General features: G+C 31.7%; 6 protein-coding genes across 9 annotated transcripts in view; 3 read left to right on the forward strand and 3 right to left on the reverse strand.

Annotated features, from left to right (window-relative positions):
* The window catches only part of LOC121120220 (putative neutral sphingomyelinase), a 2,675-nt gene extending 708 nt beyond the window's left edge, over nt 1-1,967 (reverse strand). Inside the window, exons 1-2 of the mRNA XM_040715060.2 lie at nt 1,226-1,967; nt 1-1,155 (exon numbers count right to left, since the gene is read on the reverse strand). The exon at nt 1-1,155 is cut by the window's left edge and continues 708 nt beyond it. Of these exons, the coding sequence (XP_040570994.1) occupies nt 347-1,155; nt 1,226-1,682 (1,266 nt within the window). The 5' untranslated portion in view covers nt 1,683-1,967 and the 3' untranslated portion in view covers nt 1-346. The remainder of the gene's footprint in view (nt 1,156-1,225) is intronic.
* A 592-nt stretch (nt 1,968-2,559) lies between these two features.
* On the reverse strand, nt 2,560-3,833 carry 140up (RPII140-upstream gene protein). The gene is made up of 2 exons (XM_040715061.2): nt 3,664-3,833; nt 2,560-3,577 (listed from the first exon to the last, which is right to left on the reverse strand). Exons 1-2 carry the CDS (start codon nt 3,831-3,833, stop codon nt 2,944-2,946), a joined length of 804 nt encoding a protein of 267 aa, XP_040570995.1. The 3' UTR covers nt 2,560-2,943.
* An 863-nt stretch (nt 3,834-4,696) lies between these two features.
* On the forward strand, nt 4,697-5,917 carry brn (beta-1,3-galactosyltransferase brn). The gene has a single exon (XM_071889774.1). It carries the CDS (start codon nt 4,697-4,699, stop codon nt 5,804-5,806), a length of 1,110 nt encoding a protein of 369 aa, XP_071745875.1. The 3' UTR covers nt 5,807-5,917.
* A 604-nt stretch (nt 5,918-6,521) lies between these two features.
* mtTFB2 (mitochondrial transcription factor B2) lies at nt 6,522-8,148 on the forward strand. 2 transcript variants are annotated; one of them, XM_040715948.2, is made up of 3 exons: nt 6,522-6,771; nt 6,865-7,222; nt 7,281-8,148. In XM_040715948.2, the coding sequence occupies exons 1-3, from the start codon at nt 6,525-6,527 to the stop codon at nt 7,990-7,992; spliced, it is 1,317 nt and encodes a 438-aa protein (XP_040571882.1). In that variant the 5' UTR covers nt 6,522-6,524; the 3' UTR covers nt 7,993-8,148. The 2 variants fall into 2 exon arrangements, with proteins under 2 accessions (XP_040571882.1, XP_040571883.1); XM_040715949.2 differs by having other exon boundaries at nt 6,946-7,222.
* A 643-nt stretch (nt 8,149-8,791) lies between these two features.
* Nucleotides 8,792-13,318, forward strand: LOC121121079 (lamin Dm0). Its single transcript, XM_040715946.2, has 5 exons — nt 8,792-9,020; nt 10,373-10,587; nt 10,651-10,935; nt 11,004-12,104; nt 12,178-13,318. Exons 2-5 carry the CDS (start codon nt 10,405-10,407, stop codon nt 12,394-12,396), a joined length of 1,788 nt encoding a protein of 595 aa, XP_040571880.1. The 5' UTR covers nt 8,792-9,020; nt 10,373-10,404; the 3' UTR covers nt 12,397-13,318.
* A 16,873-nt stretch (nt 13,319-30,191) lies between these two features.
* Nucleotides 30,192-33,908, reverse strand: cu (NADP/NADPH phosphatase nocturnin). Of its 3 annotated transcripts, XM_071889089.1 has the most exons (7): nt 32,496-32,549; nt 31,953-32,437; nt 31,675-31,838; nt 31,540-31,602; nt 31,129-31,457; nt 30,763-31,001; nt 30,192-30,687 (listed from the first exon to the last, which is right to left on the reverse strand). In XM_071889089.1, the coding sequence occupies exons 2-7, from the start codon at nt 32,120-32,122 to the stop codon at nt 30,450-30,452; spliced, it is 1,203 nt and encodes a 400-aa protein (XP_071745190.1). In that variant the 5' UTR covers nt 32,123-32,437; nt 32,496-32,549; the 3' UTR covers nt 30,192-30,449. The 3 variants fall into 3 exon arrangements, with proteins under 3 accessions (XP_071745190.1, XP_040570630.1, XP_040570631.1); XM_040714696.2 differs by lacking the exons at nt 31,953-32,437; nt 32,496-32,549 and adding an exon at nt 33,494-33,908; XM_040714697.2 differs by lacking the exon at nt 32,496-32,549 and having other exon boundaries at nt 31,953-32,445.
* Between the last annotated feature and the right edge of the window lie 38,181 nt (nt 33,909-72,089).

Genomic DNA, 72,089 nt, shown 5'->3' on the forward strand with positions numbered 1-72,089 from the left:
AGGGTTAGCTTTTTATTGAGACGACCCATCGTAGCTGAAAACAAGTAATACATCAAGTTATTAGAATCAAATCCCTAAAAAATAATTCTGATTATCAACATTTAACCTTACTTCTATTTAAAAAAAAAAAAATATTATAAAAATTATATTATACAAACTATATTCAAATAAAATATTATGAAACCTATAGAGGAATCTATATTAATATCTAGTGGTGAAACAAATGCAATCAGTAGATTAAAATTATCATGGTTCTTGATGCTTTTACTCATATAGATTCATTTGCTTTAGCTGATTCTTCATCCTTGACACATTCTCTCAAGGTATCAGTGAACTCTTGATCTAGTCATAATTTACTAGACTCATCACACAGCTTATCCAAATCGAAAATAACTTTTAAAGAAGATTTGGTAGATCTCAGTTCATTGAGCTCTCTTCTATTAAATGCAAATCCCATTATCAAGTAAAACGTCATGATTATAGTAACAATAAGTCTGGGAAAAAACATGGCCAAATCCATATATTGCTGAATTGACGACTCAATCAAGGACGGCAATAACGAAAGTATCAGAAGAATCAATAAACCAGACGCAATCATCAAATATTTAGTTCCATTATATGATACAAGCCCCTCACTGCGATGAATAATTTCCAGAGCCTCAGTCACAACTTCAAACCTTTCTGACTGGCATTTGACACTCAATGAACGCTTATAATCAACCAAAGGGCATTTGTTACTGTCCATTTTACGTTTTATACGAAAAGTAGACTCTACGGCTTCATGATCCGAGTAGCTGTAATTTTTACCAGGTACTCTCTTGCTCAGAGGTAAAATGCAATCCTTGGTTACCACATCCGTGTCTGCACCAGCTTGATACATAATATAATCGATCCTTTTCCCCTCAGGACAAGCTTGTTTAACGGATTCTGGCGTAAATGAGTTGTAGTAAGTCTCACATGTAGCTCCTTCTTCATTCGCATTGGAACCATGGACTTCCTCCCAAGAATCTTTTAGCGAAGTTATATACTTGAGTAGTTTTAACGGAACTTTGTCGGGCTCTGTATTAAAATCCCCAGCATAAATAGTCAAATCTGCGGAAGCGGATGTCAATTGAATCCATTGAGCAGATTCTAATGCATGTACCACTCGATGTCCTGCATAGTAATATTTAAGTTCAAATACAATACAATTTGTGAAAATGACTTTTGAAGTTTTATTCCTTACCCAAGTAAATGTCATTTTCAGGATTATACTCTGCATGATAATGAGACACATAGACATGAATCTCAAAGCCATCAATATATAAGACAGCAATTCCTAATCCTTTGGCAGCAAACCAATCTCCATGACTTATAGATTGAGGATATCCATTTAATCCAAAGCTGTGGAAGGTAGTGAACCGAATACGGCTCTTGCTGAAGATACATGTTCCTGTTCCGATGATTCCATTATCAAAGTAGTGAGAGAACTTAAAGGGACCTCCGCTAAGAATAAGATTCTTCTTAAGGGTTTTATAGTCCTCATCCGTCCAAACTTCCTGAAGGAGGACGATGTCATAATCTTCCTTAGCACTCAGATAATGAGAGAGTGCCTGCACACGTTCTTTTCTTTTCGCAGAAATTCCATATAGACCAAAAAAGTTAAGACTGAATACTTTAATTTCCTTCCAATCCTCTTCCATCCTGAATCCAGAAAATAAAGCAGCCACTTTTTTTTTTTCACTTTAAAGTTTAGTGTTTACTCTCTCTTTCTTTCAACGGACGGGATACTCTCAATAAGTAAGTACGTATACGACACGTGTATGCATATTGCAGACGCTAAGTTCGGCTCATCGTCATTTATCTGAGCCAAGAGGAAGTACTTCGGGCTCAGCACCTCTCTCATCATTTATTAAGATACTTGCCGAAATCATATGTATTACTAAACATACATAAGTTGTTTACTTTTTGAGTCATACTGTACAACTACCTCGGCAGCTCCTAGCTAGCACAGAGGGGCGATCATGATTCATTTTTTGTTATCAAAAAAGAGGACATGTGCTTTGCATTTTAATTGTATTAGGGATTTAGGGGGAGGAGGTTAAATATATTGACAGTAATATAATTTAAAAATATCCAAAATATTAATGAATGTAGATCTTGTTTATTTTGATTAAAAAAATTAGATTGTTTTCTTATTTGAAATGTGCTTAATCCAGGGTGATCGACTGTCTTCTTTATACATGAAGACTTTTTATAAAATCGTAATATGTCTAGTTTTATGAAGGACATGCTAGAAATCAGCATAAATAGGGTGCTCAAAATATGGTCAACTTGCTCAACCCACAAAAACTGGATCATGAATTCATAAAAAAAGTACTTGAAACAGAATACAAAAAGAAAACGGTTATCACACATAAAGATTAAACTTTATGTCACCCTAAGCTGCCCTAATATTCGTACTTTGAGATTTATTATCATATCATCTAACGATTTATATTTCAATTTTAACTTTTATAAGAAAATTGACTAAGTTGCAATTTCTTTGTCTTAAAATATCATATTTGATTAAAACATTGGTCACTGATAAACAATTGATATTATTATTCCATTTTGATCTATTAAAATTATTGGGCTATTAATAATTTATGAGTAATTATGTGTATTTGAACTTGAAGGAGAAATAAAGGCCTCCTACAGGAGTTATAAAACGGATCTAAAACAAAATAAATAATCGTACTGGATGTAACGTATAACGTTCGATATTTTTCACCAAAATATATTGTATATTGCTCCATATACAGAAGTAGGATCTAACAATTTCAAAGTCAATAGTTAGGAGGGATGAACTCGACTTGTGTGGCTTGAATTTCATCTATTATATAAACAGAGTACTGAATTAATATTTACTACATGATAATATTAATTCTGAGTTTAAAAATGGATGTACATCTATTCCAATAGTTAATTTAATGAAAATATCTCTCGTAGTTTATTAAGGACAATTCTAAGATATTTATCCAATGGATGTTCATCCTCGTGCTCAGTATCCTCTTGATAGCTCCAATCTGGAAGAATTGCTTTTTGTCGTTCGTAAGCTCTTTCCTCTGAGTCTTTAATAGCTCTAAACTCTCTTAACCATCTTTCCTTCGCAGATTCTCCAGATAACTTTTCAGCTCCTAAAGAAACAAGTCCACAAGTAAGTCCAAATGAACTTCCAAGAAATCCTCCTACTAAGGCCGCTTTAGGACCTCTAATGAGTGTATAAGATGAACCCAAGAGGGCACCACATAGAGTATGATCTAGGGGATTTAAATAATTGCGATATACGACGCAACAAGATGTAGATACCGTAAAAATGAAGGTTAGCAAAGCCAGATGGGCTCCAAACTTAATACCACCTTTGAAAAGTCCTAAAAAGATATGTTCTCTGAGTTTACTCTGTGCATCACGAGGATGCTTGAACAATGTGTGTTTATGTTCCTCAACAAATCGGCGGTATGCATTGCGAGACGTGGAGAATCCTCCCAGTACAAAGCCAGAAATATAAGCCAAAGTCGTTGAACTCATGATGTCATTCATTTCTGGGCTTTGACTCCTAAAGATAAAGATGAAAAGAAGAATGAAGCTTTCCATGACTATGATGATCTATGACAACTCTGGTCAACTGTCCAATGCTCTTACTTAAACACATAGCTGAGTCGAGTCCACCCGTCCAGCTCCTCAGAATTCTCATAGCGATTCTTAATGGCTATGGTTTCTATAGGTTTGTCGTGTGGAGATTGGTTTGCTGCACCAATGCCCAGGAGTCCCCATCGGAGTTTCCTCCATTGGAGCAGAGCCGAGAGTCGCATTGGGATTTATCTTGGATCACTCAACTCAGATTGAGTAGTCAGATGATTTATGAAGTAGAAATGTGTTTTAGTATGACGTCATAAAAAGTGACGTCATTAGCAACCATGAAAACGCACCTCGAAGAGATTCTGCAGGAATTGGCTCGTGGCACTGGAACGGAGTCCATTCTTGTGCTAGATAGACTTGAGGCAACAGGGAAGACATTCCTCCAATTCCTGGCAAAGAATATTCCCAACTCTGAGTTTGTAGAAGGGGATAAGGGAGAGGACCCCTTTGGCATTGGAGAGGAATCCGAACCTTGGAAAACTCGTATCATCCATTCACTCACGCCCAGCCTTTTCCAGGAGAATCCCGTCTCTCTTGCAAGGAAATTATTCAAATACCCACGCTTGATTGCCTCCATTCACGAGGATTGCCACGAAGATGAAGATGAGGACGAGGAAGGAATGAGCAACCTTTGTCTCATGTTTCAGAGTCGAATCCGAGTTCTCTCTGTCAAAGACTCCTCTTTCATTATTCAAGTTGAAAGAAATCGCTCCAGGCAAATTGAGGTGGTCACACACGACTCTAATCAACTTGTTAAAGTTGCACGCCAATCTTCAAGTATTGGAATCGTATCCGGGGGGACTGAGGCTCCAGTATCTATGAAAAATATTACAACATTTAATTTGAGCTTGGACGACAAAGAAAAAAAAGAGCGAGATGATCTGGTGATGCCTTTCTGGCGATCTGAACAAAAATCCTCAAGCCTTCATGCTCGCGACTTAAAGACTGAAAGTGAAACGAACAAGATTTACTACGATGCAGACTCTGGTGATGACGAAGATGAGGATGATCCAGACTACGATTTAGATTTTTAAATATGATGCGATTAAAGATAAAAAAACTCGTGGCTACTTTATTTTTTCTTTACTTCCTCGATTATTTGGGTGTATTCGATCATTTAAGGGAGAAAAACTATTACACGACATTTAATTATCCTCTTTTTGGAGATATCCAGCCGTATATACAGGAACTGAGACAGCGCAATCACTCTCCAGTACCTATTATTAACTCACATGACACCACATATATCATCAACCCCAAAACAAAATGTACTCATGATGATCAAATAAGAGTGGTCTACATCGTCAAATCCGCCATAAATAACGTGTATAGACGTCAAGTTATACGAAAAACCTGGGGTTATGAAAAAAGATTTTCTGATGTGACCATAAAAACAGTCTTCACGCTTGGATTGTCAAAGGATGTGTCCGTAAGTGAGGAAAGTTCTAAGTACGGGGATATTATTCAAGGAAACTTCATTGATAATTACTACAATAATACAATCAAAACCAAGATGGGACTAAAGTGGACAGCTCTTTACTGTAATAAGGCAAGATTCTATTTATTTGTGGATGATGACTACTATATTTCCACTCGTAATGTTCTACGATTTTTGAGAAATCCTCTTAATTATCCCAAATATCTAGAGGAAGAGTTTTCAATGACTCTCTCCTTTGAGAATGATCCAAATGATGGAGGCGTAGGGCATTCTCATCGGAGAAATTTGAAACAACTCATTGAATATGATATACCTAAAGACGTTAAACTCTATGCTGGCTACGTATTTCCGTCCTCATCTCCCCATCGACACCGTTTTAGTCGTTGGTACATTTCCTTACAGGAATATCCTTATCATCGCTGGCCTCCATATGTTACAGGAGGGGCTTATGTCCTTACAAAAGAGGCTTTAATGGACTTTTATTACGGCTCTTTTTTTGTTCAACCCTTTCGTTTCGATGATATATATCTCGGAATACTCGCTAAAAAATTAGATATCCCTCCTTTTCACTCTGAGGAATTTTATTTTAACAAAAAATACTATTCCCAACCTAAAGACTATTTATATGTAGTAGCCAGTCATGGATACTCTGATCCAGACGAATTGCTCAAATTCTGGAATAAACAGAAGGAGATTGGAAATGCGTAGACTTCCTCGATAAATTTGTCACAATTGTTTTTATGTTTTGTTCCATTCATATGCGAAAATGTATCATGATATTCTTAAAAAATAAATGTAGCCTCTGAGTTTCATAAAAAATTTTATATGTTATTGTTTAAATATTAGTATTTAAGGGAGTGGAAGGTTGAAGGGGCAATTTGGATTTTTGAAATGACATGTATATTACAGGTTTCCAAGGCATATAAAATATTTTTTCCTCTCAAAATCTGACATGCATTTTATATTTGATCTTAAATAGACCATGAGTTACTAAACATTAAGTAAAGTAAACCATGGCTCGACAAATGAAAAAACTTGGATAACCCGTCAGTGTAGAGATTTCGATTCATTTCCCCCTCAAATACTAATGACAGAATTAGTAGCTCCCACAAGTTTCTTTTAATTAGTTTGACTTTTAGTAATAAATTTAATCATATATGTTGTGATCATAATTTGATAAGTATAATCTTAATAATTGAACAAAGCATGAAGATATTCCTCATCAGTCTAATAGAAAAATCATGCTGAGTTTATTGCAACAAGTCTTTGATTTTATAAACTGTTTGAAGAGGTTGAAAGAAAGATGAATATGTGTCAATTTGTTTACATATTTTAATTGTGTCAATTTACTATATGAAGGAATTCGAGTCTTGAGTTCAAACTGTCTCATCCCTCTCAGTATTCAAAATAAATAACATATTATTATATGATCACGAGGTGTAGACACAAATCAAAACAATCTCATGTCTTCAAAATGTTGGGTCTGTTTTGGGGGATTGGACGACAACGATTCTATCACAGTGGGGAGTTATCAAGGATGAGGACCTATGCTGAAAGCGTTAATCCAAAAATGGCAGCCTTCATCCAAGAGAAGAACCTCTGGGAGGTGATAATTAGTTATGTCAAAAAGCAGTACTCCATAGAGAAATCCGTTCTTTTTGACCCTAATGTTGGTACATGAATATTGAATACATTTATTAAAAAGAAGATATTTGTATCAAAAATGATTTACTATGTTTAATTTTTGTTACGTATACTCTTTTTAGCGGACTCCATTGCTGCAAAAATTGCTGAAAATAGTAGGGGTAAAAAAAACACTAAGTTTATTGATATCACTTCTGGCTTAGGTCTTGTCTCGTCGTCAATGCACGGTCTCAAAAAGTATCAAAGAATTTTTGCGGCAGAGGAGAGACTCATTGATGCCCTGAAATGGACTGCTAAAGATTTGGAAGGCCCTGATGGTTTGGTCGTGATCAAAAAGAACTTATCAAATGATAAAAGTCTTGTCAATTTTTTGAAAACAAAACATATCATACTTGAGGATAGGAACTGGGAATTGGATTATACGCAAATTACAATATTTGGAATTATGTCTCATAACTGCATTAAGAGACTAACATACTCGTGAGAATCTGTCTTGTAGATGCAAACGTTTATATTCACCATATTTATTTATTTTCAGGCTCAAACAATATCATGTGGCCCTCACGAAGAACGACGTAGTAACAAATCTCTACAACTTTGGCCGTCCAGAATTTTTTTTCCTCATATCTCATCGTACTCTAGCTCATATAACCTCCAAACCAGGGCAATATATGATGCGTAATACTTCCAATGTTCTCTCTCAGCTTTTGTTTGAGATAGAAGTTGTTTCAACATATCCAAGAGAGGCATTTCTCCCCTGGAAAAATCATTTTAATAAAAAAACTCCAACATATGAAAAATTATTTCCAGAACTTGAGTCACAATTCTACTTGATACGCCTTACTCCTAGGGACAAACTCTACAACATAGAGTCTCCCTCCAATATATCATACTTCCCATTCTTTTTGAGAGCTATTCTTGGAAAGAGACGGCATAAAGTGTATGAACTCATTGAAACGTTTATTCCCAATATTTCGGATTTTCTTCAAGAGCACTCTGGGATTTGCTATAATAAAATAACAGGATTATTAACAAACGATGAAATTGTCAAGCTATTTAATTTAATTGTGCAACATCCTAACTTTCATGGCTCAACTTTTCGCGGGGCTGCGTTACACTATGAGGAAGAGTCGACAAATATGGACTTTACTCCAAGGGTGATGACGGATGTGTATGATGCTCAAAGAAAGACTTTGTTGACTTCGGGGTCTTTGAAATGGGACAATAATTCTTCTGAGGAATTAAAGTGATTTTTTATAGGTTTTAAAAATATGTATTCTAAGATTACTATTATTATTTATTTCAATTGAATTTACCTACAGAAATGCAAATTATATTATTATTATTATAAATACTTGACTTTTATACGTATGCACGTGTACTTGAATAAAGCTATATTCGGTCAATCATTTTTGTACGCGTGCTAAATAATTTTTATTTATTCGTGAACTAAATGCCATGATGGGGTGAGAGGGAGAATGTACTATAGTTGAAACATGACTGAGTTGAAGAGACAAATTGAATGAAAAACTAAATGTTTTATTATTAGAACACTTGAAATTAATAAGTGTCTTTACTTTGTTATTATCATAATAGCGAACCATAGTTACGTTTCGTAATTTTCAAGGTCGAGTAATTTTCTCATTTAAAATTAATTATTATGTAATCAATATATATATAGGTAAAAAATCCACTATTTTTCTACGAATTCCCTTTGAAGACAAACAAAAAAGGGCTAAAAAAGTACTGTCGTGACTCTCTGTACTATGTTTATAGTAAGTAAGCATTTTTATAATGAAATACAATTCAAACAAAAGTGACTCCATTCTAGAACTAAACCGGGTTAGGGAGCAGTTCACGTGCGATTTTGTTTGTGTTTGTAGCTTTTAATTTGGGGCGTGGATGCGTATGTTGTATTGAGTGATTGTTAAGGTAGTTGAAAATAGACCAATGACGTAAGTGTATTCATACTATTGCACCTTGCTAGCCTAGCTTGATAAACATTCTGGCACCCCTGACCTGGAAGAGAAGAAGAGGTTTTTTTTCTTTATTTTCAAAAATATGTGAGTGTATTTGTATATTGAACGACTCAGTTGAGAAGGAGCGTCCTTCGTGTGTGTGTCTGTCAGTGTGGATTATTTTGTTCCATTATTTTTGGGATTATTGTTCCCTTATTTATTGTGTGAATAATTTTCGTTATTTTCTGGACGTGACGCGGGGATTCCGAATAATTCCCTTCCGAAAGTTCCCTACAACTTTTTTGAATTGATTAGCACTGGTAAGTAATTAATATAAGTGATGTGTGGATGTTATTATTAAATCATGCACTGCCTACCTATGTGGCGAGTGGAGGTCGGACCTATGCCAGTGGGGGCTTGAAAAAGAGGTTTTACTTCTTCTTTGAAGAGGGGATTTACTTGTCCAACAATATACTCTGGCCATGAGGGGTCCCTCATCTTTGTATATTAAAATATGGTAGCAGATTCTTATAAGACTGCGGTGACCTTAGGCCGTTCTTGCTTTATATGTGCCTCTGGGATTTTTTATTCTTCGTTCTTGTTAAAGAGATAAGAGATTTCTTTTCACGCTTATCACTCATATCACTCATATCAAAGGGAGGAGGAGGGAAGAATAATTGTCGTGTTTATGGGTTTGCCAATATAGGGCTACATCATGCTTCCTTTTTTGGCATATTTTTGCAAACATGACCGTATACTTTGGGGAGAGGACGCTGCAAATAGTCGTCAGGAGTGTTTTGCACAACTCTGCGTCCCTGTGTGACTCATACTTTCCCCTCAAGTCCTCTAATATTTTGCGGAAAAAACGAAGAGCAGCTGTTTGGATACCTTTCATATCTAGTTAGATGGATGGAAGTTTTTTTGTAGGTTTTTACTTATTCGCTTGACGCTCTACGGAATGTATATTGTGCCATCCTATTTGTTATTACTACAAACGCAAAGGTTGCTTTGCGTATGCTATGTAGTCGCTTAGTTTGCGTACCTACAATATCGCGTGCTCGTAGTAATTTATTCATGCATATGCCTTTCCCATTTAGTAAATAGTCAATATGTGGATATAACATGTTCAATACTTTTTCATGATGAAGATTAGAGCAAACAAGTAAAAGGAAGAATAAGTAAATGTGGAAAACAGAAAAACCGATAATAATCAGGTTTAATTGAGTCTTGTTATAGTAGAAAAACTACTAATGCAAGAGCTTTCTATTTGAGGTACAGCGTGATGCAATTGTAACATGCGTCTTTCCGACCAAAAGATACTACTACATTGTAGCCATCTGTGGTTGATAAAGCAAAGTAGTGTTGCTATGTTGTACCCCAATACTCCTCCATTCATAACATCATAGTATACTAAATACCTCTTGGAAGAGACATGCTCTGCTCTGCTTGTTTTGTAAGATTCAACGGCCCGTTTCTCCTTTTCTCTTTCTCCCTCCTTGAGCTTACACACATACACACTCTCTCTCTCTCCTATCCTGACGAAAGCAATTCATTATTGATGTGATAAGGTATAAACTACATACCTTTCCAATCATGTATTCTTAACTATTGCGAAATTCATTTATTTATATGTCAAGTTCAATTAATATAAAAGTTATCCTTTATTTCACAGATATTCTTATATAAGAATTAATACAACCAAGTATGGCAACACGAACGTCTCGTCGTGGAACGAAGGAACACACTCCAATTGTGACTCCACCTTCATCCACTGGATCTTCTAGGATTAGGTCTCCCAGTCCTTTGTCTCCAACTCGAGTCACACGTAAGGAGGAAAAACATCAGCTCCAGCAACTCAACAACAGACTTGCTGGATATATTGACAGGGTATGTAGTGATTTAGGGTTGTTTCATGTTAAATGTGATATTTAATATATTGTTTTTTTAAAGGTACGAAGCTTGAATTCTCATATTGGGTCATTAGAGTCCAAGGTAGCTTCTATCGAGGAAACGAAACACTCTGAAATAACCAGCATAAAATTCAAATATGATAAAGAACTAGGATACACAAGGAAGGCTCTCGATGATGTCGCTAAGGAAAGGGCTAAATTGCAAATTGATGCAGAAAAATTGGAGAGAGAAAATCGGGATCTACGTATCGAAAATTCTCAAAGAGAAAAAAATTGTAATGATCTCGAAAAACAAATTAAGGCCTTGATGGCTAAAATAGCTGCAGTGAGTAACTAACACCATTTTGTATACTAAACCGTGTACTAATCTTTTTTATTTATTGCTAAATTTAGCTCACTAACGATGTTGATGATCTCAGACGTGATGTCAATATACTACGTCCTGAAAATGCTAAATTGAAAAAGAAACTTGAGGATGCACGTAAAAATTTAGAAGCCGAAACACTCCAGCGCATTGATGCTCAAAATCAACTCCAAACTAGCCAAGAGGGTCTCAAATTTGATAATGAAGTTCTTCAAACTCAATTGAATGAAACCAGGAGGATTAAGGCCGTTGAAATTTCGGAGATGGATGGTAAATACAGAGAAGAATATGATTCTAAACTTAGAGAACAATTGGAATCGATGAGATCTTCATATGAATCACTTATGGACTCAAACCGAGGAGATATTAATCGTAAATACGACGCTGATCTTGAAAAATATAAGAGGCTTTATGCCGAATCTCGAAGCAGTGGAGCTGGCCAGGCTCAGGAACTTCGTGAATATCAGACCAAGATTTCAGGTCTTGTCTCTCGTAATTCTGAATTAGAGGCTTCTAACTCTGCTCTCAATACCAGAATGAGTGAACTCTTGAGAGAGATGGAAGATTCTGAAGCTTGTCATCGTCGTGAGCTTGCACAACGAGATGAAGAACTCCGAAGCAAGGATGAGGAGATGGAGAGCATGCTTAAAGATTACAATGCTCTCATGGAGATTAAAGTTGCTTTGGATATGGAAATTGCGGCCTATCAAAAACTCTTGGAAGGAGAAGAGGCTCGTCTTGGTTTATCTCAAGTTGAGTCACCTTCTTCATCAATGGTTTCCTCTTCCGGAAAATTTTCTTCTTTTTTTGACTCAGGAAGTGGATTTGGAAAGGGGATGAAGAGAAAACGTATTTTGGAAGAAGAGTCTGAAAGCTATGACACTGTTTCGGAATTGAAGGGCAAACCCAGTGTTATCATTGAGCCCTTGGATGATGATGCTAAAGGAATCACTATTTCAAATCATACTGATGATGATATTAGTATTGGTGGATGGAAGTTATCTTGTATTGTAGGTAGCAAGGAAGAAGAACTTGAAAACGGAGTAGACACAGTATTCAAATTTCACCGCTCTATTGTCCTACCAACTGGCAGTAGTAGCACTGTTTACTCGTCTGATGCAACAGACGTGGTATGTCATATTTATTATTTGATATGACATTAATGTTGACTTAACGTTATTTTTCTTCTTTTTTTTGTAACAGGATCATTCTCCCCCAACTTCACTGATCATGAAAAATAAAAGCTGGAGTAAAGGCGAATACTCAGTTGTAACTCTTACCAACAAGGATGAAGAGGTCGAGTCTATCCGTGTTACAAAGAAAATCAAGAGTTACTCCTCAAAGAGACACGATGGTGGAGGATCATCATCTGGAGAGATCTATCATCATTCTGGAGATCCCTCTAAGTGCTCCGTAATGTAAAATAATAAAAGCTTCGAACTCTATTAAAAACTCAGAAAAACTTAGCGATGGTCTATAAATATTAGTTCGTAAATCAAAGGCACTCAAAGTTTTTTTAATTTTTGATTTTCATTTTAAGTATTCTAAATTATTATTATTTCAATTTTATTGAAAATTTATAGTGGTGAAAACAAGTACATTGTATATAATAATAAATATTAATTTAAGGAAATGTGGGTTCTTCTTACTTCAAAAAGCATAATGACCCCTCTAAATTCATTTGTATGGTTATTGTTTTTTTCTCTTCTTCTTTTTTGACAATTGGGCTATATTTTTTTAACCAAAATTTCTGGATTTTCCTAATATACTATGACTCGTGTCATCATGCGGTGTAGACTGAACCAATACTCCTCCTTTTCTTCCCACTGTGCTACTATTATTCTACTACTTTCTACTTAAATATTACAGTTCCCCTTCAATGTATTCAATACACTGCTGAAGGCTCCGAAACAAACAAACAAAAACCAATTTTATTAAAACCTCTATTTTTGCTTTTTTTTAATAAAAAAAAGAATCATTTGTAATTATATTTATATAATATTTGTATACGTATAACAATAATGAAGATGTATTTATATTTATATTAATGCGCTTTGTATATGGACGTACCCAATGCTGTCTCTCTATTTTTAATGTGAGATCCATGGTTAAAACCCGGTTAAAATCGTCATCATCATCATCAATGTTGACACTATTGTGGCCATTCTTGTGCTTCTAATATGTCTACTGCTATCTCTGCTGCTTCTATGTTAAACATTAAATAATATGAACAAATACACACTCGGTTTATCGTACATTATATTTTATTTATTATTTAAAGCTGCCATACATTGTAAAAAGAACATTAATAAAAGCCTCTGGAGGAAACAAGCGTGGAATAAAACAATTGATCTTTTGAAATTTTTTCTACATATTTTACTAAAGGCTAATTTGAAGGAATGAATGCTGTTTAGGAATGCACGCCCCCCTTTCCACTTGGGGATAGAGGGAGGGTATGGCGTAATCTCCTTTTTTATAATTATATTGGTTTCCCGGGTAGTCTGTTTGGTCTAACTATAGAATTATTAACAGATAATTATTGATGAATGAGGAAGGGAGGGCTCGGGAGAAGGAGTTAGTAATCTTTTTGATATTTTACAACTTGTCACACAAAATATATTATTCAAGTTCATTCAGTATATTTCAACCATGTCGGATTGAATAAAAGTAGATAATACTATATATACTCATACAATTATACTTCGATAAGTTATCCATTAATGAAGAGGCACCTTAAATTACTTATACTGCAAAATTTGACGTCATTAAATCTATCGATAAAAAGAAAATGGGTATAGGCATCAAATATGCACATAAATTAACTAATCAAGTAATTCTTCCAAATCCTATAAAAAACAGAAGGTAACTAATCACTAAAAAATTTCGATGAATCAACACTAGAGGCTTTAAATCAATAAGGTAAAAATAACGGAGAATTACAAAGTTACGTTGAAACTGCGAATTTTTTACGAGTAATAAAAAGATTTTGGAATTGTGTAAATGTTGATTCCACCATATTTCATGTAAAATTAAGGGGTAGCTGTAGAAAACCAATTTCTTACGATCGAAGAACACAAATATAGTATCTCATTTCATTTTTAACATGGAAATCAATACCTGATAAGCGCAACAGTATATCCAATGAAACACTTACATCTACTTATCTCCTAGATATAAAATACGTAAAGTTTGTATTACTCAGAAAAATAAATTCTTACCCCACTGAAATAGAGATTCGGAAGGTATCGTCGTCAACTTGGTGGAAATAGTTTTGTCTTTATTAAAAAAGAACATTAGGTCCTCAGTTAATTTAAAGAAATTTTCACATTTAACTTTTCTTCACAGAACGTTGAAGATGATTCGAAAACATTTTTGTGAATAATATCTCTTATAGATATGACAGCTTTAGATGAAATTACCAGAATAGAAAATGTAATTTATTATGTCAGCATATTTATAGCCTTTAGCATAATGAAATGTTTACAACAAAAATATTGTGTTGAATTGGTCTGTTTCTCAGAAAATGATATTATTTATGTCGATGAAAATGGGACACATGATACCTTAAATTCAATTTTGGATGCCATTGATAGAAGTGGGATAAAAAAACAACAAATGTCATATACTTGACTACAATTTATCTTTATAAAATATTACAGAAAATTTTTCAAGGGGATACTATAAGTAACATATTATTTATATTTAAGAAACCAAGACATGTATTTGCTATAACAGTAAATACTTTAATTAAAAAAAGAAGAACCTTTGTCTTGGAAATGATAGCAGAATGAAAGAATAGCCATTAATGTAATAATATTTTAGATAAATTATCTTGTACAATATGTACAATTTGTTTGAAATTTGTTTTTCTTATGAAATGAACAGCCAAAATCATTCTGTTGGAAAAAGAAAGAATTTATAAGACAAAAGTAAGTCAGGTAAATGAATTAGTAAGCATCGATCATTAAATTCATAAATTTTGATTGAGTTCCTATTTATAAATAAATAAATATTCTAAGGAAAGTTGTAAACAATCTATTTTTCACTTGAATTTCGTCTGTAAGTTTCAAATATATCATACAATTTTATTAATCATTTAACCTGGCTTGTAAGCTTTCCGCTATTTTGGCGTTTCGTCCAAAAATTTTATTTCATTCAGCGTTTATCGTTCATTCATTATTTTCGTTCCGTTCCTTGTTCCAATCATAAGGTGGGGTCATATACATTGTAAGACAGCAAATCACAGCTTCTTTTTTGATAGTGTCAGGGAGGCTGCATTTGAAAACTAGGTTTCAAGATTTTTTAACACAATAATTCCGTGAATATTAGCGTTCAAATGAGCTACAACTCGTACAATACCATATTCCTTGACATCGTCATGGATAGATAATCATAATTGCAGCCCTAAAAAGGATCCAATGACCTTTGAAAGTTAAATACTACGGCATTGTCGTTAATCCGTCTCTATTAAGTATTATATTTTATAAGCAATTATAAATTCAGGTAATAATTAAAAAGTTTACCCACTGACAAACAAAAGAACAGTCTACAATTTTAACTGTAGGTTTATTTTAACAGTGAGGGACATTTGATTATTTGAAAAAAAATTGTTTGGAGGAAAAAAATCCCCACCGTCAAGGATGGAGGTGGAAACATGTTTTGGGAGGGTTTCTCTGCAAAGAAGAGATGACAACTTTACCACATGGAAAGGAGGATGGACCATCCTCGGGGATCTTTCTGGTGACAACCTCCTTACCTCAGGTAGGGGACTAAAAATGGATCTTCTAGCTCGGGAATAACCCAAAACGTACGCCCATGGTAATAAAAGAGTGACTATAAAAGAAGAAACACATTAAAGTCATGGAGTGGCCTACCCAGTCGCTGGATCTCAATCCTATAGGAAATCTTTATAAGTTCAATACACTTTGACTTACTGAAAAATTGTAACTCAACTTCTTGAATATTAGGGCGTGTAAAATATAATGTAGACTTCAGTACTAAAGTTCCCCCTTTACTGATGCAAATCGTTTGTATTTTTTTAGCTGAAGAATGAATTATCTTTTCCTTAGCTTTTGTCATTAATATTTAATTCCTAAGTAATTAACTTCCTTTCCTAAATAGATTCAATTATATTCAAAACCTGATTGAACATTCGTGTGTGTACTATTATTGGGAGATAAGCTCGAATGAAGTCTCAAAAGTAAAGTCCTATATCTCCAAATACGAGTCCAAGTCAAGTTGAGAGTTTTTGGACACGTGGCTTAGTTGGTTTTATTAAAATCTGAACTTTGTCGACCTGACGTCGAATTCTAGTCGAGTTACGAGTCTTTCACATTGTGTTCTAGTCAAATCTGAAATTTATTTTTTATAGTCCAAATGGAGTTCTCGTGAAGTATGAATTCCAATTTAATAAGAGTTATATACAACTCGTGTACTTAATATTTTACGGGGTGTCGAATTGTAAAAATTAATAATAATCTCGAAATTCGAAGAATTGAAATATCTTTAAAACTACAAGGCCTGAATTCTTTTAACAAAGTGCTAACTTTTTTTTATTAAAAAAATGACCTTTAGAAGCGTTAAAAATGACACATGACCTTATTTATCAATTGTGCTACCCCGTCGCCAACTGGGTGTAAAGCTACTTAAATAATGGCTCTCGCGGGAACAATAATAATAAAAAAAACATCCACAATAACACAACTATATTAATATTGCTATTATAAGTTAGAGAGTAGCGAGACCATATATACCTATTGTCGCCCTTATTTCTTTTTAAGGGAAGATTTCAGCCTTTAGTTTTTTTATGGATAGCAATTTTTTGTCGAAAAAAACATGCTTCGATATTTTTGTTTTTTTTTCTTTTTGTTGCCTTCTTATGTTTAAAATATTCAGTGGAGAAGGATCACTGGTCCTCTAACTGTGATACGAGACCTTCTAGTTATCTCAGAAGATACCAGTCCCTGAACTTCTCTCCACTATTCTGGTGACATCCAAATTAAAAAATTTTAATGGAGGGAGACGCCATCTTGGGGGCTCCAAGTTGATATTCTTACTACATAATCTGGATGAAACTCCATCTAATGAATTTAAGAATATAAAAAGACTTAACACTTGCATTAAGTACTACTTGATACCAATCATAGACGTACCGGAGCTCTGACATTAGGGACGTCACAGCCTATTTTAAGCCCAACACTACATATACCGGGTGATTAAAAAAACAAGTTTATAATCACCCGGTATGTGTTCAAATTACAAAAAAGAACAACTCAGTTAAATATTAATCAGTTTTATTGTTGATAAAATCAAAAATTTTAAAATCTTTGACACATTTCTCATTTCTCCCTCTCTTCTTTTTTTCGATATTTTTTTTCTTTTATTCTTACTTCCCTCTCCACCCCCCTTTTGCCTTTGAAAAAATGAAAATGACGAAAAATGAAATTTTATGAGCAACGGTAATAACGTCATGTGAGGTCCCTGACGTCTCTTGACGTTCGTCTGTGATGCCAATGATAAATAATGATATTTAAATAAAATCAAAGTTATATCTACTGAAAATCTCTATGAAATCTCTAGATTTGTACAAATATATTTTTTTTTTTGCCAAAACTTTAAAGCCTGGGAAGTAATGATTTTAAATTCTTTTGATTAATCCTGTAAAACGCCGTTTCTGGTTATGGAATGTCTATTAACTAAAAAGTAGATATGTGCAAAAGAGGGATCTTTTTTCTCCCCATATATTAAGTTGCTCGAACAGCTGATCGATAAGAAGTTTCGTGACGCATAAAATGCCATGAATATGTACATCTTTTAAATCTTAAATTTGATGATTTTTTCTTAAAGAAATTACAAAAAAATTACCCTAATAATTCTTTTTTTTTTTTTTGTATTTGAATTTCTATCTAATAAAAAAGGAAGAAATCTTTATGGCTTCCAATAAAACTTTTAAATTGTAATATCAAATTTATAATTCTACAACACTCTCATCCAAAAATATGTTATTAAGTCTTAAAGCTTATAATGTGCATAGGCTTTAAGTGTTGATAGGATTTGATGTTATTTTAGTTTTAAATGAATCTTTACTAATAATTTCATTCATATAAATTGGTCGTTTTGATACAATATCCAATTTCTAAACAACTCTTGGTTATGTTTGAAATGAGATCTCAAAACTTAAAAAATGTTCAAGTCAATAGTCCATTCTCCTATTATGAAAATAAAAATATACATGCTTAAATTTCATAGACTGTTTAATAGTTTCGTATAAGCCAACAAAATGAGTTTTTACTCATAATGTCACAAGGTTAATATTTTGACCTAAAAAAATTAAATATTTCTGCTTTCAATTTCACTGACTATTTTATATATTAATTTGAAATATATGATAAACATATGCATTAAGTTTTTAGTGATGCATTCGATTCCAATTAAATACTACAGATGAAAATGTGTGCGTAGATAGAACAAATTCCTGAATATAATATATACTAAATATTACATTCAAGTTTTTGAAATATGTTTGGTTTTTAGGATGTATTTGGGTTTGATTTCACTTGGCTACATACATAGATGTTGGTGTTCGGTAAAATGATTGTGGTAAAAAGGTTGGGGACAAAAACTTGGGTGGTAATATCATCGTGAAGCAATATGATTGTGAGGAATGTGATTGTGGGTAATTTCAATGCAAAACAATATCATTGTGTGCAATTTCGTTGCAATTTATATTATATTCCGAAGATAAAACAATAGAATGATGAATAAACATGCTATTAATATAGACTGGCACGTGGCCATAATTGTTAGAGACACATAAACAGCGTGCATTCATTTGAGCAGCATTTATTTCAGGGAGGGTCATCTTAGCAACATCCATTTGAGCAAGTATTCATTTCGGCAAGCTTCATTTCAGTGACATTTTCGTATAGTAAATATAATGAAACAAATTATTAAAAAATTAAAATTAAAATGAGACATTTTAGGGTCTTAAAAACAGAACGGCGGAGCTCTAAACGCAAAACAGATTCCTTTCCATCAGGTTGCATGTCAGGTATTGTGGTGACCAGCTGTATTGTCTAAATAATTTGCTTTTGAATTTGTATAATTCAAGCAAAGAAAAAAAAAAAGAATTGATCTATGAGTGCAAAATCCAAAACTGATCTTAGTTCACTCAGAGTTCTGAATTTTCAAATATCTGTGATTTTTGTAATTCTACTTCTATCACTATCGTTCAGAGTCATTTTTTACATTTAAAATTTTTACCCAATTAAAAGTACAATTAATAAGACTTATGTAAGATTGTTTTTTATGATTATAAAAGTGTTTTTATTGATTCTATATCTTGCTCTGAACTTGATATATTTCCTTTTTATTGTAAATAATTATTAAAAATAGCACTCTTTTTTAAATTATCTTATAATTTATTCAACATTCATAGTGATAACAATATCGTAGTTTTTAATATAGATAAATATTTAATGTTTAATTAAAAAAAAAAATCTATTTAAAAAATAAGAATCAACAGGGATTTTGTTCGTTTTTATTTTTTAAGTGGTCCAATTTTTTAAAGGGGTTTTTCTAGCAAACGCAATTTAAAGATGATTCCTTTGTCAGTGTTATGTAATTAGAAATAAAATATACTAATTTCTTTTTAGTATTTATTTTTTTAATTACTATGAAGATTGAATTTCAAAATTTGATATTTAAGTATATGCTTATATTTTTTTTCTTTTTGATTCCATTTACATTATTATTTGTTACAGAAGAAATTGCAATAATAAAATTCACCTTATGTTTCTTGTTTCTTTTGCTATCAAACCAACTGGACCCAAGGAGTCTTATCACAATTCAACTTTTTAAAATAATTTTTCGATGTTACTTTTGAGGGTAAATATATTTTTGGGTTTATTTATATTTTTGTTTTTGTCACACTACAACTTTTTCGTAAAAGAAAATTATTATTATTTTTTTCCGCATAGAAAAATTAAAATTTTTATTAATTTTTCCCGTATAGAAGAGTTGAAATAATTTAGGAGTATTTCCTCTCTTTTCTCTTTTTGTGAAATTTTGGAATGAAATATCTGTAATAAAAAAATACAACAATGACATCATCATAAACCCCAAGTAATCCATTAAAAATTTACATAATCAACAATTAAAAGGTAGTAATAATAGCAATGTAGCTTATAACATGACATTTAAAATTCAGTTAACATATTTTTAACCTAGATTTATCTATTAGAAAGAAAAAAAAAGTGATGTAGCCTAAAAAGTTTGAAATTTTCTTATAAAATTTGAGTCTCAAGTTACTAGGCAAGAAATGAACTACGTGTTGAATAGAAAAATTTAGGATATTTAGTTGTTATTTTTAAGAACAACTAAGTTTCTTTTTTATTTTAAAGAATTCTTGTACTCACGTCCTGAATAAATGGTCAAAAGGCTACTTAAATATAGATTTTTTTTGTCCTTAGAGATAATCCTTTGACTCTGAAATTGTAAAAAAATAAAATCTGTTGCAAACTTAAGATTAAGAGTGGTAGGTATTAACTGACGTGAATCCAAGCCAGTTAGAAGGGAGACACACATACACATGTTAGAAAATAGGCAGGAATAAGTTGCAGCAGCAAATGGTAATAATAACAAAGTGGGTAAATTGTATTGCCAAACCTCAATTTATCGGTTTTTAGAGTCGTCTACTACTGCTATGGTCTATAGCGCTTGCGGCATTTACGTTGATAGAAATTCACGTACTTCTGGTAAAGTAAATTTAAAGAGTACTACATTTTTTTGTGTTCTTTCTTTCTTTTTTTCTTTTCTGATACTGATTACATGAAAGTATCATTATCCAATGAATTCTTGTTTTGTTGATTCATTTAATTATATAACTATAGTATTTTTTATCTTAACTTTGTACAACCATAACATACGGGATTACTACTTTGTTGCTTACCATTTGTAACAGCGAGGGTGTCGGCCCATTGATTACAGAAACAAGTCGTTCATGGGCTTGTTAACAGCAATGGAAGAGAAGCTGAACTTACAAAGTAGTATCCATTATTAGATTGCCGTAGGTTCAACGGAAGTAACAGTTTCATAAGTGGGAATTATGGTGATTCCATTTATGGAAGACTGAAGCTGCGTAGGTAAAGGAAACGATTTTGGAGGTAGAGAAGGAATCGAGAGTTGTTTTAGACTACAATTGGAGGAAGATAATATAGTCGAGCAAGTATCACTGTTGTCAGAATAATCAATCTGAGAGTTGTTTTAAATGAACATGGCCAAGTCTTCGATAAGAATCGTAATTCATTTACCTCATTGACTACCTGGTACAAAATTATGAGGTAGTCGTATTTTATTTGTGGGTCTTCGGTACTTGAAAAATGATTCCACTAGTCATTTTCCAATTTCGCTTGTTGCTGACTAATATCCGGGAAGTCGATGAAGAATCGTGAGCTCATGTACCGTTCCATAGACTTGACATCATTGGTTTCACTTGCTCAAAGGAAAGTACGCTAAAACGCTGATCAGACTCGTTGGGAATCTTGATCTACGGCAAATCGGCATCTTGGATTAGATGAGGGATTTCAGTTTGTTAGAGAAGTCTGCATTTCGTCTCACTTGATGAGGAGCCGATCTCATCTTCCAGATGGATATTATCCTGGGTCCTTCCGTTCATATATTCACAATTTCTGTCGAATCATTACACATAGTTGTTGCTATATGCACGAGGAATCTTAGCTAAAAGGCAACTTCAGAAAATAGAACGAGTATTTTAGGAACTATAAATCGTTTGCGCTAAGAAATACCTTCTGAACAAAAAAATAGCAAACAAACACTAAATTCAAGCAGATTTTGTAAATATTGGCAAATAATTGTCTTCTTATCAAGGGAAAAGAACCAAATATTTCTATTTTGAGCTCTTTTCATAAAAGTGTGAAAGTTTCAGATGGGCAAAAAAGAGATCACCAAAATATTATACCGAAGTATTATAATGAACTAAGTATGGAGTTGATATTTTATATCAAATGGCAAGACTTTATTCAACCAAAATTTCTTTTCGCCAATATATTTTACAAAATTTTGTATTATAATTTGGATTTTGAGTGTATTAATGCTGTGTCATCTTGTACAGAGAAGTGACTGTTAACGCATTACTTTCAATTTTAGCAAGGAATAACAGTTAAAAATATAAAAAAATAAGTGGGTATCATTTTTTGATATCCACCTTTGTTTAAGGGGGTCGTAATAGTCAGTGCCTCTCAAAAAACTTACTACAAATATATTTCGTAAGGTTAGTTCTAGTTTTCCTTATGGTAAAAATCGCTCAACCTATCATCAAAGTATTTATTATTTGACCGAAAACATTTTGCCGAACGGACATTTTGCCAAAGAACCCTTTAGGACATTTGGCTGAAAAAGGATATTTAATTTATTGATAAGTACGATTATATATTTTAATTCAATTTAATATGAAAGTATGATAAAAAGGTATTGTGCATACTCTATAAATGTCATATAGTAAATTAATTAGTGTTTTTTGGCAGAAAAATATTGTTTATAAATTATATGAATTGATTATCCTTATATAAACATGACAAAGTAGTCTGTGGTTCAAATGTAGTTCGAATCATTAACTTTGTAGAGTATTTTCCAATATAAAAGTAATCCATCATGTCAAATAATTATTAATTGATAGCAGAGAAATGATTTGCACTTTTTTTATTAGAATTGGTGTCTTGTTTGCTTATTATTTAATTTATTTAAAGTTCTACAAAGGTAAAAACCAATCAGATGCAAATTATGTCTTTTATTTGATAAAATTGTTGAAATTTATGGCGGGAAATACTATGTTTTGAATTGTTTTGGTTATAGAATGTTTTTTCTTATCTCAAATTCTGATTTGTCTGAAATTTTGTATATGCACTATTTTCATCTCTTATGCAGTTCATTGTTATCATGCCTCTTTTAACATCCATTAAATAATTAATTTAATTTATCTTTTTAACTTCAGGTTCTACTTTTTGAAAGGGAAAATTCGTTGAAAGCTGTAGATTAGCGCTGCTAGACGTCCCAAATGTATTCCTACGTATCATTCAAGACATTACAATGTAAGGATTTCTGTTCAATTCAATATTTACTTGAATAACAAAAGTTCTTGTTTCAGGCTCACTTTGAAGATAATATGTTTCATGGCCAGCCTTTAGAAGGACGATGCCTTTTGACACACGATGCCATTTGCTTATATTATCAATTATATTTTCGATTATCACAAGAAAATAAAAGTTGAAAACTTTCTTTAATAACAAATTCATAAATTGTGAGTCACTAAATAATGAAGGAACTGAAGATTTCTTCATCATTAAGAGCTTTATGCATTCATAAATATAAGTTTATTATTATTTAGAAGTCGAACTAGACATATGGTTTCAAAACTATTGAATAAACTTCTCACCAATAAGAATAAATTATATTGTATTTTGTGGAAAGATAAAACAGGGATCCCATTAAATTTACATCGATGCAAATGACTTTTACTTATTTTTATAAAAATAAATTGATCATTAGTTGTGTACAATTAGATATTTGAGTAATTGATTTATAGGTTCTTGGGAATTTTATAAAACGTAGAGCGAGATGATGATTTAAATAGATTTATCCTAATAGACCAAATTAGTGTGATAAATTATTCAAATGTTTTTCTAAATCATTTTGAAAAGTTCATCTGACTGTAGGTTTTTAACTTTATCTTCTAGTTACGCATATCCTTCATAAAAGTTATTTGTTGTACCATATCTTAGAAGAACTATCTGTATTCAGTATTACAAATTATGTTAATTAATATGCTCAATTTATATTCAATTATAATAATGATGAAAAAGGAATCGAGTTATTGACAGACTCGATTGCATTGAGTTTGACTAAGGACAGAATAAAATATATTATTAATTATTTTAAAAGAAAAAAAAACTTAAAATACATTTAAACTAAGATTAATCAATGGATTACTTATCACCTGGATAAACTATTCACTTTTGACTATTCACACAACCTCTCTATTATAAGTATTAATGTTTTGTTTCAATAAATTATATTGAAGTCAATGTTGTTCTAGTAACATTCATAAATATGTTCTTTTATGGTCAAATCTGCTATTATAATATAAGATTATTATAAACAGTACTTTATAGTATGTCTGCGGATTAGTAAGTATTCTAAGTATATGCATGATAAAATAATTCGTAATAAAGGGAAAGAAGAGGGCTAGCGAGTTTATCTTAGTATTTTTAGTATATAGTATATGCATAATAAAATAATACGGGCACATCCTAGTTAGATAGAAATAAATATTATTTTACCTATCATTCTTACTAAACTTTTAATTGCCTTCAAATTGTGTCGTTCCTTGCTGACACACTGATAAAACATCTGGTCGAAAGCTCAATGATAATAACATAAGAACTTTTTTGAATAAATTTCCTACATCAAACATGGATTTTCTTAATAAATAGAAATCAGTTATGCCAGTTGGACTGTCCGGATATTAGAATTAAATTAATAATTCTAAGAGGCTTGAAATTTCAAATGTGGAATACTACCAATAAGATTGAAATCAATAAAATAATTTATTTGGCGGTTGCAGAGCAAATAAATATATGCAGTAGTGATGTTTGAAATTTACTTGCGTTTTTGAAGACTAAGCATGTAATTATTAGAAATAACAGCCTCAGTCAAACCATTTCCAATCTAGATCAATTAATTTCAAATGAAAAATATCATTTATTTCCGAGCAGTTAAATCTGACAACTCAACTCTTTAACCAGAGAAGATATTTCCTAGAAACTGTGACAACAGCTTTTATCTGGCACAAAATTTAATCTATTTTTTAAAAAGTACTTTTAAAAATCTTATGTCTGACAACTATTTCATCAAAAAACAACCGTTTTCTGTTATGCAGGAATCAAGTGGGATATCGAAAGAAACATTTAAAAAAACAATATATAGACCAACTAAGACTATTTTATGTTTCATGATGAATTCAATTGCTGGAAATTATCAAGATATTGTAGTAATACATGATAAGGTTTTCAATTAAAATTAATAATTATAGAACTGAACAAGAAATTATAGTTTTATTCTAACATTTACTTTATAGGTGAATTACTCTATATCGAATGATCAATGTAATCATGAGTTATAACATTCATATCTAAATATAATGTAATAAATAAATATCAAGAAGTACAAGTTGAACTTTTTGTCATAATAAATTATCAAAATCACTTTGAAATGAAATAAATATCAACCCAAATTCAATATGTACCATGTTTTTAGTTTGAGTAGTTGCGATAATAACGATTTGTGACACTAAAATAAACAAAATATGGACTAATTCATGCTTAATATGTTGCATAATCGATTCTTATGTTCTCAATCCATAATATAAGTTTAAAAATCCAGAGGTTAAAGGTACATATTCAAGCAGATATCCTCTCTCTATATATATGTACAGTGGAGGATAAGGCATCCTTGATAATAAATTATTCAAAAATAAACGAAAAACATATACTCATCTTGGAAATCAAATCAGAAACACTATGTATTTTCAACACTTTTAACCAATTAGAAAAGGGAAATCAAATCGAAATACAATAGGTAATGAATGAATTACTTAATATGGTTACTATAGATGAAAACAGGTTCATCAAGAGACGATCATCTCCAATACAAGAGAAATATGATGAAAAACAAAGGAACGGACATTTCATAACTATGATATGGATATTTCAACAAAAAATATCTTCTTTCGATGTGGTTTAATAAGGGATCCTTCCTACATACTCACTAATAAAGGCGATCTGCAATTAAAAGTTAGATCTGAAAGGAATAAAAAGAAATCTTTTATAAAAAATTATCTCTTCCTTCGACAGAATTGAATCATACTTGAAAAATAATTGCTTCTGTTGAACTCTTTCATGTTTCACCTCCAAAAAAGAATTTTTTCCCATCAAATATGTCACTAGGCTATCCACAATTCCATGATTGATTACTTAGATCATAAATGAGGGGGTTCAATGGACAATGGGATAAGTCCCTATGATCGGGTTCATGATTAATCACTTTTTAATAAAATTTAATTCTCTCTTTTTTACAATTGCTATTTATTAATAAGAATTATTTATTTTAAAATGGCGCAACCTCGTTATTACAATGTCAATCCAGATGTTAAATAATTCATCTAATTTAATTTAATACAAGTCTTTAGAATAATCCAGAAACATAAACTATTGACTAAAACCATAGTTCATAGTATTTAAATCATAATTATGCTCTAAAAAAATAAAAAAGTTATTTTAAAACGAAAATACATAACCCTAATACTCTACGAAGGGTATTATTTATATTTTACATTTTTCTCTCTATGGTAAAAAGGTTACAAATTAAATCGTTGAGTTAATATTATTTCGTAGTAAAATCGTATTAAGCATTATCATTATGGGTAATATCCATGGATAACATTTTGAAGCTAAATAATTGTTAGCAATATGATTCTGCATAATTTCATTACACGACAATATTAACTTGTGTAATTTTGTAGCAATTTATATTATTGTCGGACGATAAAGCTATAGCGGTTATAAGTATGCAATTTTTTTTTTCTGTTTAAGGGTCCATTGATTATACACTTGGCAATTGCATCCATTAAGTTTTTGAGCCAAAAAATTGTCGAATTATTCAAATCGAGGGTTCTAAAGCTTATGACGATTACAATTATTAAAATAATTGGAAATCTTCCAGTCCAATGTTTGTGTATTTCAATGTTATATGTATTTCCATAAACTTATAATTATAATTGAAGTAGTAATTTATATAGAAAATGCTTCATTTTAGTCAGATCCAGTTACAGGACTACACCCCCCTAATTGATCTTATAGTTAATATAGTTAAATCTTTAAATATTTAGGATTTAGAATTGAGATAATTATTCTGCTTTTTGAATCTTTTTTAAAAGTACTACTGGTCTTATTGAAATAATGATTCAGATATATGTCAAAAGGTTGCGAGATTGTATAAATAATGAACGTTCCGTTGTGTATGTTATAGAAAAACACATTATTTGGAAATTCACAAAACCGATGCATTATTTTTCTCCTTCATGCGATCAAATTATAATCGACGCACTTAAAATGGACCATTTTTTAAATAAGGGATTAGATTGAATATGAGTGGCATTATCTTAAACAAGGGAAGAATAAATTTTCACAGTTGGATATAAGGTTAGGGTAGTAATGAATCCACATTTGGGTATGAGGTCTTGTTGGTTTCCCTCTCCAAAGTGCCCCATATAGAAAAATCAAGTTGGTTCAAATCTAGTGTGGAAGGGACCATCTCTCTTTGGACTAGAATCGAGCTACATTATCTGCACATAACTTTTGGGACTTGGCGTGTGTGTGAGAGGAGGTGCTGTCCTAATTACACACGTAATTACCCTCTGGGTAGTTGGTCTTCAGTCATGGTAAGATGGTGTACCTAAGCACCTTATAGTAGGTCTCCTGGCCGATTTTCTTGAAAAAGAACGGAGGCATCTTCCTTCCACAATTCCGAGTACAATTGTTTGGGTCGGATATTTGGTTTGGTAAATCCCTTGGACATCTTCATTCGTTTCCACAAGCCAGCAGTCGTTACGGTGGTTGTGGAATTGATCAACTGTAAAAATCTTCTTGTCCGATTTGCCTTGATCCATGTGAGGATTTGTTTGCACATCCTGAGCCTCCTGGCTTTCACGCCCTCTGTCAGAAGGTGGTGTGGGGTACTTGTGAAAGAAAGTAATCCTGATTTATGTTTTTAAGTCCTCCTGATGGTCTTAGGAGCCACAAAGAAGTCGTTGGGCTAGCCATTAATCGACTTAGTGGGATCCTCCTTTATATTCTTATCCTAACTTAACAAAAAACTTCGTATCCTCTATAAATGATGCCTTTCTGACATCCTGGAGAAGTCTTCTCCATTTTTTTCATCTTCGAAAATTTAAAAACCAGGCTCCTAGAAAATTTAACAATGTATGTAATCTTCATCACATCAATTCCAGTATCTAGGAGATCTGAAATTTGCTACTTTTTTGCTTGTTGCTCGTTCATGATGATGAAATGACTAAATAATTAGTATAGTTTTGTGTTATGTAAAAAGGACGGCGGAAACAGAATATCAAAAAATAATCACTTAACCTTTCTAAAGTAATGAGAAAATAAACATTAATTAACAGTACACGTTTTGCTGCCTTCCCCTGTATATGTTGATGAATTCATTATCATACTTTTCGACTAGATATGACAAATTGAACCTTACTAGAGCAAGTGCTCATGAATTTGTAATGGATTTGATGTACTAAATATAATATGACAACTCTTCAGCTTCCTCGTACAACAATGGCAGAAAGGAATTGAGAGCAAATATAATCATAAATTAAATGGGAAATGAGCCCCTCTCGGGAATGCCATGGGTGTGGTTATGTATCAATGATGTGGCACTCCGTTCTTATTAAAGATAACTCTTTTTTTTTATTAGCATGAATTATTATGAAGATAAATAATATATAAGTCATGCCATTTGCTGCTTTTAATTTCCTGAATAAATATGTTCAATGTCAATATTTAACTCGTTGTTCGTCTTTTCTTAGCAAGATCAACTCAAGTAACGTAGCAACATGACGTCTCAGTAATTAAATCAATCATCAACATCCCTTTTTAAGCATACTATGTAGAGTTGTAAAGAAATATGACTTGACGGTATGTGAAAAAACAAACAAAAAAAACTCAAAGTTAACCTGGTCAACTTAGTCCAGGACAATCTCAATAATGTTTGGGATGACAACAGTGTAGCCGTCATGGAGTTTTATTGGATTAGCTGCTAGCAGGTAGTGGCTATAGGAAGAAATTAAACACCAATCACACTCCAGATCTAGCAAGGATAAATGCAGAAATTAGTACGATGTCAATCCTCAATTCTACTTTGAGTGCAAGAAGGACTTACAGTTATAACTCCCCCACTAATCATGATTGTTACTGTTGTGACCGCCCAATCCCTTACCGATTTAATGTGTGCACATACTCTTTGTGTTAAATTATATTCTTTGTAGTTTGTTAGTTGCTGCATGTTATTAAAACCCTGAATACACCTTTGCACTCACTCGGCACTAGACTCCTGTCGAATCTAGTAGTCGATCCTGGCAACGAGTCTGGATATCAAATTACACATTATATTAATAGGTATCCATACATAACACTTACTCTCCATTATTCATGAACTCACGCACTTTATACTTAGATGTTCCCTCCTCAAGAATAATAAAGGTTGTGCCCGGTTCAAATTCAGCAGTTCTATCGATCCCAGTCTCGGTTCTTTCATTTCAACGGTTTTAGTCTCGGTTCCAGTCTTTGAGTTCGGTTCTTTTTTATACAGGCTCAGTTTGGTTACAGGCACTTAAAACAAGATGTAATGCTATAAATTCGGGCCCGGGAAATAATATTCTATACAAGAAGGGCTGTAGCTAACATTATACGCAGAGTACATAGTGCAGTGGTCCCGAAAGTTAAGGTTGCTTAAGACAATGGTTTTCAAAGTGACGCCAATGTTATTCAAAGTGACGCTAGGGGATTAGCTCAGGAAAATGGGTGACTTATTTGGCTAACCATCAGATGATCTAAGGCCTTTTTTCAGTTTTTTTTCCTGGAAAAAGGCTGCTTGATACAATAAAGGTAACAAGATGTTTCATTTACATAAAATTATGCAGATGGAATAAATATACCAAAAAATACAAAAGACGAAAATAAGGACTAGAACCGAGGAGACGGATAAACAATATATTGCGGTCTCGGTTGGACTTTTGTCGTTTTTGGTTCTATGGGTTCAAGAACCGGAACCACTAGACCGATAAAGATACAACCTTGGCTTTGGAAAATAAATGAGGTTTGGCCTCGTCTAAGGTCATGTTTTTTACAACTCTATCCATATGTAACTATAAAGGATTTATGCATTATCCAGTCAGATTGAAATTTTGCTTATTTAAATAAATACATAGAGATACACACGTTTTTTTTTCTATTACTAACTATATATATTATTGCGCTAAACCCAAAACTCGTTTTGTATCAGAGGGCGAAGATCAACGCATTCAATTTGCAAAATATAGAAGTATGAAAAATATATAATAATAAAATAATATGTAAATACATTTTCTATTTATTTCTATCATGTCTATGTTTTTATCAAATTACAATTATATCTAAGGAATAAATAAGGTTTGTATACATACATAAGGGTATAAATAATTATAATAGATTTAAATTATTGCTTTATGTAATAAATAGTTGTAGATAAATAATATTTTGAACTGATTGGCAACTTAGACACAGCTGACCCACAAATACGTGTCACAACTTTACCAATGCAAATACCAATTGACTGGCAGATGTTAACTTATTCTATTTCCATTCAAAATCCGCAACCAGTGATAAGTGATCCGAAGCATAGGCAGGGCTTGGTAACCGAGGTTTGCCTATCTCTTCTTCATCAGGCATATCAAGTACTCCTAAGAGATCTAGTGTTTCATTTGTGTGAAATATATAATCTAGGGTTTGCATATGCTCTCCATCTTCTCGAATTTTCCATGTTGTAAATTTGGGTTCTCTATTATATGCCTTTTGATAAGCAGATTTTAATCTAATATTAGGAAAAGAAAGAGGGAAATGAGCCATAAAATTTCAAATGGATTTCTAGTCTAAAAGATTTTTCTACCTTATGTCTTTATTGGATATCATGGTTTCATATACAGGCTCTGAGGGCTCCGCATTAAAATCTCCACAAATAATAGTAGGCATGTTTGAGGACTTATCCTTGAGGAATCGAAGTAAATCCTGGCCTTGTTCATTTCTTAGAGTCATGAGAAGGGGTCCGGTTTTGGCCTTTAAATGTGTTGTTCCGATCGATATTTCCTTTTGAGTTGATATTGATTTTAAATATAAATTCAAGGCAACCTGAAAGTTGGATATATCATTATATAAAATTATTATGAACAATTAATCTTCAACACATTTTCATACTAGGTCTAGGACACTCTCTCAAAACTTGTTTATTAATAACATTTTAATATTCAGGCCTTACTTGATTACTTTGTACATTCCAGACCTCAATATTCCTCGTAGCAACTTCAGTTAAAGTGAATTTATCAGTCCTGTAAAAAATAGCACAACCATCCGGTCCAGAGTTATTAGGAAGATATAAACAAGGAGAATCTGGCTTTGGGAAGAAGTGACCGGAATAGCCAAGGCATTCCAAGGATTTATTAAGGAACCGAAAATGATCAACTTCTTGTAGACAAATCACATCGGGAACAAATCGAGCAACCTCTTCCAGCATCCGATATCTTCTAGTTCTCCATATTAATGCTTTTTCCGGACATTGAACAAAGTTATCGTGTGTTGTGCCAAGTGCTATTTTTGGTAAGATAAGATTAAACAAAGGAAAACAAAAATAATGAACTTGTCAGAATATCATCTATGAATAGCCACTTACTTTGTGATAAAACGTTCCATTGCAAAAGTCTGATTGTTTCATTCGTACTAGTTTTTGCTTTAACTACAAATGAGGTGATATATTTAGAATAAGTTGGCGTATAAAAATAAGAATATGTTATTTTAAATGAATTACCAGAGGTCCAGGTTCTTTTGAGTGGAGGTGGAAGGTCGGATAATTGTTTGGAGCAGTATTCGATGAAGTTAGGAAGAGTGACTGTCCCAGAGGGATAATCAACATCTGTATCATTTGCATTGGCTGAAGGAATAACTTTTGGCATTGCTGTAAAACTTCCCATTCTGGAAAAAAGAAAGAGTAGACTTAGGTTAATGATCATTGATTGCTCTTGGAAGGAAATTTCAAATGCAATTGGGATACTGGATTTAATAAAAACTATAAGTATGTAACCTTACACTTTGTGAAAATAGTCAAGATTTATTAATCCTCTATCAATGCATGTTTGAGGCTCAACGGATGCAAGACGGTAGTTGCTCCGGAGCATATTTTCCATTTTTATCCTTTGTAGGATTTGTAGAGCCTCTACTTTACAAGGAGACCGTAGCAATAGCTGTCGAGCAGCCATATTGTCGATATTATAAGATATGAATAAGACAAAGAAATGGTAGAGAGGAGGGTAAAGTGATGTGACAAGTACTTATGGGTCTTGCTGCTTTGTCTAAATGACCAATCAGATATTTATTAAAGATATCACAGATATGATTGTTTTGGTTGAAGGAATAGCAAGAGATATTACCAAACCCAGTTCATGTAAATATCCAGACCATTAAACAACATTGTCGTTAAATACTACTACTTTAACTCAATTGCAAATGTTTTCCCATTCGATGACCAAACACGAGAGAGTTTCACGTCTGACTGGGTTTTCTTTCAATCTCGCCTAAATATGAAGATTTTTTTTTTAATTTCTACATAATAATATGTACTATACAATATACATATATGGAAGGATGAGTAAGGAAAGAAATTATCATCATAATTTAGAGCAACTATGTATGTAGGCATAAACATATTGCTTAAGTTGTAGTAGTAACACTTTTAGTAGAAGCTGTCCATGAGGGCGCGAAAAAGTGACGTCAATTTAAGACAGAAGCAAGTATGATGTAGTCATGTAGATGCAAGCAAGCAAGGAGGAGAGCAGCAGATTCAAGAAACTAAGGACACAGTCACATCATGTTTTTAGTAGCTTCATTTGCTGTATTGTTGAAGTACTTTGTAGATGCTTGAGCAACATAGAGAAGACGGAAGAAAAATAGTTCATTGCCTTCAAAACTTTGTACACATTATTATAGTAGGTTATGCATGTATTTAGTATGTATTCATGCTAAGACGACGAATCTATACATGACAACTACAAATCAATGATTTTTACCTTCGGTTCTCCTCCTCAATAACACTTTGATGCATTTTCTGAGCCATGGAAAAGGTGTCTTTAGATATAAATATATACACAGAGGAAATCCCTCTGTGTATAGTTAATTATGTGACAGAAAACATGGTTTGTCTAATCGATAATATTATTAATCAGAGCAGTAGAACAATATAAATATTTGTACTTTTTTAAACAAGGAACAAAAACTCGCATGTTCCATACATCTGAATTAGCATCACCACTCATGGAACATGCATAATATTTTTAGGATGTTGGTTCAGCAGGATATCAAATTATATCCACGGATTTGCGTGGCTATTTGCATATCATCCCTTTTTATTTTCTTGGCAAATCCCTTTTGACTTCTGATAATTTTTTGTTAATGAAACGTAGCAGCAGACTGAATGATCACTAGACACCGTTATGATTATACCCACGATTGTTCAATTAACGGTAAGGATATTATTATAATATGGAATAAACAATTACATTTTTTCGGGGTGGGACATTCTTATAATTAGTTAAGCATCATGGGTAAACCTAAAAATGTAGCAATTTTTTTACCTGACGAGATAAAGTAAAAGCTGCTTTGGAGGAACGAAAACGCCATCATTTCTATTTTCTGGATGAATCACTTTTCGACAAATATTTGACTTTTGTTTTTCTTGATGTTCGATAATGGATTTCTCAACAATAGCGATGGACTGTTTCAATTGCTCCATGTCAATGATTTTTTCTTTTTTAATGGGCGCCATAATTGGGATTGTTTTTCTTTTTTAACCTTTCAGATTTAACTATTATAATTAGGATTAAATTAATTAAAGTCTGTATGGTTTTGCACAAGTCCAAACTTAAATTCCTTATAGATTCCAAATGCAACTCCAAATATTGGAGAATTAAAATAAATACAAAGGTACTATATATATATATAAATTAGTGGAGTACGGTATGATTAAAAGAATACTGAAGATTTGATTCTGGAAGTCTTCTTTATACATACGTGCATTTTTTTAAAGTAGAGCGCACACCTTTTAGTATATATGTATGTATTATATACGTAAGTACATAGTGACTTATTCTACAATATACATAAAATGGGATTTTGAAGGTTGAGTTCTCTCATTCAATGAGCATAATTTGTACTACATACTATTGTTGTCGGCAAAGATGTGGTGGTGCTCCAACATGTTGCTGTTAGGTATTATGAGGACCTCAATTTTATAAATATATACTACTAACATTATAGGTAATATTATGTCCAACAACATTGGTTGTAAATATATATGTGTGTTCATGTAAATACCCGTCTCGGAACCGTTAGGTTCTCCACTCGGTCTCTTTACATATTATGTTCAGTATATCATTAATTGTAGGTATACATCAAATCATATATATCGTTCAAACAATCAATTACATATTATTATAATATTGACTGAGGTGACCAATTGTCTGATAGTAGTGACTAGGGGCGTTGCTAGCTTTCATAATTTTAGGGGGGAGGGACTTGGCCCCAAAAATTATCGCCACCATTTCATAATTAATTAGATATGTTAATAGGATTATTTTATATAACACGAGGACGTACCCGTATTATATATTTTATTTCGAATTATTTTATAAATACTTTCAATGACTACAGAATTTAGTAAAACCAGTCAATGGACAACATAATAATTAGAAACAATTTCCTCCTTCAACAATAATGAAGATGCATACTAACTCGCTAATCCTCTTCTTCCTATATTCCCTTTTTAATTCGTATTCAATATACGTTCTTCCATTTTCCGTTTTTTTTTTAAAATTTTTTGGTGCATTTTCGAATCTACAACTCATACATAAAAATACTTGGAGACACGGGGAATCGAACTTATTAGCGAAAAAACAAACTTGCCTTCCAGATCCCAGGAATTTCGTCTGATCAGAATGAAACATGACCTTTGTTACTTAACTCAGAATTCTGAACAACTTTTTTGTATAACTAAGGTATATATCTGTCTCCGTTTTTGAAAGAAATACCCTATGCGTTTTAATTAGCGGAAATACCCACAACTATAACATTTTATTATAGTAGATATATAATAGCAGAGGCTATTTGTCTTGCAGGGCTGAATACAGGAGAATAGAAACAAGGAATGAAGGTAAAATAATAGAAACAGAGAGAGGGATGTACAAAGATACAGAAGGAGAAGAGAAGAGGGTAGATAAAGAAAGAAAGTTGGGGAAGTGGTTTTATTTCGGTCATAAACATCCTCTTAATGACCTCAGAGGCCCAAAAAAGATCATAGGAACATGCTTGGTTATTTTATACGTCTAGTTGCTATATTTCAGACTGATATGTTCTGAACTTCTAAATATATATAAGGCATGATTTTTTTTTTTTGGGGGGGGCTTTAGATTTCTTTTTATGAACGTATTTTGAAAGTCTTATTTATGACTGAAGAGTCCCTTCCAGTTCAGTCCTGTATATCAGTCCTAAAAATTTATAAACTTCAGTTCGTCATGACGTCTTTCAACATTATTTCTTCTTTGTTTAATCCCTCCTATTACTGTCAATCTGAAGGACCGGCCCCAAAGATACTGGAACAAATAAGTAAAGACCGACAAAACAATAGTTGAAAGTATATATTTTGTGGGCTAAAAAAAAGTAAAATCAATAATGGTGAGAAATGAAATTTCTGAATAAACTTTATTGGTTTTTTAACCTATCAAATACGTGTCAAATGATTCAAGTTTTCTTCTAATGGAAAAACAGTCATTTTTAATTTATTCAAAATCAAAAAATTTATGGGAAAAAAAAGAAATGAGTGAAAATTGTAGTTTCTTTTTTTTTTTCAGATGCAAAAAAAAAAAAAAAAAAAAAAAAAAATTAACCTGCATTGTAATATTGGATTAGTAAATGAAATAAAGTTTGTAAAGGGGCTATGAGGATACTTGTCTATTACCTTACTTATCCGGAGTGATAAAGTGTTATTAGTATAAGTAGTATAAAATAGAGTCAATTTCCAGTTCTTTCGTTATTATCAAAGTAAGAGGCTTAGAATGATCAGGATCTTTCTCAATAATAACAAAACATTCATATTATAATTATTAGTAAATAAAAGTATTGTCTGAATATTTTTTCAATTTTTTTTTTACGATTGTCATTGCGATTTCCCTCTCCCTCCTTGGCCCGAGTAACACCGGGTAACCCTTCGTTAGTATATTGTTGATAATTTTTGGGTTAAATCCCCCCCCAATAATGAAGGCTAGAAACTTTGGGCTAATATTAATAATTAACTAATTGAAAAAAGTATGTGATTTGAACGACATCCTGATGACTGTCTTAAGGAATGTACGAATCCAATCAAAATTATTTTATGATAACTAATGACAATAAATTAATAGATGATGATTAGTCTTTGTAAACTGCTCAAACTATTGTACGTAGATACAGTAGTAATCATCACGTGTTATAAGAGGGATAAAATCAGGGACTAGGATTTTTGAACTAGAGGGGGGATTCAAGGATGTCATTACATGAATGTTGTAAATCTCTGGATGAGGTATTACGGGGTTTCAGAAGTGGACATGTTCTTCTCCCCCACTGCATCATCCATGGTTGAATGTAATCGAGTAAACTGATTAGATCATCGATTTATTCTAGAACGGAGGGAGTTTCTTTGATGGCCTGAAACCCCTTAAGATAACAACCATATTATATGGTGATTATATACTTAGTAATAACCTGCGCCAACAAATTGAACAGAAGTTATGTTTTTGCCCTTGACTGTTTGTTATTTACCAGGATTACAGAAAAAGTTACATTCAATTTGGATCGAACATGGCTCGAAGATTATATATGGTCACAGTAAGAGGACAATCATTTTGAGAGCTCAAAGTAACACAAAAAGATAATCAAATATACATAAATGACATAACTTTGGGAAAAATTGAGATACATGACTCAATTTGATTTTAAGGAGAGGGTTTGGACTCTAACGGATGCCCATTCTAATTGATTTATAAATCTAATAATACTTTTCTAAATCTTATGGCTCAACTCTTTTATAGACATGTTATTCAAACTTACTCAAACTCTAGAAGAACAATTAATATAATTATAGTATTGGGCAGGGGTGTCCTGAAGGGGTTGGCTGGAGGGGCTGTAGACCCTCGAATTTAAGGAATGTTTGCTTTTTATAGAAGTATTAATATAGGATTGAAAAAAAAAAAAAAAATTTTGAAGTTTAATTTTCCAAATTTTTTTCCAAAAATTTTAATTTTCTGTGAATGCCTACAGATTTTTGAAAATTTTCCCGTGAATATTTGATTTACCAAAAAAACAACTTAATATTTGAAATATATTTCCAAAAAAATAATTAATTGAAAATTATCAATGATATTTAAGATTTTTTTCTAAAAATATTTGAAATTTTTGTATCGAAAAATTTGATTTTTTGTAAATAAATGTAGATTATTGAAACTTTTTCCAAAAAGTTAATATTTAAAAATTTGATTTTTAAAATTTATTTCTATAAAATAAATTTTTGTAAATTTTATGGATTTTTGTAAAAAAATTGAAAAAATTATTATTTGAAATTTTTATACAAAAAATTTAATTTTTTAATTTTTTTTTCGAAAAAAATTAAATTTTTGATTATTTTTCAAAAAAATTCCAAAAACGAAGCCCCTTCTCTCACCCATTCTAAAATATAATCCTACGGACGCCCCTAATATGTGTCATGAAATTTTCATTAGGCCTACTGTTGTTTGCAGAAAAGTTTTGTTCAAAGTGTTTTTACCCTACAGATTTACATACATATATGCTGGATCACGTTGCAATATTTTGTCGACTAGTACAATAGTATTTTTTATCCAAAAACTATGTTTTACTACTACACAATTTTGTTCTACGTGCTTATTATATTACTTAAATTAATGATAAAGTATCAATTTAATTGATTAATTATTCTCATGCTAGCGTCATTAACTGTGGGATTTTAATTACATACATATAATATGTTTGATACTAGATATTAAGTATTAAGTTAGTGAGAATCCACTCTAATAAATTAATAGAGACAGCAAATGTTAGTTCCATATAATTAAAATAGATGTCTCTTTGTAGGAATTATCTCAAAGATAGGCGACAGGGAGCCACAAGGGCGGTCCCAGAAGTATCCAACCTGGCTAAGAGATGACAGTAGGTAATTGAAAAAACAAACAAAAAAACAACAACACTATTAGAAAGTACACAATTTATGAGCATATATTTCTAGTTTGAAGGCACCACGTTGTTTTGTATTTTTTTTGGAATTCACCAATCAGGGGTGTTTTGGGGAAAAAATTGAAAAATTAAATTTTTAGAAAATAAATTTCGAAATGCAAATTTAAAATATTAAATTTTTTGGGGAAAAATTAAAAAAATCAACAGGTGAGGAAAAAAAAAATGATAAATTGAATTTGTAATATTAATTTTTTTAAAATTAAAACTCCAAAGCTGTTCACAAAAAAAAAAAATGGGAAAATATTTGACCAATTGAATTTCAAATATTTCATTTTTGGTTCAAAAATTCTTTAATTAGGGGGGGTACAGCTCCTCCAGTACACCTCCTGCCGTACATCCCTGTCAATATTGAACGTTCCCAACGAATTTGTGAAAATAAAGGCAATTGGTCATCGTTATGTCCTACAATATTTTTACTTGAAAGACATCAACCCAAATAATATTAAAGCTGAGCTGGATCTTATTATAGGGTAGTCTGCTCCTTTGTTTAGAAAAGGAAAATTTTAGCCATCTGAGTTTAAGAGAGGCTGTACGAGCTGCCAAGTAAACAGTGGTTTACCAAAAGAAACTACACGAAACGGCCCAAGGGGATCCGATACTGAAAGTTTCTGAGTTAGAAAACATTATAGGCATTTCGACAAGTGCAGTGCATTGAATATTATCTACAAATTTGGACCTGTGTAAGCTGTTTGCAAGATAGGAGCCACGTTTGCTCAGACTTGAGCAAAAAAAAAAAAAAAAAAAAGAAGTCTCGTGAAGAAGTTTCAAATAAGTATTTAGCGAAATTTTAGTGAAAAGAGCTGAAAGGAGATTACCCATATTTTGAAAAATATATATTTTCCCCCTAAAAAAGGATTTTTTTTTATGTTATTCTTTTTGAAAGAAAATTTGAAAAATTAAATAAAATAAAAAATATTAGATTTTTCATTTAAAAATCTTTGAAATTTTCTAGTAAAAATCAAAATTTCTTAAAGGGGGGGGGATACAGCCCCTCCAGCCCACCCCTTGCGGACACCCTCATTTATTATTGACCTGTGGATCGTTATTAATAAAGTCATATTGAATCATAAGGAAATAATAACTTCGATAAAGAATAAATTTTTGTTAAATCTTCACTTAAAGGCATATTAAGAGCAAATAAAAAAAAAAAAAATGATATCAACTCAAAGTATTCAAATTACAAGAATAAAGGCCATGGAGTTTAACAGTCATGTTCTAGCCCATTAGGATTGGAATTCAATACTACACTCTTTTAAATATATTAATTTTAGTTATGTATTAATAGTGAATTACTTCAAAAGTGATTTCATTTTTTTTTCTATTAGTTTTAAAATTTGTAATTATGGAATATCATAATAACGTAGCTTTTATGATTCATAAACATCATACTGTCCAGATCAAGTTCATAAAATTCCTAAGTAAAGATATCCTGGTCCTTGTTCAAGGTTTTTTTTTTTTTTGAAGTAGGATCTCTATTAGAATGTAGAAATTAACGGACTCCATTGTTGTAAATAAGGCATAAATTTTATTATTTTTCCTACTAAAGAAGACTCGCCCATACTAACTAAAGACATTATTTGGTAGAACTTTTAATTAGGATAAATGTTGATATTTTAGCGGTTGAATTAGCAAATATTTTGTATTTTATACAACGTATCCCAGCGAATCGTGAATGAAACTTAGCAAAGGTGTAATTGACTTATTGTAGTATTAACTGGTAGAGCAATAAAAAGAAACATATCTCGTGAAACAAATTTATTCATCAGATCAAGGACAACTGAGATGGAGGGAAAAAGAAATCATGTGTCGGGGCTTTTTGACGCATAAATGAGAAATAACAAGAACTCCCGCATCGTCCCCTATTCCAAGGGTTTCATTACCAAGATTAAAAAGCTGAAGGAATACCACAAGAGCCTTGAGAGGAACCCCGGAACTGTTGGGAAAAAGGTGGTGTGAAGATATCTTTTCGAATTTCTGGCTCTGGAGAATGTTGCCTCCGTTATCATCAAACTGCCTGTGGCCTAAAAGATGCTCTTGAGAAAAGTATACTTTAAAGTAAGAGGAGTACGAGAAGAATACCTGAAAGGACTTCAAGCCTAGAATAAAGGCCACGGTAGAAGCCAAGGGTGGCCATTTTGAGATTTAATTGTTTATATAAAGTCCCATTATCTGAATTCTTGTACTTTTTGGGAACCTATTAGTCAAAAGAAGCATTCAAATAAATTTCCAAAAATACTGCAAATACATGTTGAGGTACAAGTCTTTACTCACAAATCCTTGAATATTTTCTTCGAATCTAGTTCACTTTGTATGTAGTGAAAAAAATAAAGTCACTCTCGAGCTCAAGTTGATTCGCGAGTCTTAGCTTTCGAGTGCAGTGTCAAGTCATGAAAATGAATGAAAACAATTGAAAGGTAAGCACAATGCATCTTTCTTTATTTCAAAAATCTAGTCGTGAACACAAAAGTATGCGGTGTTTTTTTGTTTTCAGCTGTAAGTGTCTCTGCTTCTTTTCTGAGCGTTGAATTATAATTTGGTATTTTTAAGCTATGAACAATGGTTCTATAGTTGGAAGGATGGGTTAAATACAAACTGATTTTATTGCATTTTCTCCTGCTTAGTCGTGGAAAAAGGGGGCGTGATTCAATCAAGAAAAACAAAGTGAATTATGGAGCTTTATGGACAATTATTCTCTTGAACTCAATGTACGTAGGTTTGCGTCTCGATCTTTCATAGAGAAGGAAATATTCTAAATACGTATGTACTTCAAAGACTATTCCTAGTTCCTATGGAGTAAATGTAATACTATAAATGTTAACTAATACTTAATTAGTGCAAACCATCTTACCATTTAAAGGAACATTAGGAAAGAAAAAAAGTTAATTGCTTAGAGAAATCTAAGAGATATGTTAGTTAAATTCAGCCACTCAACATTTCGAACAAATGTAAGGCTAAAAGAAGTAGAGAAATCGACAAATGATAACAAAATACATAGTCATTTTTGTGAGGTAAAGCCCTGGCTTACAGAAATATATTTTTGGGGCATTTTCTGTCCTACAAATAAGTAACATTTTGAAAATGATAATTCAAAGAGTTGAAGAATTTGCATTGTCTTGTAATAGCATAAGATAATTAATGAATAAATAAAGGATCTTCTAAAAAACTGATGTACATGTGAAAATAATGGAACTCCGATTGAGTGTAAAAAATGACAGACAAAAAAATTTAAGAAAAAATATGGAAAATTTAATATACGAAATATCTGGTGAAAGATTAGTAAAAAACTATAGTACTCTTTGCTCGCTTATACCTTTGAACTTTCCGAATAGGGAAAAATAATTAATAAAAGGACTAATGCTTTCCAGGTTACCAATATATAAAAAATGTGCATATGTTGACTTAAATGATTTTGATACTAGCTTACGACATTTGCAAGAAAACAGAAATAAAAGAGATTGTCGAGTTTTGAAAAGGTCGTCGTTCTAAGGCATCATAAATAAAAAAATTTAATGTGAAAAAATATGTCAAGTATAATGTTTAACCTTCACTACTTGAATATCATGACTTGACAGAATTATATATTGATTTAGTCTGATGCACTACAGGGAACCAAAACTGAAGACCTATTAACAAAACATTAGCCAAAATCAAAATATTAAGGCTACTACCATAAAAATTTCCTCTATATTTTTTTCTGCTGTCGATTCTTCTACTTCCCTTCCCCTTATCAGTGTTCTGATTAATTGAATTTGAATCATCCGTTCTTGTTAAGCTGTGATCTATTGAAGTAATTCTACGGTTGGTAATCATTGACTAACTAGTCACTACTAACTGAGAATTAAGGGTTGTAAGATACAATAAAGACAACCACGTCTCAGATTGTGTAAGTCCTAGTGTTGAAACATAGTTCAAGGCCGATTTTTTTGGGGGTTCGATCTCAAGGGATTTTTTTTTTCTAGAAGGATTTGGACCGATATTTTGGTACAGACTGAAATTTCAGACCGTGCACTGAAATTAAAATGTTTTCAAATAGTGAACCAATTTTTCTCAGTCTCAATCTATTACCAACTTGTTCCCCATGAATCATTTTTGAGTTGTACAAATTTGATTCATGCAACATATTTAACTTCATTTGACCTCATTGTGCCAATGTTTACAATTTTGAAACAAGCCAGATCAATTTTTTCTTAAAGACAGATCTAAACTAAATTTTAAATGTGTCCGATTGGTACTGATTTTTTCTTTAAGATAAATATAAACCAAATTTTAAATTAATCCGATCCAGACGAATTTTTTCTTTAAGACTGATCTGGACCAAATTTTAAATGAACAAGACTTATTTTTTCTTTAGGACCGATCTAGACAGAATTTTAAATGAGTCCGATCCAAACTGATTTTTTCTTTAAGAACATCTAAACAAGATTTTAAATGAGACCAATCCTGAGCAATTTTTTCTTTAAGATCTATACAGACCGAATTTTAAATGAGACCAATCCAAACTGATTTTTCTTTAAGACCAATCTAAACAAAATTTTAAATGAAACCAATCCTGGCCGATTTTTTCGTTAGGACCTATCTGGATCGAATTTTAAATGAGAACAATTTTTTATTTAGGACCAATCTAGACCACATTTTAAATGAGTCCGACCAAGACCGATTTTTTCTTTAAGACCAATCTAAACCAAATTTTAAATGAGACCAATCCAGACCGATTTTTTCTTTAGGGCCCATCCATACTGAATTTATATTTTATACTGGTTCAGATTACTAAAAATCATAAGGGTCTCGTACCGGTCTAGCAGTTTCAGACTGAAACCCAACACTAGTAAGAACATTGTACACAGAAAAATCAATGAGATTTATTTCGTAGATTCAAATAACTTCTATTAAGGTAGATAGGTTACAACTATTTCCTAAAAAATAGGGATTTGTTATTGTTGTATATCAGTGGCGGAGCCCCTACCACTCTGCTACTGTTATGCACCTACATATTATGTATTTTGGATCATACGGCTCTCAGTATGTATTCTAATGATCCCATTTCTGTTTTGATTGCATTGTTACATAGTAAATAAGACGTAAAGGAAATCAAATGTTGGGGGAGGGAGGTGACTTATTAATGACTTTTCAGAAATGATTTATTCAATGATACAATATTTTTTATTATAATAAAAGAATATATCTATTGGTTTGTGTATTCTCAACTTTATACGGGTTGTGTTCAAAAAGTAAGGTGACTTTTCAAATTTTGAAGGTAAAGTACATTTGATATGCTCGATTTTATATTTTTTTATATTAGTACACTTGCCAAGAACATACATATATTTACTGTTTCAACTATTTAATATGTTTAACTTGATTGGAAGAGGCATAACGGCTCGCAGTATTTTGCTTGTTCTGCGATTTTTTCCTATTGGAAAAAATGGATCAAAGAATTTGAATATAATTTTGTGTAAAAAGGAAATTAAGTGCTCCAAAAACCTTGAAATGTTGACGGTGGTATACAGTCAAATTGTTCAGTAAAAAAATGTTTACAAGGGGTACAAACTCTTCCAAGATGCCCGGGAAGATGCCAATGACGTGCTTCGCTCTGGATGCCCAAACAAGGCAACAACAGATGAAAATGTTAAAGCAGTGAAGAAAATTATTTTTGAAAACCGTTGAATCACTATCAGAGGAGTTGTTATTGCTATTGACATATCAGTTGGTTCGTAGCCCCGTGCACAAATGAAGGAATTTTGGCTTTTATACTAGACAATTAATTATTCTAATTTTTTTTCAAAAATTGATTATTTAAAATTTGATTTTTGATTTTTTTTAAATTCACTTTTTCTAAAGAACTGTGGATTTTTGAATTTCTTCCCAAAAATATAATTTTATTTCAATAACCAAGAATTTTGCTCGAAAAAATTTAATATTTGAATTTTTTTTCAAAAATTTAAAGATTGAAATTTAAGTTTCTCTAAAAAAACTCTGGATTTTTGATTTTTTTTTTTGTAACAAAAAAAATCCAAAGAAGTTAATATTATAATTTTTTTTATTTTTTGTGAATAACTGCGGATTTTTGAATTTCTTTAATCAAAAAAAGTAATGGTACCACCATTTTCTTTGATGAATATTTTTACATATATTTTTAACATATTAAAAAGAAAAATAGGCACATTTTACACGTAAGAACATTATGCTTTTGCTTATGTCTGTAATCGTAGTTTTGATTAATTTGATAAGTGTTAGGGCTGTTTTAAAGTCCTAATATCCTTCTTGCTCTTCAATTTAATGTTGAGAGCTTTGATTCAAATTCCTGTACGAGTTTTTGCATAACATTTGAGAATTTTCTAGGAGATATTTGACTAAAAACTTGAGAAATAGACACTGGGCTAGTCTTGTCAGCACTCGAGGGTTTTTGTCATCGTCTTCAAAACAAAAGCTTTTGTAACATCTTCTCTATCATAGTAAATATTTCTTTTGTGAAAAGAAGATTCTTTCGACATGAACAAAAGTTTGAGTCAGTTTAAAAATATATCAGAGGGATTTTTTTTGTAATTTGTAGACTAACAATGTTTAACTTCTTTCTCCAGAATTGAAGTCCACACTTTTAACAATTTTAGCTATCCTGGGGTGTGCAAATGTTTTCTTCCAGGGCTAGTGTTTCTTCTTTCTCGGAGAACATGTCCCATTCAACACCCAAACTAACGTTAGAGACTTGAACTTGAGAAATTTCTACAACTTGAGGGATCATTTCACTCGAATCTAGATGCTCTACGGCCAATAAAGGTTGAACAGTTTGGTGGATCTCCCTATTCGAAGACCATTCTGTTTGCTAAAGAGGTACAGTTAAGCTTGAAATTCTGGAGTTATATAAATTTGCAGATGGTGCAGATCCTTTCTTGAGCAACCGTCATGATGCTCGTCCAAGTCTCTTTCATAACAGTCTTGGCTGAAGTGGTTGCTGCAGATGCGAGATGTTTTTGGATTCTTTTGGAGGCCTTCACCCGATTTCGTATTTTTGTGATAGGATGTATCAGCTGCGGTAGAAAAGAGGCCACAGCAACACGTAGTACAACTATGAGGTTGTTTCTTTGACTGCTCTGATTCTGGTGGTTGTTGAAATTGGATTTCCTGGAAAAAATAATATAAACAATTTACTGTGGAATGAAAATACATCTAGTCGTATGAATTAATTAAAATCCCTGTCTCCCCATTTAACCTATCAGTACTATTTGAAAGACAATTTCTTAGGCATTAATCAACCTACGGAATTCGCCAAATTTTTCCTAGTCAAAAATAGAATTGCATACAAGAAAAATATTTTAGGAGCAGATAGCGACATGGATAAAAACCTCGATGTAGACAAGACTGTAGAACAGGAATCGGCAACCTATGCCACGCGTGCCAATGCTTGTACGCAGGGACATATCAGAACGTGCCAATTCCCGTAATTTGTGTGTGTGTGGTTTTTTAACCATGATTGTCGATAGTGGCACACTCATCGATTAAAACTGTTGAGGTTGGTACTTCGTGTCTCAAAGGTTGTCTACCCCTGCTGTAGAAGCACCAGGGAGTAAAGGAGGTTAAAAAAGTGGATACATAAGACACAGCAGATTCGGGTGCTGATGAATACGCTGATGACTTTTGCAAGTTAGAGGCCATATTTGAATTTTTATTTTTCTGAATGAAAGCGGTGTATAAATTCTCAACTTACGTTTTTATTTCTGTGTGACTAGTATATTTGTAACATTATTCTGTTCAGGATATCAGAATGCAGAATTTTCCAAATAATATCGGCATATTGACAGAAATTTCAGATAATTATTTGTTAAAGAATACAAATGTATGTATGTAATCCACAATCAATTTTGAGAAACACCCTTTTATCTTATTTTTGTGTTGACAGGGCATATATATATTATAATTCAAGGGTTATAAGGTCATTGAGATTTTAATATGTGTCAGTAGGTAGATTCTTCGTTTGTAAGCAGCATTTGTTACATGAGTTAACTTCATTATTTTTCTATTCTTCTTCCTTAAAGAAATGATGGGAAAGCAATTTAATTCGATGGGACTAACCTTGAGTGCCTCTAAGACCTCTAAATAAAATTTGTATGCATGCTGTTTTTGATGAATAAAAATAAATATAATTGAATATTTTCATTCAAGGGTATTTCTTTACTTTATTTGTATCTGAGTTTTAGCATACAAATCTTTTATTTTATTTATTCAATTGTTGTAGACCTGTGTAAACTTTTAGATAAATAATTTACATGGGAATGCAAGGGCATTTGAAGGATTATATATATATATATATTTTTTGATGGAGCTTATTCCAAAAATCTATAGCTTTTCACAAAAAATTCAATTTTTTGGTAGAAAACGAATCCTCAAATATTTTTTTTTTTTGAAAAAAAATCCCAATATTAAATTTTTTGGAAGAGCATGTCAAAAATTAAATATCTGATATTAAATTTTAAAAAATAATTAAAAAACGCATTGATACTCACAGCAAATTAAATTTTTGGAACAAAATTTCATAAATCGACAGCAATTCACAAAAATTAAATTTTTAAGAAAAAATTTCAAATATGAAACTTTTCGGAAAAAAAAAAAATTTCAAATATTAAACTTTTTGGAAAAAAATTCCAAAAATCCATTCCTATTCACAGAAAAATCGGAAAATTAAGATTTAAAAATTAAATTTTTTGGAAAAAAAATTTCACAAATTAAAAAAAAAAAAAAATCCTGAAAAATTAAATCACTTATTAAAATTCTGGATCGATAGTTTGTTAACTGAATCTTGATCTTGTTTTGTTTTTTTGTGTGTTTGTTCATGTTCTATCCTATGGATTGGTATAGATTTCTTAAGTGCGCTGATATTAGATTAGGTGGCAAAAATTCACGTAAACTGTTGTCCCCCCTTCCCTATTAATGATGTAATTAAACAAATTTTATTTTTTACATTATAAAGTTTGTGTGTCTATAATATCTATATAGTTTTAATCAAAGTCTATCTGGATGTATGTAATCCGTCCAGCCATTTTTGATCTATCTAATAACAATATATTCAAATCTCGCAGATGTTTTGTAGGTGATATGGAGCGTGCCTTTTTATTAAAAAAAAATTATTATATTTGCATCTCCCTAATTGTACAACTAATTAGATTCACCCTTTTTATTTAAACACCCCTTTATTTTATCCGTGTACGTTCTTAATCTCTTTTAATATTTACTGTTTTTAATCACAAACGTACCTTCTTCTATTCATACCTATTAAACTCCTCTTAAAAAGTTTTTCTCTTTTTTGGTCCTCTTCTATCCTTTAACAAATAAACTGTACGCCCGTATTAATTCCCGTCTACAACTCATTCCTCTCTATTCCGTGACTCTCATTTACTCTTGGTTACTTCTTGGTGTTTTAGTGACGAGAATAGAATATCTCTTTAACGGTCTTTAATTACATTTAAGTAAACACCACAGAAAAGAAGTACATATTAATTATTAGGGATTTGGAAATGTTGGAAACCCTCGTGTGCATACGTTAAAAAAAAGTATATTTTGGCAGGGGTGTTTCTAACTTTCATCAATGGGGGGGATAACTTAGTTCTAAAATTATCAACACTGTTATATAACTACTTAATATAAATAGGTTTATTATATATATATACTAGCAGAGGGTGGTGCCCGCTTTGCAGGGCTGAATAGAGGGAATAGAAACAAAAAATGAAGGTAGAAGACAAGAGACAGAGAGAGGGATGTAGAAAGAGATAAAGAGTAGGAGATATAATTTATAGGGAAAGAGAGAAGAGAAAATAGGTCTTATTTCCGTTAAAAACAGCCTCTTAATGACTTTGGGGGCCCACAAAAATATTAGAGGAACATGTTGGGTTATTTCATACGTCTACTTGCTAAATTTCAGATGGATCTGTTGGACTTTTTTGGACTAAAAATAGACTTATATATGAAATATGTTATTATTATAATAGATATATATATGTTTTTGTTGTTTTTTTGGGGGGAGCGGCTTCATTAGCCTTATACAGCAGAAGCTAGCAACGCCACTGTATGTTGGTAATTAGCAAAATATTAATGCTCTTATTATTTATGACTTTCTATCTTGAAAATTAATTCATATGTATTGTTAGCGAGCAAGAAACACTATAAAGTTTTACACATAGTAACGAAACATAGACCACGTGATCAATATTTTTACAAGGTTGATACTTTTTTGTCCGCTAGGAGCGTTGAATATTCAGCCATAATAACAAACTATGCAGTCTCCATGAATTGATGACGTGAACGTTTGCGATACAGCGATCTCTAATAAAACTTCGTCACTAAATGTATTCTCTATGTCCTATCCAGTCAAAATGGTTGTTTATATACTAATTTCATCATCTTAGCACTTTGAATGTTTTGTGTATGTCCTATTAAAGTATGAGCGTTGTGTACTTGTTTTTTTACAATATTCCTCGCGGTGTTTCCTCACACAAAAATATACACTTTATTTTGTATGTAACTGTCGATGCTTCTGTATATTTTCCCCCTAATCTGTGTTCTGAATATAGATTGATTCAATTCGAATTAGCTCTTGTGTTACGAACAATTTCCAACAATCATTGAAAAATAATTTTATATTTGTGAAGAACTGACTAACTACCAACCAATTTTTGAGCTTTTTTATGTTTCTTTTGGGAGATAAGGTGAGGTCCTACAATAAAGTTAACGACATGTCAGAGGTCCATGTTCTATGACAGTATACACTTCATTTATGTATATATTAAGTCAAAATATCCTTTAGGCAAAATGTCTTTAAGGTAAAATGATTTAAGGCAAATTGTCCTGTGGAAAATTAGTTTAAAGAAAAATTAACGGGCACCATTCCTTTTATGTAGTAAAAACATCAATCCAAGATGGTGTTGCCTTCCATTTATGACGTTAATGAAAACAAGTATTTATTGATGTAGATATATTGCAAGTATTTCGTCAAATGTTTCCCTATTACCGCTACTTAATATTGATCCATAGTGTGTACTAAACAAGTTTTGTAGCAAGAAGAATAAGTGTCGAGAGGGACCTTGAACTCCATATTCGTTCCTATTTGTAGCTAGATGCATGTGAATAACATCTATGGATAAAACAGACATGTCTTCTTTTTAAAAAACAAAAGATACAATAATAAAAGAAACAGAAAGAGAAAGAGTTCCCTCCACATTTTGAATGTATGTAACTCGACTCCATTTTGATTCATCATTATTCCCTTTTTTCTTCTTCTCATAAAAGCAATAATAATAATAAGAATTATTATTATTACTACTAATATAATTAATTACAAGAATCATCATAATTCCTTCAAGGAACTTTCTTCCTCTTCTTTCCTTTAGTTTCTTCGTTACTAATAGGAAAAAAAAGGATAAATGCCAAGACAACGGAAGTTTTTTTTACCTTTTTTTATACTAAATTGTTACTGGTAACGGTACTTCAGGGACCACTACGTTATAAAATAATGACGTAATGGTGGCGTAAATCTCCAAATTTCTGAGCCTCCCTTTCTCCCTTTGGGTGTTCGTAGGGGGTGGTTTGGAGGGGAACCCCTCAAGTTAAGGATTTTTTGCTTTTGATCCAAAAAAAAATTCAAAAAAATAACAACATTTGTTATTTTTTCGAACAAATTAATAATTGTTACGTGGCCACCAGGAGGCCTGCTAGCCCCTCTTTTTTGGGTGGGTGGGGGGACGGGGGTTGAGCCTCCCTAAATGATTCTTAAGCCTCTCCAAATTTTTTAGCATATCTTATACATATATAGGTATAAGTCTGTTTTTGGTGTTTTCACTTATAGAATCCAAAATGGTCGATCGGATCAGTCTGAAATTTTGCAAGTATGCCCATAAAATAACCAAACATGTTTTTATGATATTTTTTAGGCTTACGAGGACATTAAGAGGCTGTTTTTCTCTTTTTACATCCATCTTTTGGTATCTTTTCTTCTAATGGTTTTTATAATTTTTGTGGCTAAGCCACAAAAATTTATTTAATCCTTTTTCCTTTTGACGCTTGAAACTTTTTCTTTCTTTCATAAAATTTGGCTTTTGCTATTACTCATTGAAAACTGTGAATTCGCAGAGGTTGCGTAGTTAGTAATTCATGATTAAATATAAAAAAACTTGTACAAATCTAACTATTTTTAGGGATTTTTAATAAGCATTACTTTAATTTTATTGTAATATTAGTGCTTATAATTGACATCAAGTAGTATTCAATACGAGTGATATGTTTTTTCCATTCATAAATTCCTTTGGTATAGTTAATTCAATATTTATTAGAAATTTGTCCATTTTATATAGTAAAAATATAAATAATCCATGATGGCATTGTTTTTAATTATGATATAATTTATGACTTCAATGAAATCGCTCTATACCCAATCAGCACTCCTTGGGGAAAAAATAAATTTGGTCTAAAATGTATCAAATTCTCGACATTTCAACAGAGGTTTTTATCTTTGGTCTAGCACATCGTCATTTTTATTGTATACCTTTCCTTCGGAGAGAAACAGAAAGAAGACTTAAAATCAGTTGGTAGTTAATTGATTCTTCCGAAATATGGAGTTATTATCTAATAACTGTTGGGAATTGTACACAGCACCCTAACAAGAACTAATTATAACTCAACCAATCAAAGTTAATAACATTAATAAGGGGGAAAAAAAGTTGAAATACCCAAAGCCGATAACAAAATACAGTTTAAATTTGTTTGTTAGTGTCGTAACGCCGTCATGTAATTTCAGGTGCGTCCTCAGGGGTTGGGCTGGAGGTGCTGTAGCCCCTTTAAATAAATGAAGGAAACTTATATTATTGAACGATAATAGTCCCAAATTGCTATATTTACAAATATTTCAGAATTCAGATGACAGAGAGAAAAGCTGAAATTAGTTTTGGATTCTGCGCTTATCGATAAGTTCGATTATTGTCTTCAATTCATATTTAAAAATTCCCCCACCCCTAAGTGTTCCCTTGTGTTATAAATTCAAGGTTTTGTGGTGATCCCTAAAGGAATGACTCAATGATGATGTGATAATGGATCCGAAATATAAATATCTGTTTTATGCTACTCATAAAAAAATAAAATTATTGCAGTTTTAAGTATTCTTTTTATTAGAGTAGGTAATTATTCTCTAGTAGGTACGTACAAATATAATTAACCTTCGTAATGAGACCTTGAAGTATGCAAATCTTGAACCGGTATTCCTATTCATGATTTCTTAAAATGAATGATACAGATTGATTCAAAAGTCATGGCCATACTCGTATGTACTAATATTAGTATTACTTTGTATGACCTCTGAAGTCATATATTGTAATATATATATTACAGGGTGTTTAGTTCAAATTTACCTCCGACTACAAATACTACTTGAAAAACGATATAAAATCATTGTTTTTCTAGTATTTTTTCAATGAAAGTTAGTGCCAATTTCATAATAATTTAATATATTTGGGAATTATCAACAAATATCTGCCATATTTGTTGATAACACCCAGGAAACAGACTCTGAAACTTTTTTTGGCTTTCACAATCAGGCTCCTTGGAAGACTAGTGGCGATTGTTTATATTTCTTTTGTGGGACCGATCGTAACGGATTGTTTGTGTAGATCGAATGTTACTACGGGGTAGGTATAGAGCGAACTTTGGACGAATTATTTCGGCCTCACAAAAATTATAACGGGCTTAGACTAGTCTAGTATTTCAAGGCCGAAAACCAACACTATTGGTGATCAGAGACGCCTTTTTGTTATAAGATGCTCTGTTAGTCGAGTTACTCAAAATACAAAATACTTGATTAGGTTAAGGACAAGCTAGGCGCCCAGCAATTCTCGGAATGATGGAGTAGTGATTGTCCTTGAGCGATATCTATGTCTTTTTGGCCATAAGTGCTGGTCTTTAGTCATGTCACTAATATTGAGTATTTTTCAATTGTATTCTCCAATTTCTTCATGAACTCTACCTACCTGATCTCTCTTAAGTTCTTCTTTTTCTTTGCTTAAACTCAATCCCCCTCTAATGATCCTTGGTGTCCAGTGGAGCCTTTCTCCTGTTTTGAATAGAGTTCATGAAAGATTTCCGTACACTAAGCCATCAATATCAAAATTTGGTGTTCATGAAAATCCTCACTGCGATAATAAGCACAACATACTATATCCTGCTGACGTTCTCTTGGTCATGTATTGATCCCAATCACCTCCTGAGGGTCATCCTGACACTATGGATGTCCCTTTTGGGGATTCATGTTCACTTAGCCATAGTGGAGATATTAATATCTGTGTTTATAAAAATCATCGCCGCGACAATGAAAACTAAATACTTTATCTTCCTGACGTTTTCCTGTTCATGGATTCCTCCCAATCATCTCCTGAAGACCATCTTGATGTTATGGATGGTCCTCATGATGATTCCCTTTGTAATGGTGTAGTTATGGATACTAAAGTTAGTTTAAATAAAAATCATCCAGGTGGTGCAATGGGGATCTTTCTCATGGAATTTCAACAGTTTTACCTTCATAGTTAAAACCCCAACCGATGTAAAATAGAACTAAAAATGTATATATAGGTAACATTGGTTAAACTTATCATACACAACTATAATAATTTGACGGTAATGCCGTCATTGTAAAGGCGAAAATTTGATCCAAACTCTCTGTATACCAGTACAATAAGTTAATTATGAATTTTTTCCGATGTTTGTAGACATGTTTTTTTTTTTTTTTTTTTTTCAAGATAAGAATACATTTATCAGACAAGTCTTTTCGACATGAATACATGTGTAACGTGTAAAATGTATATCCATGTAGGCTATTCATAAGAAGAAAATAAAATTAAAAGAGAATCAAAATGTCTGACGAAACGCATTTGAATTCAAGGAAGTTTATGTACATATATATTATATGTATCAAGGAGATATAAAAGTTATTTCAGATTTGAGCATATTCATCAAAATAACACAAATGTATTTGGAGTAGATCTGCTTGCAACTTTTGCTAAAATTAAAGTAATACTAATACGCAATGCCTTTTGTATTGTTTACTAATCTATGTTACACATTTGACTCGTCAACACAAAAGCAAGCTAGAAGGTTTTTTTTTTTTTTTTTTTCAAATTGAGTCTTGATAATGTTCATTTAAGAATTGGTATTCTTCGACAAATTATTGTCCATTTCAATCAACTAATTTGAAGGCACCACATATTGCACTACTTAAAGTAACAAAAATCCATCGTCACAATAGTTACATAAATATGTATTCATCGATTTTATTTGAAAAACTATATTGGGGCCCTATTAAGTCTTCTAGGAGCCCAAATAAATTTTTTAATCAAGTTCTAGCAGAACTCCTGGATCAAAGTTCTGAGGAGCCCTCAGCATTGTTTATGTCCAGATCATTGTTCACCAAAATCATCATAACAGTGCACTTGTGTTCTGCCTTTAAAAATGTGGTAGGATTGAAATCTTCTGTTGAGGAGTCGTTTGCAGTATTTTGGCTACTAAGTGTAACGTTTATATGTATATTTTACGACAAAAATGAATAATTTCGTCATCATATATGCCGGAAAAATCCGGAATCTGAAGCGGCAGATTTTGTTGTTACACCCTGTATATGAATTATTGGACTTTTTCATATAGGGTTTAAAAATATCAATTGTACAATCTATCTTAAAGATAGTTAATATTTGACTTTGTCATTTATTTGTTGTCATTGCCACTTCTAGCTGGCCATGTTCCTTCTTCAACCTTAATGAAGATGAAAGATACATACTGATATTAACTTGCTAATCTGCTCCCTTCTGTGAAACATTTTCTTTTTTTTTTATTCGTATTTAATATACATTCTCCCCTTTTCAACTAGTACAATAATTCGTTTTTTGGATTTTTTGGTGTGTTTTCGAATCTACAGCCCAAACGTTAAAAAAAAATTTGAGACACAAGGAATCGATCTTGCCATCCAGAGTTTATGAATATGCTCTGATAAGAATAAAAACATAGCCCTACAACGTAGCTCAGAATTTTGAAGAACTTTTATTTATTTTATGTTTAATGTCTGTATTTGTCTCCTTTTTTTTTTTTTTTTTTTTTTTTTTTTTTAATAGATGCGTTTTTTTTCATTGTTTTTCTAAGCAAACACAAAACACCTACATAAATTATTTTAATACTTTATAAGATAATTTATATTTGTCCTTAATAATTATTTTTTAATCCCTTTTTAATATTAACATTAATGACTTCAATTTCGTTTAATTTGTTTGATTTTCTGTGTATAACTTCAATTTAAATTTATAATTTTAATAGTGAATCTTTTTATTTTCTATTTTAGCCATGCTTTTTTAACTAAATATCACAAATATATATGTATTACTACTTTAATTTATAAATTTACTAGTAATCTGCTGTACTATAATTAGTTTTTGATTACTCATTGTGTAACATATTATGTTAGGGACTTAAAATAAATATTTGTTAATATATATATAGGTTACGGGAAATTTGCAAAATGCCCGTTAGAGCAAAATTTGATCATTAAGGATTTGATTAAGATACAATTTTATAACAAGCAATTTGATAATCTAGTGCAGGGATGTCTAACTTGTGGATCGTGGCCCGCATTGTACCCTTTTTACACGTTCTATATGCCCACGCCTACAATATTTTATAATAAATAGTTATTTTTTAGATGAAAATATGTTTATGATATACATCATCAGGGGTTTCTACAGGGTGTTGCCTGGTTAAAGAACCCTCAAATTAAGGAATTTTAATGAAAAAAAATTATGCGAACATCAGGGTAAAATTTTATTCCTAAAAATCTAATACTAGAAATGGAGTTTTTGAAATTTTTTGTGAGCAGCTTTGGATTTATGAAATTTTTTTCCAAAAAAATTAAAAAAATTTTTTTAAATTTTTTGTGAATTCCTGAAATTGTTTTTCCAAAAAATTCGATCTTTGAAATATTTTGTGGATAGCTATGGGTTTTTAACAAAATTGAATTTTGTAGATTTTTTTTAAAGATATTCAAAAAGCCAAGTCCCCAAAATATAGACCTGCGGACGCCTGTGATCATAGAGTACTATTTACAGTGTACCCCATGCCTTGTTTTCATATATTTATAAATGCAGACATACAAACTTTGTTTTATTAATATAGACTTAATATAGTCACTCTCATTGCCCTGAGCTATAAGGCGTCGATGAACAGACACACCTTGTTTGATTAATATAGGAGATACCTCCCCAAGAAAACCTCAGTAAAACTCTATGATTTTCGTGGGCACATTCACACGTAATTATTCGTTACTTAGATGTTCTCTTCACAATAACAATAGTCACAGGTGGTGAAATTGGTAAATATTTTGCAGGTTGCCAACTACACAAAACCTCACACTCTAAAATATTAGGATTTATAACTCAATATTTGTTCCCCTTTTTTTTCTAAAGGAGGCGCGTAGGGATACATCCCTTCCTTACTAAACTTCGTCCAAAGTCACATTCACTATGTTATATAATGTACTACCCTTTCCCAAAACAAAGTGAGGACAATCTTACACAACGACCCTTTAAGAATAATGCTGTGTTGGTCCTTATGTAGCAATGAAGACTGTAGTCTCGTACCGCCCACGTCAGTGTCGCTTCGGTATAGTTCTCTCCTAAAAAGGTATAAAGTTCTGTCTTTGATAACTTAATTCAACTTCATTTATTCTTATATGATCAGTTCTAGTATTATTATCATTAATTTATAATGAAATAATTAAATGCAGTTTCCCGTGAATTTCTCATATCTGTAAAATCCCGAAAAAATCCTGGGAAAAGAGAATCCGAGAGAGAAAACCAAGTAGCGGAATACTCACGTATGTAGCTTTTCTTTTTCTCATGTTCTTCAATTATTATCATTAACAATTTACTTGAATTAAAATTCGAATGATTTTTTTTCTTCTAGAGCGATAATATTTCTTTAGTCAAGACAAAAATTCCTAACGTGGGGAGGGGGATACAGCCACTCCATCGCCCCTTAAGGATATCCCTGCTAATAGTGTACAGATTGTTTTGAAAAAACCCACATTTCCCGATTTTTTTTTATTCTGCAACCTCGTTCGACCCACAAAAAAATAAATAATTAAATATTAATTGAAGAACAGGATAATTTTTGGTGGATTATCTATAATTAAATAAAATTTATATAATGAAATACAAGATTTTTGAGAACTTTCCGTGTCTGTAAAATCCCGGGAAAACGTAATCCTGAGGGAAAAACGGCTATAGATATGTTACAGAAGTTATTTCTCTATTAGGTAGGGAATTTGAAATATTTGTTTATTCAGAACATATAAGCAAGTATATTATTATTAGAGCTGATATGATATTAATTCCTCATTCTAAATACCTACACATGCCTATATTGTTCTCCTTTTCCCTTTATTACATAGTAGGCATATATTATACATGTAATACACCTTTAGATAATATGTGTTTCAAATTAGAAAACTCGTTTCCGAATCAAATATTACCATGGAGATTAAAAAAGTTTTTTTTTTTCAAAATTGGTTTAATATATAAATACATAAATCTTAGAGACTCAATTTCTAAAAATTCCTTTTTGTCTATCCGCGACTCTATTTTCATTTTTGTTTTGTTTTATTAAAACTTGGCTCGAGAACCTACTTATTACTATTTTTATTGCCATGGCACCATATACAATAAAGGATGGGATTTCCAGTGGTTCAAATCACGTACCTTTCAATTAATTTCATTTGACATCCATTTCTTACTCACATAATGAATAACGACATGACAACAGCCATTGACCCTTTTTAAATACAGTATATGTTATATAAGTCTTCAATTAGTTATTTTTAGATTTGCACACCCTCTTTCTGTTATAACATGTTAATTTTGTTTATTTTTCCCCCCTGTCACAAAAGTATCATTGTACCATAGATAGAAAATACATAGAACCCTTAGGCTGAGTAGAAATAAAGGCCATTTTTGAAGTCAAAAGTTAATTGACCAAAACAATCGGAAATATACTTATTTATACTTCAATTACTCTAGTCAGATCTTCTATGGAATCATTATTTAATTATTGTTATATAAAAACGGAAGAGTTGCATAAAGAAAAATAGAATGAGGATCGAACTTTGAAACGAATTTGAAGCGCCGCCCTCTATGTTGTTAGCATACACTTATTTATTACTACTAAAATTTGGAATTTTTGATCAACTACGATGGCTTCATCTTTTTGTTCTTCTTTACATGATCCCTCTATGTTTTATATGTCTCCAGGACAATATGCTGAATGACATTTCGCCAAAGGATTCATTTTAAATGATAGAATAATAGATATGTATTGTTCATATACTATAAATATATGTCAAAAAGGTAAATTAATTATTGTTCTTTTGCAGAAAAGTATTTTTTTATTAATGATACTCATTAATGAGCATTATATAAACTCAATTATATAATATAAATTTTATAAACACACCATTATGTCGTTTGAATATAGTTTGTATCTTGACTGTTGTAGTAATTATTTAAATAAATTAATCAATAGTCAAACTTGGCAGAAACTTGAATGGAATAAGTTCTTCGTTATCAATTAATTATCATTCGACAAGATGGAATTTTCATATTGGAAAATACGCATGGATTGTAGAAAAAGGGCCGGAGGACTTCTTCCATTTGAATCGCTGTCGTGTTATTTAATTTATTTAAAGTAATACACCGGTAAAGATTCGAACTACATCCAAACAGTGCACAAATAGTTTTTTATTCTTCCTTTCCATTTTTACTCCAAAGGTACGGAAATACGAACGAAACATCATTATTATCATATATTATCCTTGATATTGAAGGGATATATTTTTGATTGAGAGTAAGGTGAATGTCTTTTTATTTGCTGGTCCATTTTTACATAAAATTCTTCACTATTTCCCTAAATATTAATGGAAAAAGTGTATTCATTGTTATAATGTTGTTTAGGCCCCCAAAATGGCCCATATCATTTCATTGATAACGGTTACATGAAAACGCTCTTTGTTGAATTAAAAGCTTAAATATGAATCTAAATTTTGAAGCTCGGATGTTCTATATGGCCAAATATATTAATATTCAAAAATAGAAAGATTTCTTTTCTTCTTTTAAACTAATTCAAAATCAAACCTTTCTCCTAAAAATTACACATTTGGAGTTGTGCTACTTGGAGATTTAATATTTTATATGATCGTACAGTATTGTAAAAGGTTTAAGAAGAACTACTCTATTGTATGGTAATAGTGTTGAAGCTTGGCCCAACACTAAATTTTTTTTTTAGTTCGGTCTCAATTGATTTTTTCTAGACTAATTTGTCGGTACAGACCGCCGACCGATATTTTTCGGTCTCAATTTATGGAATGATTTTTTTTTCGGTCTTATATTATCTTATCTAATAGTAGCCATTTTATTACCTTCAATCCGGAATGACATTGGAGCAAAATCACGGAGGAGGACAATAAGACATGATATCTCTGAACGCAGCAAGATTATAAATTTTCTTAAGGCCAACAAAATTTGGAATAAGTTTTGCTCTTTTCTGATTTAAAAAAATCCCCTTTGATGCCCCTGTGAAACCAAAACAGCTGCGACATCACAACCAAAAATCCAGATAAATTCTCAGCTTCAATAAGACATGTCTTTAGAACAAAAATCCAGCCGGAAGGAAAGTATTACCTTGGGCCAGATAAATTTTCCAAGACAACTTTGTTGTCACTCAATACGGAGCAGCTCCATGTCATCACCCCTTTAAGGCCCAAGCCTTTCTGAGCGACAACTTTCTGGGCTTTTTGGACCTCAACATGTGGCCGCCCTCCTCTCCAGACGTGAACCTCTTACACTATTCAATCTAGGCGTGTATGGAGGAGGGGATATGTTCTACTCCTCACAGGAGTGTCCAGTCTCTAGAGGTTTCCATCTAGAAGGAGTGGACCAAGCTCGAGTCTGTATGACTATATAGTCAAGGTCTGTAAGCGATAAAGATCTAAAAAAAAAAACCGTGTACCACTTGATAAGATAAACCCTCTATTATGAGAGAAGAAATGTATCTTTAATTTTGGATCAACCGTCATTGATGTTTTCATGATATTAAACAAAGATCTTACATTGATTATAAATATCTGGATCACTTAAAAATCAAAAAGTACACGATTTGTTCTGAATCAAAATACTGTATACATATAAAATTCCGAATAATTCAGAATATCCATCCGTCCATATATTACAATATGAAATTACATATGTAGATAAAAACTAAAATAGATAACAACTTGAAATTTAGATATGCATTTAATCTGACAATTGCTAAGGCAAGGCCTATGATCATTCTTAATTCATAAAGCCCGGATTAAGTGGACTTTTATAGTCTCCAAGACTTAGAATCAAAGGAAGAAAAAGAAAATCAAAGGAACATACTTTTAACTTAATCATTCATCTCAAGAAATAGTCGAATTCGGAGTTCTCAATTCCAAGAGGGGCGACAGTAGGGAAATTCTGCTGAGCTATACCTTTTTAAAATTCGTATGACGTCATAAAAAAATTATATGTAAAATCGGTCCAGACCAAATTTTGAATAAGACAGATTTATTTTCTTTCGACTGATCTAGAGATAACTTTTTTAAAGGACCAAATTAATTCGGTACAACAAAAATCCTCACGGTCTCAAACCCTTAGGATTTCCAAACCGAAGGACATAAAGAAATAAATTAATTATTGATCATTAATTTTTAGACCATGTGTCAAAATGAATAATTATTATAATTATTTGAGGACTATTTTGAAAATGTAATTCGTGGAATATATGGTAGAAGTTATATAATTAATAATTATTACCAAAAATATACAGTTATGTCTATTTCTAATAGCAATAATTGATAATCAAATACTTTCAGCTAATATTATAACTATCATCAACTTGTTCCCTCGCTTTCCTACGTACGCATTTTGCAGTTATTTTGTAATGAAAGGGGTTATCGATCTTTTGATAATTTATTATGAATGATACAATTCACTTAATTATATCACGCAGGAAGAAAAACAGGTTTTGCAAGTGGCGTATATTTATTAGGCTTTAAGTTAGTATTGAGACAGATATATACGTATACAGGATGATTCATAAGTCTTAGGACAACAACTTTAACTTAATATTTCTCCGAGACGGGTCAATATTTTTTAATTCAGTTTGTTGTCCATGATTGACGCAACCTCAATCTTTGTTTCTATTGATCTAATCGATTGTTTAATATAAAACGTGTTCTTAATCCTCTAACTACGACATAATGAACCCGAAGCGTGTCATCATTTCGCTTTATTTGGAGCTGTATGGCCATTACCAAGGCACTGAAAGACCTCACTGTGTCCAATTCATCGGTGTGCTATACGATCAAGTGGTATAAGTGACTGCAAGTGTCGATGACAGGACCAGGAGTAGTCACCTGAGGTCCATGAGGACATCCAGGTTGATTGAGGTACAAGATCAACCGCTAAAAAGTAGCGCTCCATGAGAAAGATGGATCATGAGGCTGATATGTCTCTAGAAACCATGCGTAGGGTGGTCAGGGAGGACCTAAGGATGAAGCCGTATCGTCTACAAAAGGAGCAACTTCTCAATGAGGCCACAATGGCAAAGAGGCTGATCCGGGCGAAGATGCCTCCGAAATTACTCAATTTGTGTTGTCATGTTTCAAAATTTGGACTGACGAGAATATTTTCAGCGTAGAGTGGGCTTACAACAGCAACAAATGGTACCAATTAAATCACTTTTTGTAAAAAAAAAAAAAGTAAAAAATTGAAAGTTCAAATGCGTTCCTTTTGATAAAAAAATACGATTAACAGAGTTTGAACAATTTATATGAATATTTAGAGGTAGCTCAATGACCCTAAAGTTTTGAAATTTTGCATATTTTTGGAAAAAAACGTGATTTTGTTTTAATATCATCCGTCATTACAGCTTCGTCGTAAAATTTACAAATTTAGTTAAGTTAAACTTCTATCAAAAGTTAGTCATTATGGTAAATCATTTTTTACGTGCCTAGAATGACTATAAAAATATTTTAAGGAAATGTAGCCTTATTGCCTATCTGTCTGTTCATCTGCTCATCACAGCCAATGAGCCTCTACTGATATCTTCAAAAATTTGCAAATATGTTTTTACTTAGATTAACAAAAAAAAAAGGTGCCAATTTTGATGACCTTAACCTTGATATCCTTTTTTTGAGGAATAACACATATATAGCCAAGTTTTATAAATAAAAAAATAATCGTCTAAAGAAAATATTGCAATGAAAATCTAGTAGGATCTACTTTTACAAAACAAAGAAAAAGACCTGCGAGGTCATTTGAGGCCGAGAACAAGGACGGGGTTAACAATAGAAATATATATCTTTAAGTTTGTTATATAAAAATCGGGCGAATTTTTTAACTTTCCAGTTTTTTTTTTAAATTGGAAATCTGAAGAATGAATTTTTATTTTCCTTACCTGTTGTCATTATTATTTGATTCCTGAGAGTAAACTTCTTGTTCTACTAATTTGAGTTATATTCAAAACATCATTGAACATTCGGGTGTGCTCATAAATGATGGAAAATAACCTTGAAGAGTCGTTATGAAGTTATAATTGTGAGATCTTGTTGAGTAAATCCTTTATTTTACTATCCTATCCTATATTTTACTATTGTAGATACTTGATCTAAGAAATAATATTACGATCATGCATGTCCTATTTAAAAAAAAAGAGAGTATTTGTATAGAATTGTATAAAAACGGAAATTAAAAATGTATGAAATCTTGCTGGTGTTTAGTTCAAATCAAGTTTTAAAAAAACCAAAAAAACGGGAAGTACTTTATATATATAAAGGAATGTGACTTGAGACTAGGTTTACGAATGAGCTTAAGACATTATTAGATCTTATTAATTTTTTTTTCTCAAGTTTTTCTTATTATTTTTGTATTCTCATGGAGAGAACATCAGAGTATTGAGTAAGTACCTGTGAGCGTGGTCATTAAAAACGGAGAGTACCTGATGAGGATTCTTTTGGGGAGTTAATATTAATACTATTAAAGCAACGTGTGTATGTTTTTCATACAATACCGGTTTAACCACTTGTTGAATAATACTTTCATAGTAGGGAAGAATTGGCTCACTATCAACTAATTTTGGACCCTTTTGGGTTTATTTTCATATTAAAGGTTGCATGATAAAATAATGGTGACGAAGTATTTAACATTAACCCTAATCATTGTTTTTTTTTTTTTTTTTTACATTAGCTGAGTAAATTCAATTGATTAAATGATTAGCCAAAACAATATATTTTAGGGACTGTTTGATATACAAAAAGGCCTCTAGGACGCCCTTACACAAACTATACCTTCGTCTCAAATTGTGGACCGATAAAACCCTAGTGAACACCATTGTGTCCCCTCGGGAATATAAGAACAGAACAAATGAGTTGACGAATAGTAAGGTTAGGAACATCCTTCAGTCTCTAAGCCTGCTCTCATTGCATTAACATAGCAGAGTTCTCTCATAGTTGAATATTAGGGGCATCCATCGGGGGGATGTAGTACTCCTCCTAAATTAAGGAAATTATATTTTTGGTCAGGATGAAAAATTTTTACGTGAAAATAGGTGCAACTTTTTTATTTTTGAGACATTTATTTTCTTAAAAAAAAGTCATTTGGGCATAGAACAAAAATTTAATATTCAAAGTTGTTGTGAAAAGCTATGGGGTTTTTTTTTGTGAATAGGTGTGGATTTTTGATTTTTTTTTTTTGAAGGAAATTAATATTTCAAATTCTGTTAAAAAAATTTTTTGAAATTTTTTTACAAAAGATATTTTGTGAATAACTATTGGTATTTGAAATTTTTTGTAATAGGTCTGGATTTTTAACATTTTTTTTCGAAATAGATTAATATATCAAATTTAGTTTCAAAAATTTAACATTGGAAATTTCATTTTTGAAATTTTTTTACAAAAATATGATATTCTGTGAATAGTTCAGAGTATTTTCAATTTTTTTCAAAAAATTTAATTTTTTGTTTATAACTATTGATTTTGAAATTTTTTTCCAAAAAATTTAATATTTTTTTTTTTCCAACAAATTAAATTTTTCAAACTTTTTGTGAATATCTATGGATTTTCGAAAAAATTTCAAAAAAATAATCTTTGAATTTAAAAAAAAAAAAAATCCAAAAACCAAAACATATGCATATAATCCTACGGATGCCCCTGAATATGTACAAATTTGATGCATCGCAAATTAAAAATCTTATTTTTGTTCTTGTTTAATTCTTCAGACGCATTTAACTTGGCATTTACACAAAAATAATACGTATTATTGTACCGAGTCTAAATTTAATTCTAACACACTTTTAGCACATGCAATATTTTTATACTTATATCATTAGCATTTATTACTAAAAATACTTGATGTTTTAACATACGTTCTAGCAAAATTGGAACTCAAGGAACGACGTAAATCAATAGAGACGTGCCCCCAAGGAATTATTTTCTTGAAATCAATGTGCTTAGGTTCGCGGCACGGGTGTTCCTGGGGAAGGAAATATATCTATAATGACTTCAAACAAGTTTCTTGATTCTGATGAAGTAAATGTGCTTGAATGGTTACTTCTAATTAATAAGTGCAACTCCATCGGACCAATTAAAGGAATATAATATACGAAAATGAACGTAGTTAAAAAAAAATCAAATTATTTTATTCGATATGAAGTCCTAAGGCCTCAAAAATGCACTTCAACAGTTTGATATATTTAATATATATATATTTTAGATCTGTATTTAGTTGATCTACCATATTTCGGGGTAAGTTGGGAAAATTACCAGCCACAGCACAATAGTTGGGCTCAAAGTGTCACCATCTGAGCTCATGTATAAATTACAAAGTAGGGGTGCAACTCTTTGGCAAAAAGCATACAAAGATACCACAGTCACGGACTCTCCAAATACTTAATTACACCAGCTTTACAAACGGTGTTAGTTGTAGTTCCATAACATCCCGTGATCTGCCTTCCAAACTCACCATTAGAAGTACCACGACTTGGAGTTGTGTGTTCCAAATATAATGATCCAGGTTCCAGTATTATACACATGTCTGAGAAAAAACCACTATTCATGACAATTTATTGAGACAAAATCCGATTATTTAGTAAAAAATAACTTTTTTGTTTCTTTTATTGACTCTTCACCTTACTTCTGACTTTTTTTTCTGATAAACGCCACCTATAACCATTTCCTCTCATTTCTTTCAAACAGAAAAAAACTTTTCTCACAAACTTTTAGAAGAGATTGGAAGGTGTTCGTGTAGAGGTAATGGTGATTAAATTGAGTAAGCAAGTATTAATTTTTGTCTTATAGTGTGAGGAAGCCAATTATAATTTTTTTCACATAAAATATACCTCTTCAAGTTTCTAAAAAAGTACACAAAGTTTAACCTTCAAACTTCTAACATTTATTTATACATACAATATACCATGTATAATTATTTTTCCATGTGGCCCCCGTCAGGGGTAATCATGGTCTCTATCTGTGCCCTGAACGCCTTAAATATGTTATTGACAAATTCCATGAACATATCCGCCCATTCCTTCTCAACAGAAGCCTTCAAGCTTTCAACACTTGAGTGCAGGGTAGTCTAAGAGGTTACATCCTGGGAGTGAGGGTGGTCACATTGTCCAAGTCCAAAAGTTGGTTAAGTATTTGAGACACCATTTCTAGGTTCTCTTATGCTCGAGTGTCAAGTCCTGCTGGCAAACATAGTTTCCCCTTGATAATTTAACTTAATCCAAGTCAGTATTACTATTATTAAGACCTCCAAGTACTTCTTGGCTCCAATCTTGAGGCCCTTAGGGAACTAGTAAGGCTGCATTTTGCTATTAGATGCAACGAACACAAGTATCATGATAGAGGTGGGATGCTATATGGTATTGGTGTGGGGGGGGGGAGGTTGTACTTCATCAACACAGTAGCGGTCCTACTGGGACAAGTCCAAGAGACGAGTCACTTCAGATTATCACATTCTGGCGTCAAGAAGAGCTGACACACTGCTTCTTTTGGCTTCCTTCTCGAAAATGGTTCGTCGAATTAAAAACTTTTTTTAACAAAAGTTATTTGTTTATATTGGTAGATAACTCAAGAAAAAAGTAATTCTTTGGAACATTTTAATTATTCGTTCTAGAAATATTTAATTTAATTTTCTTGATTTGCTTCGTCACAATGTATATTTAAGGCTTGTTGTTCTAGATCAGTGGTTTCTTAATCTGTGATAAATTTCAAGATATGCGTCAAGGAGTACTTGGAAGTCTTAATAATAGTGGTATTGTCTTGAATTAAGTCAAATTATCCCCAGGTCAACTATGTCTGGTGGCAGGATATCAAAAGTAACAAAGCAATGATGGAGTTCACGAGGGATCCCTTCAAGTTTTGTGTTGCAACTTCCCGATAGAAGCAGAAGACATGAAAGACCAGTTTCTTGCCCTGGTGCATGACGCAACAGTTAAGGCTGTTTTTGTGGAGAAAAAACTGAAAGCATTCTGGGTCACCTTGCATGGTTCTTATCCGTGTATTGATGTGATGCCTCTCACACTACTGGCTGCATTTCCCTCTACATACCTGTGCCAGCCAGCATTTTCGAGCATGGTTGAGATCAAAATCAAATTGACCTTGAATCTGATTTGTGCTGCGCCATTTCAAAAGTAGAACCGAGCATTGAGGGACTCGGCAACGCAAAACAAAAGTCTCATTAACCTGTAAGCGTCTAGCGTTGCATTTTTTGTATGTTTTTATCGCCAAATAAACTTAAAAAAACAACAACATAAATAATTTTTTCAAATGTATTTTATTTCTATGTGATAACTGTTGTTAAAAAATTTAATATATGCAAAAAAAAAAAAAAAAAAGGAGGCCTTGAATTAACACAAAAAAAAGCGTATACTTACATACTAAACATTGCATGGGTTAAATTGAATTTATCAATGACCGATGCTACGTTGGGAAATGGAGAGTTGCCTGACTAAAAAGTGCGTAATTGAAGAAAATATGTTAAGAATCCCTGTTCTAGAGTGTAAATTTTTCTTCGTTACACCCGGTATTTGAACATTTTTAAACAGGAAAATAGAATTACGTTAAAGTAGATTGCACCATCACAAGACATGATATTAATACTTATTATTTTTTATAATTAGATGAACATTCATTTTTTGCCTTTGAAGGAAGAAAGTCTGTCCTTCAGCTATTTTCCCTTTGACAATATTATGTCATTTCTATTCATTTTGAGGACAAAAAAGTCCCTAGAATGTTGCCGGTATGTGTGAGTGTGTGTACACTGTAGATATCTAATAGTTATCAAAATAGGTTTTTAATCAGAAATTTTGGTAAAAAGGTTCAAATTGATAAATGATAAAGTAATTTAAAGCTTGAGCTAAATTAATGAATGATTAGAGGTGTCTCTCAGCCTTTGAAAAAAATTCAATTATGACTTATAAAATAGTCAACATAATTCAAAAGATTAGCATTTTGTAAAAAAATAACTATTTTAAATAAATTAACAATCTTTCAAAAGTTTTAAAATAGTTTCTCCTAAAATGATTAATTATTATTATAAAAGGACCAATAAAATATTGTTGTAAAGTGGTTAATGCGATATTTTTTTGCACATAATGTACTTTTTTTGAAAGAAGTTTTTCAGTTGAAAAAGGGTATATTTTTATGGAATATATCCCTTGCGAGATCTCCTTAGAATAGTGGTTTGCTCTGGAACGGCTAAATTGTAGTCCACGCCGTGGAATACCCCCCAAAAAAAAAAAAAAAAAAAAAAAAAACCAAAGGAAGTACTGAAAACTATAATCACTTCATATCTTTCATTTCTTTATGTTACCAATAACTATAACTTGTGATACTAATGAGATGAAAAGACTAATGTCCCTTTTAATAAAATATATAATTGCGGGGAAATAACCCTTTTCCACCCTGAAAAACAATTAAAAAAAAATTATATTATATCCATTATGTGCAACAAAAATCTGCGGGCTATAAGCGGTACATCAACAAAAATCCTTGGAGATGCACATTTTTAAAATATTAATATTTTTCTTTATTATACGCTAGGATGTTCCTCATTACTATGTATTATGAATAAGTTATAAGGGTCTAACGCAGAATGTCATTGTTCAGGCTAAAATTGGAAATCTATAAAGTTCAGAGCAAGATATACATAGAATCAATATTAACACTATATAATTATAAAAAACATTTTAACACACGTTCTATTTAACTTACTTTCAATTTGGTGATTTTATTTAAGTGTACAAATGGCTGATCGATAATAGTCCCCAATTATTATAATCACAAATATTTCAAAATTCAGATCACTGAGAGAATAACTGAGATAAGTTTTGGACTCTGCTCTTATGAAATCAATTCATTTGTACAAAATCTTACACCTTTATTAATTATTCCCCTGTGCTATTCATGTTAGAAAAGACTAGACTAATGGATTCATGAATAAGCATATGACGAGGCAAGAGCAAAATTTGATCACTAGTCCAATAGAAAACAACTATTTTTTGCCTTTTATACTAATGCACATTACATACTTCGAATAAAAAATTCAAATGGAACATCCACTTCATCCAAAAATAAACAATAACTGCGTATAAGCCTCATTTACTTATATGGTAAGGAGAAATATCCTAGAGGTAAAATGACTTTAAGGCAAAATGGTTTAAGGTAAAAGTACCAGGGATCATCACTAATATTATTATAGCAAACTTTGTCAGTTTGTCGTTGCCTAATAACTCGGGGCAACACTCATGCATTACCACTTAGTTATAACTTTCTCTATATTGACTTGGGCTTAGTTTTTGATTTTTTTCCCATAAAAAATCCAAAAATTAAAATTTTTCGAATTTAAAAAAATAATCCATTGTTATTGACAAAAAATTTAGAAACTAAATTGCAAATTTTTTTATAAAAAAATCTCAATAACCCATAGCTACTCCCAGAAAATTAAATTTTATACAAAGAAAAAATTAAATCAACAGCTATTGACAAAGTATAAAATGTTTTGTAAAAAGATTTCAAAAATCAATAGCTACTTGAATAGCTTAATTAAATTTTTTCGAAAAAAAATTCAAAAATTTACAGCTATGCACAATTTTTTTTTTCTAAAATCCACTATTATTCACAATTTTTTTAATGTTCATTTAATTGGTTAGATGCAGTTGTACTGATTAAGTATAAGTAAACATTATAGTAATACATTTACTCCATCTAACCTGTGAATATTTAGGTGTAAAATCCATTTACATGAAGTATATTTATTTTGCTAGGAATCACCTGGGTGCGAACGTACGCATATTGAATTCAAGAGAATAACTTCTCTGTGGCTATGAAAAATTTCAAATATTAAATTTATACGAACAAAATTTCAAATGATACATTTTTTGCCCGAATGACAAAAAAAAATTCTAGTAAGAGGCTAAAATTCCTTAATTTGTGGGATCCCACCCTCTGTAAAAATTATATTTTCATCATAAAATAGTGAACTTTACAACTTCAAGGTCCATGAAAACATGGATATATCAGCTCTACATATATTTCTTCATTTTTGATCAGAAGGAACATGTATGTTCTAGTTCCCTCCAACATTTTGAAAATCATTAAATTAAGAAGCAGTCTAATGTACATACATAAAAATAAGGCAACTCATTATGTAGTAGTGAAATAGAAAGCATGTATCATATGAGTAAAGTGTGAAAGGAAAGGAATACTTTCATACATGTATATTATTTTGTACACACATAAATCCTATACAAAGTGTTACTTCATCTTTCAATGTGAATTAAAGGACCATTTCATGTCTTTAAATATATATATATATACAATATTAGACATGTATAAATGTATGAAGAAAGGCCTTTAAAGAAGTCGTCACAAACAGTACATTCACTGATCATTAAGATAGTATCATTTAACAACAAACCCATCAATAATTTAATGGCTGTATCCCCCAAGGACATGTATTTGTGCAGTGGAGTGGTTTGATTTTCAACTGTATTCGAATTTCGATTAGGGAAAATGTAGAAAATATTTCATATGATATGAAAATTACCTATGCAAAATTGCATTGCATTGTTTGAATCGAGGAATCGACCGGTAAGATTATGGCAGCTCTCTTTTGGAATCGCAAGGAATAATCCTCATGGACTATCTGGAGAAGGGTAAAACTATTATAGGTGCAGGTATTATTCAATGTTATTGGACCGTTTGAAAACCGAGCTGCATGAATAAAACCCACACGAGTGCCCCACAAAAAAGTCATTGTCCATCACGGCAATGCATCAGCTCACACCTCAGCAGTTGTGGCCACAAAATTAATGGAAATAGGGTTTCAAATCGAGATGTCCGCAGCACTAGCAATCTCACTCACCTTCAATCTTCTGTCATCCATCACCATTTCATGGATTTTATAAATGATTTCTGGAGTAGTAATCTCAACAGGGCGTCAACTTATACCCATATGGCCTCTTCAAAAATTCCAAATCTATCCCCCCACGGAAGGAGCAGAGTCCCCATAATGTTTATGAAGCTTAAACGAATGCACAAATAGAAAGAAATAGGCTGATTTGAGTGAAAATTGGTGTGTGTTTTTCCAATAGATGCTACTAACTACACATAACCTCGATACACGCCAGTAGAACCATCTCTCGCACTTTGTATTCAAACTACCTTCGTATTTTATTCTCTCTTTTTGCTCCATTGGGTAGCTTTAGACAATCAAGTCTATTATACACTTTTTTATAGCTTAAAATAATGTCTATCATAGGTAATACAATGATGCAAAATACTCGAAATTCGAAAAAAGTTGAAAAACTAACCACCCTAATGTGTAGCTATTAAATTATTTGGAGACTTAATAAAATTGAACGGGTTCAGTGTTACGCTCAATTTTATTTTTTAGCGTTCCGTTCATCGTCCAATTCATAAATTAGAAAAAATAAATTTGGATAGCAACTGTTATCTAAGGCTAAGTTGGTAGGTTCCAGCATACTCTTGCTTATAAAAGCTCAGTGAATTATAACTATATAGCTGATAATAAATTTTATATAAGGAATAATCATAGGTTGAAACGAATTTGAAACTATCCAAACAAATCCTAGTTTCTAGAACTTACCTACGATAAAAAAGTTAAAATACCTCTTGCTAAATCTATTTATTAGATTTACACAATAATTTCTAGGGATAGAAAAATATGATTTTGGACATACATAAAAAAAAATCCAGTGTTTTCCCCAATTACACACAAATCATGTTGAAAAAGGCTTGAAATGTAAAAAAAAAAGGAGTCTGGTTAATAGTGATTGGATTCCTGGTAACTTTTAATTTAACCATTTAATTATTAAGCGTTAAGGTATCCACATACCTTTTTTCTTCCTTGTTTTTGTTGTAAACATTGATCTTACAAGTAGTGGAACGGAACACTCTAATCCGATTTTTAACGTTCAACGTTAACACAAAATTAGAGTTATGTTCATTGAACGGGGATTCTCCTCAACTAGTAAATTTCACGTTCCACTCACGGGCCTTAATATATGAACTAAATAGTGTGGAATGGTTTAGCACGGCTCCGCCTACCGTTTTTGAAAGTGGGAGTTAGTAACTCTCATTTTATAAAATATATATTTTTTTAGTGCTTTATGAGTATAGTAAATTCTCTAAAAGTGGAACGGCCATGTACCCCACTCTCTCCTGCTATGCAGCCTTGTAGATTTTTTTTTTTTTTTTTTTTTGTAAGACCGAACTAACTTGACCAGAATTGCATGAAAAATCCTTCCTAAAAAAATCTCTTTTTCTAAATAATATTTATAAATATCGCTCTTGATACGTCTATAAAAATTAACTAGATAGCAAACTCTAAAAAACAGGACCACATAGAAAGACGAATAGTTAACACTCTACACGCATTGCTACCACATCGATTTCCCTACGTACTTGCATAAATGCGATTATATCAGCTCCATTGTAAGTAATGAAAGTAATATATATTCATAGATAGGGAACGAACGATATGGATCAGAGATATAAAAAACATGAGAGGACGAGCCTCACTCATAAAATAAATGAAAAACAACACTAACACTGATATAAAAATAAAATAAATACATATATTTGAACAAGAAATATGATATTTGAGAATTAGACACACTTATTATTAAATTGAGATTAGTGGGAAAACAAAACCGAAAGTTAAAGACAATTTGAGGAATGTTTGGGAGAAGAGCAGTTTAGTTCTCATGACGTTGTATTAGATCAGCTGCAAGGAGTTATGAGAAAAAATCCTGCGTAATGAAATAATAACGATAACAGCTTTGGAAAAAGTTAAAAAAAATATAAAAACTGTTCAGGTTATAATTATATAAAGTGTGCAGCACTCATTTTAAATCATATTTCTTACAACATTTAATTATAACTGATGTTCCACGATCAAAACACGTAAATTGGTAGTCTAGTTTTAGGAAGTGAATAATAAAAGACTAAAAAAACTCGGTACGCGGGCATAAAAATTGGATTATCATTCGGAACTCGTCAAAACTACGGATTTATTTTGTTTTGAGCCCATTATAACATGTAAATCTTCCTAGACTTATTTTCTTTCAAGGGAAATTTATATATATGTATAATATATTTAATTACAAATACAGAGTTCTCTAGAGTATTACACAAATTTTTAAATGATATTTTTCAATAATTCGTTAAAAATATGAGGCCTTTGACTGAAGAGTATTAACTTGTTTAACGAGTATGCAAGCGTGCTACGA

Source organism: Lepeophtheirus salmonis, chromosome 6, assembly GCF_016086655.4.
Source record: "Lepeophtheirus salmonis chromosome 6, UVic_Lsal_1.4, whole genome shotgun sequence".
Taxonomy (NCBI): Eukaryota; Metazoa; Arthropoda; class Copepoda; order Siphonostomatoida; family Caligidae; genus Lepeophtheirus; species Lepeophtheirus salmonis.

What these genes read in the sequence shown, in the direction of transcription:
- 140up (XM_040715061.2), bottom strand. Translation starts at nt 3,833, where the DNA reads ATGCGACTCTCGGCTCTGCTCCAATGGAGGAAACTCCGATGGGGACTC. An exon ending in CGACTCAGCTATGTGTTTAA is followed by an intron (nt 3,578 to 3,663) that starts GTAAGAGCATTG and finishes CTTTATCTTTAG; the next exon opens with GAGTCAAAGCCCAGAAATGA.
- brn (XM_071889774.1), top strand. Translation starts at nt 4,697, where the DNA reads ATGATGCGATTAAAGATAAAAAAACTCGTGGCTACTTTATTTTTTCTT.
- mtTFB2 (XM_040715948.2), top strand. Translation starts at nt 6,525, where the DNA reads ATGATCACGAGGTGTAGACACAAATCAAAACAATCTCATGTCTTCAAA. An exon ending in TCTTTTTGACCCTAATGTTG is followed by an intron (nt 6,772 to 6,864) that starts GTACATGAATAT and finishes TACTCTTTTTAG; the next exon opens with CGGACTCCATTGCTGCAAAA. An exon ending in ATTAAGAGACTAACATACTC is followed by an intron (nt 7,223 to 7,280) that starts GTGAGAATCTGT and finishes ATTTATTTTCAG; the next exon opens with GCTCAAACAATATCATGTGG.
- LOC121121079 (XM_040715946.2), top strand. Translation starts at nt 10,405, where the DNA reads ATGGCAACACGAACGTCTCGTCGTGGAACGAAGGAACACACTCCAATT. An exon ending in TTGCTGGATATATTGACAGG is followed by an intron (nt 10,588 to 10,650) that starts GTATGTAGTGAT and finishes GTTTTTTTAAAG; the next exon opens with GTACGAAGCTTGAATTCTCA. An exon ending in TGATGGCTAAAATAGCTGCA is followed by an intron (nt 10,936 to 11,003) that starts GTGAGTAACTAA and finishes TGCTAAATTTAG; the next exon opens with CTCACTAACGATGTTGATGA.
- cu (XM_040714696.2), bottom strand. Translation starts at nt 33,684, where the DNA reads ATGGCGCCCATTAAAAAAGAAAAAATCATTGACATGGAGCAATTGAAA. An exon ending in CAAAAGAACCTGGACCTCTG is followed by an intron (nt 31,603 to 31,674) that starts GTAATTCATTTA and finishes CCTCATTTGTAG; the next exon opens with TTAAAGCAAAAACTAGTACG. An exon ending in GGAATGTACAAAGTAATCAA is followed by an intron (nt 31,002 to 31,128) that starts GTAAGGCCTGAA and finishes TCCAACTTTCAG; the next exon opens with GTTGCCTTGAATTTATATTT.